General features: G+C 38.2%; 1 protein-coding gene across 1 annotated transcript; it reads right to left on the bottom strand.

Annotated features, from left to right (window-relative positions):
* Window positions 1–12230: 12230 nt before the first annotated feature.
* Window positions 12231–56111, bottom strand: USPL1 (ubiquitin specific peptidase like 1). Its single transcript, XM_036744970.1, has 9 exons — window positions 55937–56111; window positions 53802–53975; window positions 53188–53316; window positions 51305–51959; window positions 33171–33284; window positions 30489–30618; window positions 26676–26801; window positions 19528–19688; window positions 12231–17602 (listed from the first exon to the last, which is right to left on the bottom strand). Exons 2-9 carry the CDS (start codon window positions 53898–53900, stop codon window positions 15666–15668), a joined length of 3351 nt encoding a protein of 1116 aa, XP_036600865.1. The 5' UTR covers window positions 53901–53975; window positions 55937–56111; the 3' UTR covers window positions 12231–15665.
* Between the last annotated feature and the right edge of the window lie 15978 nt (window positions 56112–72089).

The raw sequence follows: 72089 nt of genomic DNA, 5'->3' as shown, positions 1-72089 counted from the left end.
TTCAACAGACACTAAGTTTCTGCTGAGTACAAGGTACACATCCCTCAAGATAAGTGGGACATATGAACACCACAAAGGACCAGTCCCCGGAATTTGAGAAGGGATTCAAGCAGAGACTCTGTGAATATCAGAAAAGCTTTACTCCTATAAGTAACGGGAGCCATCGAGGGTTTTGGAGCAGAGGAATAACATGATCAGATCTGTGTCTTCAGTGGAGAGTGGAAAGACTGGAAGGAAAGAAAACAATTAGAAAACTATTACAATCATTCAGGTGACAGCTGATATGAGCCTGAACTGGGGTTTTGATAGTGTGCCTGAATGAAAAGATGGATTTGGGAGACGTTGTGGATTCAAACCCAAAATACTTTGATGCAGCCATAAACTGGTAATCTCCCAGTTAGAATGTTAGCCCCTTGAGGGCAAGGACGATTTTCACCTTTGTCTTTGTATCTCTAATACTTAGCACAGTGGCTGGCTCTTAGTAGATGTTTAATAAATGTTTTTTGATTGAGAGATCCATAGTAAAATCAGTCATAAATAGTCAATAGTCAGTAAACGTTTATTAAGTGCCTATTATGTGCCAGGAGGGAGAGAAATTTAAAAAAAAAAAGTTCTCGCTGTCTAAGAGTTTACAATATAACGTGAGGGAAAGGGGAGGGAAGGGGGAGAGGGAGGGAGGAGGAGAAAGGAAGCTGAAAAGGTGGAGGAGAAGGGGAAGGTACCAAGGAAGTATGGTATAGAAGTCAGTGAGAGATGTCTCAAAGTAATGTATCCAGGAGAGAAACGACATAGCTGCGCTATCTATTTAAATGGAGGCTCTGGCTTTCCTCTCCACACCCTCCAATCAGAGGGACTGGGGATAGTGATGAGGTGCAGTCCCAAAGCTTCTGGGATCTTTCAAGATAATGAGGTTATTCCAATAACGAACTTCCTGGGGCAAGGGGAGAAGTCAGAGAAGTTCCCAAAAAGTGAAGCCAGGTGAGAAATGAAGATGTTCTGAAGTCTCTTCTTAAATGGAGGTTTGAGGTATGTGGCCCCAACCTCCAATCAGAGAGGCTAATGTGGGGGTGCTCTCTCTACCAGTGCAGTCACAACCTCCACATATGTTCTCATTCTGTGTTTTTTTTTTTAATTAAATTTTATCCTTTTAATTAACGGAAATCTCATCCCTGTCCTCTCCCTTTTGGGAAGAGAAAAGAAAAACCCTTTGTAGCAAATATGCATAGTCAAACAAAATTCCCACAACAGTGTGGTCCAGAAAAAATCTATGTCCTCCTTCCTGTGTCCATCGCCGCTTTGTTATGAGGTGGATGACAGTACTTTATCATCTTTCTTCAGGGATCACAGATGGTTGTTGCATTGATCATAGTTCTTGCAACTTTCAAAGTCCCTTTTGCAGCACTGTTGCAATTGTAAAAATTGTTCTCTTGGTTCTGCTCATTTCGTTCAATTCATACAAGTCTTCAAAATTGTTCCTCTTTATAGTACTGATGCTATATTACACATGACTTTTCTGAGTTTCCTCACTTTATTATGTATCAGTTCATACAAGTCTTTCCATGTCCCTTTGAAATTGTTTAATTTCTTCCAGCACAGCAACATTCCATTATATTCATATACCACATGGCAAGACATCACTCCCGTGATGTCATCATCGGTCCTCTTTGAAAACGAAGGCAACTGACAGGCAACTCCTTAGTTTGCACTTTTTGGCCACCACACACACACCAAAACAAACAACAACAAAAAAAAAAACCAAACAACCTGTTGTAAATACTTTTGTGTGTCACGGGTTGAGGAACCTGCAGCTTGGAGGCCACATGTGGCCCTCTAGGTCCTCAAGTGTGGCCCCTTGATTCAAAGGGATGCACTTGAGGACCTAGAGGGCCACATATCCCCCCACTCCTAGTAGGACAAGATGGCCTTTTCCTCTTTCTTTAATCTCTTTTAAGAATAGGTTGAGCAGTAGGTGGTATAGCAGACATACAAAGGACATACACACTGTAGTAACTTTCGTGTCTAATTCCAAATCGATTTCCAAAATGGTTGGACCCATTCACAGCTCCACCAACAGGCATCAGGTGCCTATTTTTCTGAAGCCTCTCCAACACTGGTCATTTTCCTTTTTTGTCATCTTTGTCAATCTGATGAGTATGAAGTCAAACCTCAGAATGGCTTTAATTTTCATTTCTTTAGGAGCATTTTTTCATATGGCTATAGATATCCATCTGTGTTCCTTCTTGAAAATTGCCTGCTCATAACCCTAGACCATTTATCAATTGGAAAATGGCTCTTATTCTTACAAATTTAAATCAATTCCTCCCATATCATAGAAATGAGATCTTTGCAGTCGAGAAACTTCCTGTAAAGATTTTTTTATCCATTTGTTTTTATTTTAATTTTAGGTTTACTGAATTTGTGTAAAACTTTCCAAATTTTATATAATAAAATTATCAATTTTATCTTCTGTGATCCTCTCTATCCCTTGTCTGGTCATTAAATCTTCCCCTATCCGTAGTCTAATAGATATTTTTACTTTTTTCTCTAATTTGTTTATGATATGACCTACGTGCAAGTCACATATCCATTTGGAGATTATCTTGGTGTAAGATGTATAGTGTTGATCTAAATCTAATTTCTCCATAACTGCTATCTAGTTTCTCCAGCAGTTTTTATCAATATTGAGTCCTTATCCCAGGAGCTGGGGTCTTTGTACACTAGGGTACTAGATACATATGCTTCTGCATGTTGTATACTTAATCTGTTAAATGGATCAGTCTATTTTTTAATTACCGTATTTCCCCATGTATAAGATGCACACTTTTTCGAAAAATTTGGGGCCTAAAAACTGGGTGCATCTTATACAGCGGTTGTAGATTTTTTTACTTGCATTTCCTGCATTTTCGTGCTTTGTTGTCTTTGCGTTTACTGTTTCACATTTGTTACCAGTATATTAGGTTATGTTTTGCCATGTTCTGCCCAGAAATGGCTGAGAAAAGATTTTCGTACAGTGCTGAATTCAAGTTAAAAGTGATCCAGTTTGCAAAAGTGAATGGAAATCGTTCTGCTGAATGTAAGTTTGGTCCTCCTCCAATTGAGAAAACAATCTGAGACTGGATATGGAAAAAAGAAACCCTACTGAAAACGCCACGGCAGAAGAAGGCCATGAGAGGCAAGTTAGCAAGATGGCCTGATTTAGAGAGGGAATTGAGGATATGGATTGAAGAGCAAAGGGCAGTTGGAATTCCTGTGTCCACAAAGATGGTTCAGCCTGAGGCAAGAAGAGTTGCTGATGAAAAAGAAGTTACTGATTTGAAAGGAGGACAAAACTGGTGCTTCAGGTTCATGAAATGGAATGGACTAAGCATGCGTGCACACACCAGACTTGGCCAAAAGATGCCTGAAAGCTATGAGCAGATGAATAAAACTTGAGTTCAATCACTTTATGTAATTTTTTTTTTCAAATTTCGGGTCCCAAAATTAAGGTGCGCCTTATACACGGGGAAATACGCTAGTACCAAATTGTTGCGTGAATTGCCGTTTTGTCGTATAGTCTGAGATCCGGCACTATCAGCCTCTGCTGTTTGACGTTTTTCCCCTTCCATTATTTCCCTTGAGATTCTTGACCTTTTCTGCCTTCATATAAATTTATTATTTTTTCTAAAATAATAGTTCCAAAAAGTAATCTTTGGGTAGTTTGATGGGTATGGTATTGGATAAGTAAATTATTTTAGATAGTACTGTCATTGACCCAGCCTTTTATTATATTGATACATGAGCAATTAATATTTTCCAATTATTTAGATCTTTTATTTCTTTAAACAGAGGGTGGTAACTGTGTTTATATAACTTATTCACACCTTGTTAGTTAGACTCCCAAGCATTTTGTACATTCTGTAGCTGTTTTAAATGGAATTTCCCTTCCTGTTTCTCCCTCCTGAGTTTATTGGTACTGTACAGAAATAATGATGATTTGTGTGGAGTTATTTTATGTCCTGCAAGTTTTCTGAAGTTATTGCTTCAATTAATTTTTCAGTTGACTAACATTCTTTAAGTACACCATCATATCATCTCCTTTACCACGCCTATTCCTTCTCTTTTTTTCCAACATTTTCAATACTGTGTTAAATAAAAGTGGTAACAGTAGACATCCTTATTCCACCTTTGATTCTACTAGAAAGGATTCTAGTTTATTCCTGTTAGATACAGTGCTAGTTCTTTGTTTTAAGATCATATGCTATGTTGAAGAAAGATTCATTCATTTCTTTGTTTTCCAGTCTTTCTTTCCCTTATCATTTCAAAAGCTTTTTCTGGATCTATTGATATGACCGTGTGATTTCTGTTGCTTTTGTTATTAACGTTTAATTAAGTTTATGGTTTTCCTAATATTAATTTGTTGTTGTTGTGTCGTTTCAGTCATATCTGATTCTTTGTGACCCCATTTGGGGTTTTCCTGGCAAAGATACTGGAGTGATTTGCCATTTATTTTCCCAGCTCATTTTACAGATGAGGAAATTGAGGCAAACAAGGTTAAGTGACTTGCCCAGGTCACACAGCTAGTAAATGTCTGAGGTCAGATTTTAACTCAGTTCTTCCTGACTGCAGGCTGGGTGTTCTATCTACTGCACCACCAAGCTAATATTAACCAACCTTGAATTTCTGGTATAAATCCAGTCATATTGCATAATCTTTGTGATATGTCAATTTAGCCTCTTTGCTATTATTTCATATAAAATTTTTTATCAATGTTCATTAGGGATATTTATCTATAATTTCCTTCTGCTTCGATTCTCCTTGATTTATGTGTCAAGACTGTATTTGGGTCATAGAAAGAATTTGGTAAGATTCCCCACCCCCACTCCACCCCCTGCCTTTTTTATGCAATTTTTTCAGTTTATATAATGTTGGAAGTAATTTTTCTTAGGTTTGATACAATTCACTTGTGAAACCATCTGGTCCCTGGGTTTGGTTTGGTTTTGGTTTTTTGGTTGGTTGGTTGGTTGGTTCAGGGGAAGGAGGGGAGTCAGGAATGGGAGAATTTACTTATGGCTTATTTGGTTTCTTCCTCTGGGATTGCTTTAACTTCTCTATTTCTTGTTCTGTTAATGTACTTCTTATAGAGCTCTTTCCATATCTTTCCTGTCTTTCCATAAACCCTCTATAAAGCATTCTATGTAATACATAAGCAGCCTTCCTCGGAATCTTTCTTTTTTTAAAAAAAAATTTTTTTGGAGGGGGGAAGGCAGGGCAATTGGGAGTAAGTGACTTGCCCAAGATCACACAGCTAGTAAGTTTGTCAAGTGCCTGGGCTCAAATTTGAACTCAGGTCCTCTTGACTCCAGGGCCAGTGCTCTACTCACTATGCCACCTAGCTGCCCCCTGAATCTTTCTTTTACTATCTTGGTGGTACCAACATGCATTTAGGCCGTCCATCTGTTTGTTGTCTCTCATTCTTGATACATGACTGATCCCCTCCACTTTGCAGTTGTATATGACTTCAATGATATAATCTAATTCATTACTGACATATGTTATTTTGTTGGTAATACATTATAGCCAGGAGTGTGCTGGAAGCTACTTGAATAGGGATAGAATAGGGATAGCTGATGGTTAAATTTTCAGTGTAAGCACCTGTACCTCCAAAATGAGCAAAGCTACAAATCCGAACTTGCTTTGTTGTTTTGTTGATTGTATGGATTCAAGACAGTGGTAAAGAAAATGTTAATAATTCAGATTAAATTTAAAAGTATATATCATACATACGTTCTTTCCCCAAAGAGCTAGCTGTTGAACATTTACCAGCATACCCTAGCTGTAGTGTACTTAGACATATCAACGATGGCTATTTCCTCATATACAGATCCAGCTTTATGAGCAGGTTAACATAAACTAACATCTTTATAGAGTTACCTGATTGGTGCCAGAAGACTCTCCAGGACCCAGATTATCGGCTACTCTTGGTACATTCACAAGCCGCGTTATCTGAAATCCTGCTGAGGATTACCACTCTTAAAAGATGGAAATACCCTTGAGGATGAACAGTTGAAGCTTTTATCAGACATTTACATCTTAATAGGAATTAGGTTATCAGCTCACTTTCTTCCATGACAACTAGTGGAGATAAGGAGTGAATTTTTATGGGATTGAAAAGAGAGGATTTTGGACAGAGGGTATTACACAAACAGGTGTTGCAGTGAGTTCTAATAAATACAATCAATTAGAGGGGGTGGAAAGAAGGGGAATATGGGTGCATAAAGAAGGAATTGGGAGGAGAGCAGAATTTGACCTACTGGAGTTTTGCCTAGAGCCAGTACTACTCATGGTCAAAAACCTTTATTTACCTTAATAGAGATGCTGATGAGTACATTAGAGATTATTTTCTCCCAGTCTACATTTCTTACTATAAGTCCTATATTCCAAAGTCCTTTATGAAAGGAATCTAAAATATAGGCATCTAAAATATAGGCAAACATCAGCACTTTCCAAAGCATCCAGCAACATAACTGTGTACTGCACCCCTACTAATTACTTTGCAATATGGAAGTCACATACAACTTCCCCATTGCCTCAAACAATAGATTCATTGCCTCTGTGTGCATAAACCAAAAATACAAAAATGAACGCTTTTCTGGTTGATCTTTCTCTACTCATGACCCGAGAGCTTAAATATAACTGTAATGGGATCCTGGGTATCTTGGAATTTCAATTAGATTCAACAAAATGTATTGAATGCATAATGTGTGTCTGGTACCAAGTGTGATGCAAAGAAATGGTTTCTTCCTTCAAGGAGTTTATAGTCTGGGGAAGATATAAGGAGGCAGAATAAGACATATACACGAATAAATTTAATGCAAAGAGGGGTATAAAAATTCATGTACAGCAAAAAGTGTGTTAAAAGTTCACAAGAAGGCCTCGTTTCTCACTTTGTGGGGTAGCAGAAAGAGGTGGGAGAAGAGGGCAAAAATAGCCTCACATAGGAGGTACATTTTAATCCATGCCTCAAAGGACGAATAGGATTTCAACCGGCTGTCATGGAGGTTGGCCATCCTCGGCCAAAGGTTCAAGATGAGCAGAAGTCCAGGAAAGTGGGACATGCCCAGAGAATTTGGAGAGCTGGAAGAATTACTTCTTCCTTGTTCTTCTCTTTTCTCTTATCATCCCATTCACTGGCTTCCTCTCCTCATGCCAAGATTCAAATCCTAGAGAACTGGCTTTGTGGTAAATCTAGCCCTGAAGGCAGGATGATATGGGAGAATGATCATTGGATTTGGATTCAGAAGATCTGATTTCTAGTTCTGGCTCTGGCAAATCACTCCATGTCCCTGGACTCTATCTTGTGTCTTGATTTTTTTTTAAGGGAGATAATAAGACTTGCATTACTTTGGTTTTTGGTATACTAATCAAATAATTCTGTATATGTTTTATAACTCTTAAGTCCTAAAGGGTAGCAAAGGGCAAAGAACCTCATATTAAAATTACTTTAGAATTGATATTCTAAAGGTGAACTCTTCGCTCAATAACCAATGAGTTTTTTTCTTCCTGGAGGAAATTAATCATATCAATATTGACATTATATATGTAACCAGAAATGAAACTATAAATGAAATAAAAAAGCGAAGATGTTGCAGCTCAGTGGGGTGATGACTCACAAATTCTCCTTGGAAAATCAAATAAAAGAGTTGGCAGAGTGGGTTTAATTGGGCACTGAGAGACAACAGAAAACTTATCATGGGATTACTGCAGTGTTCATGCAGAGCTTAACCTAAAAAAAGACCACCCTGAAAATAAATGCAGCAAGCAAGGAAAAATTAATATATAGGACCAAAATAGCATAAATAAAAAGTTTACTCAAAGAAAGTTGAATTCAAGTAAATAAAAAAAAAACAATGATGGTCCCAGAGAACAGAAAATGAAACTATATCTCCCTCCTGTCAAAGGGGAAGGTAGACTGCTAGGAGAGAAAGACAAATACACTGTCAAATGCAGTGACTATAAGATGTGTTAAAGGCTTGACGTCTTCTACTATGGCACTGCAACCAGGGTACTATTCATTATTATTTATAGCTGTGAGAGAAGAAGCATTTCAAACACAGGTATACAATTTGATATGCTATGAGAAATATAGCTCATATACATGCATGTATGTAGATCTAAAGATATACACATATAGTAGGAAAAAATTCCTACTGTTTTTCAAAGCACTGAGAGATCAGTTTTCAAGATACCTGGAAAGAGAGGATATCTCAAAATGTCTACCAGATATTCAGGAAGAATCCTAGATATCCTCCCCAACTCCACCCTCCAAAAAAAAAGTGATTGAGAAGACACCAATAACTCAGGACTCATAGCAGCTAATCTGTCATCTCTACAAAATCCTTGTAAGAGTGATCTATACACAAGTGAAATGTATCCTTGATAAAAGTGAGAAGAGAACACACAGGCTTTCACAAACCATTTTCTACAGCAGACCACATCTCCAGGGGTCATACAGTGAACTGAAAGTACACAGAATGGAAGACCTATTTATTGGTGATTTTTTAAAAAAGCTCTTGACTTGGTGGAGCAAAGTGGAGCTTAAAAGATTACCATAAGTGTCTCCCATACATATATGCTAAGAGCTTATAAAATTCCCTAAGAGGTGGATTGCAGAGATGACTTTGTTTAATGATCCTCTGATTAACATTGTCAAGTGGTGCATGAAACCGGTATGCTCACTTAGACGTTTGTCACTGGTATGGAAAATGTCTGCACAGAGTGCAAATGAATGAAGGATTTCCTATCAATGTTGAGGTTTCTAAAGATGCTTCTCTTTGTGGATGGCACTGTGCTGATTACATTGAGCCCCAGAAAGCCATAGGAGTGCTTAAAATGATCAATAACTCAAAAGAGGTTGTTTTTAAAAAAAAATAGGAAAAAAACAAATGGATAAAGAATGTTTGTTGATGAACTTTTGACATGCAGTTGAGTGGGCAGCCTGGTGAATTAATCCATTAATTAATCCATTATCAATAGGTGGACAAGTGGACAATAAATCCAAATTGAAGGAAGAGAGTAGACTGGGTTGCACTTGGGAATTGGTATAGCACTTTCGGTCACACGTCCATGCTTTGTCCACCACAAATTTAACCTCAACTGGGCTTTCTCTACTGTCTGCCAAGCCTTTCCTTCTTTGCTGATGGACACTTAAACATTTCCTATAACATCTGTTTTAAACAGTTTGTTTCCTCTTCAAACTACCCCCTCTGCCCCTTCCCCTTCTTATAAATAGGTGTCTTAAATTTTGCTGGGAAAAAAAGGAAGTATAAGCATCTTCTATTCTGCAGATCTAAACACCACTGCTCTCCTCCCCTTCCTATTCTATCCTCTTTTGCTCCAGTTTTGGAGGAAGAGTGGCTCTTCTTGCCAACATCAACTCCTCAAATTGTACCCTTCATCCCATCCCATCCCTTCCCCTCTTTCAGAAATTTGGCCCTTTGATTATCTGTACCTTTTTTTTGCTTCATATTCCTTAGCTCCTTCTTTCCTGTCCACAATCCTTTGTCTTCTCCATTCTTAAAAAACCTTCACTTGACCTTGCCATTCATTCAAGCTATCACCATCATCTCCATTTTCAGGTCCAAACCTGTAGAAAAAGCTGTTCATACTCATTGTGACTTCTACTTTCCAAGCACTTCCCAGACCTTTATAGTTTGGTTTCTGTTCCATCACCAGATTGAATCCAAGATTACTACTGATCTCTTTTTCCTGCTAAACCCAGTGACTTTTTTTCGTTCCTTCTTCTTGAATTCGTTGAAGTATTTGACACTGGATAATCTTTCCACGACACTGCTTTCTCCTGACTCTCCTCTTACCTATCCTCACTCTCCATTAAATGATCATCATATTATGTTTCACCCTCTGACTCTAGGTGTTGTCTATATTTACATATCCAGTGCTCATCTCTTCCATGTGGCAGTCCTATATCATGAATTGCCTGCTGTCCATCTCCACTTGGATGTCCCATAGGACACAGTGAACGCTTTTCCATTTTTCCTTTTAATTTCCATAAAAAGGACACTATGCTTTCAGTCACCCAAGTTTGTAATCTAAAAGTCATCCTTGTTTCTTCATTCTCGATTAGACACCATGTCCAGTTTCTTTTCAAGTTGGGTCAATTTTATCTCTGTTACATTATCTTGACTACATTTCTTACACATTTCCCCTTCTCTCATACCACAACCACCTAATTCAGGCCCACATCACCTCAAGCCTTGACTACTGAAACAGCCTCCTAATTGGTCTACTTCCCTCAAATCTCTCCTTTCTCCAATCCATCCTTCACTCAACTGCCAAATTAATGCAGGTCTGACCATGTCTCTCTGGCTGAAAAAGTTTCAGTGGCTCTTAATTGCCTACAAGATGAAATACAACTCTTCTTGCAGTTAGAAGTCCTTACGATCTAGTTTCAATCTAACTTTCAACATTGATTATCCATTATCTATCTTCACATGCTTTGTTTCAGTCATTTTATTTACTATTTCTCCCACATGACATTCTATCTTTTGCCTTTGCACAGGTGAGTGGGAGGGCTTTCCCTCCTAGCCTCCACCTCTTGGAATCCCTAATTCCTTTTAGAGTCAGTTCCAAGATCACCTGCTACAAGAGGCCTTCCCTGATTTCCTGGTTAGTTCTTTCCCAAATGACTTTGAATTTGCTTGCCTCACCTCTCTGCCCCAGTTACACTGTATTTGTTTTGAATATGATCTTTACCCGGCAGAATTTAAAGTGCTACAGGGCAGGGAGAATTGAGGGTTGATTTGGTGAGGGGGAGGGAGGGGTCTTTGTATCCATAGTACCCAGGGCAGTGTCTGGTACATGATGGTGCCTAATTAATCCTCAAACTCTATCTCAACAATTTCACTTTGCTTCCTGACCTACCAACTTACTTTTAAAATACCAGTTATGCACCAGGGATGCTATAAAGCTGTGGACCATGAATGCCACAATCTTTCACTTAAAATTATGGGTGACCCAAAGGGCAAGGGAAGGACACAAAATGTAAGTAGCTGCAACATAACATCAGACTTGTGCGAAATAATTGATATAAAATACATCATCCCCAAAATGAACAACTAGACAAAGAATTGGGTGTCTACTAAGTAAAAGACATCGAAGGGATAGCTACAGGTCTACATTACAGAATGTTTAAAAGACCTGAAGAAAGGTCTGCAGCATACAGTCTGTAGGATGAAATGGAAAAACACTATGTGTCTTTTACTGTGCTAAAGAAGGCATGGACAGGTTATGATTGGCAGTATTGGCGGGAAGACCCATATAATAAGAATAGCTGATATTTATAAAACACTTAGTGTGTATCAGGCACTGTGCTAAGCACTAAGTGTTACCTCATTTGTTCCTCACAACAACACTGTGACGTAGGTGCTATTGCTAGCTTTATTTTAGAGATGAGCTAATTGTGACTTGCCCAGGGTCACATAGCTAGGAAGTTTCTGAGGCTGGATTTGAACTCAGATCTTCCTGACTCCAAGCCTGGCACTCTATCCACTGAGCCACCTAGCTATTGGAACAAAATTAAAAATAGGAATAAGTAAAATGAAAAGACCATTGGAATATGCTTGTTTTGCCCAACTCTGTTACAAGAGTTCTGTATCAATTGGGAAAAGATTGATTTTTTTTTTTTAAGAGCACTGGATTTGGAAGTCAAAAGACCTAAATTTGAATCTCAGTTCTGCTACTTAGAACCCTGGGCTTCAATTTCCTCATCTATAAAATGAATGAGTTAAAATTAATTATCTCTAAGGTCTCATTTAGCTCTAATATCTGTGACCCTCTTGAAACTAAACAATTTAAAACAACCAGACCTGTGGTCTTCAATCAGTCCCTGTTAGTGGACTGTGTGAGATGCTGGGAATAGGAAGACAAAAAAAGTAAGAATTAAAGACAAACTAGTCTGGGTCATGTGGCTAGGGTGGGGGATGAGAGGCAGTCTGAGAGTTTCACTGGTATCCCATGATGTCAGGAGAAATCAAGGAAGTCCTCCAGCACTTTGGCGGGACTCCCTGCTGCCAACTTTTAGACCGTGGACAAGTCTTGTACAGGATGGACGAGCTAGGCTGTAATCCACATAACCAGAAGAAACATCCGATCAATGAGTTCAGATTCACTGGAGTAAAGGATGAATTAACAACTTGACAAGAGTTGCCCCAGGAAGAACTAAATTAACTATTTAATGGGTTTTTTCAAATGGTATTTTATTGATACACTTTTTGACAACAATCATTTTCCAATATTTCTTCCCATTCCACTTTAAAAAAAAAAAGCTTAAGGAAAACCAGCAGATAATAGTTACAACTGACAGGACATGCAATATTCTACATTAATAATTTACTATTTCTTCACAGAGACTTTTAACATGTTATCTGGAACCAATATCAGTCATTGTATTGAAGTACCTTTTGATTTTGTTTTCATTTATATTTTTATAAACTTGGTCTATTATTTCCCCGGTTCTGCTTTCTTTATCCTCTATGTGTCTTCACATCTCTCTAAATCCTTTGTGTTCATCAGCTTCCACTGTATTTGTTTAGCCTTTTCCCAATCCAAGTGCATGTACTTTTTCAGTTCTCAACTACCACGAACTGCTGAGTCTTTTGAGAGCTACAGGCCCTTTCTCCTTGTGGGGTGCAAGCTCCATAGTGGGAGTTCTAGACAAAGGAGTACGAACTGTTAACTTTTCTATCTTAATTTCAAATAATTTTTTCCACTGTTTGGCAAGTCTTAAAACAGTTGGCAGGGACAGCTAGGTGGTGCAGTGAGTACAGCACTGGCCCTAGAGTCAGGAGCTAGTTCAAATCAGACCTCAGACACTTGACACACTGTGTGTGTGACCTTGGGCAAGTCACTTAAATTAAAAGTTGGTACAGCTCCACCCAATGGCTTATTATTCCCACAAGCCTTCAAACTTTATTTCTGATTTGATGGGTAAGGCATCTCAGTTGTCTTATTGCATTTCTCTCATTATTACTGATTCAGAGCATTTTTTTCACATGTGGTTGATAGCATTTCGAACTGTTCACATCTTTTGAATAAGATTAATTCTTTATTTCACTAGTCTTTTTAATATCAGGCTAAATAAGGCTGATCACTCCCAACTACTCTCTAAATTAAGTGCTTTAATTTTAAGTCTTTCATAGCCCAAGCAAAGTAAAAGTTAAATTGTGATTGAAATGCCAGGGAGCAACTAGGTGCTATTAATCAACAAAGTAATTAAGTGGATTAGAGATGCTGTTCAAGGCATTGGCACACAATACCCAAGACCCAACATTGACTTTGCCCTGAAATTCTCTGTAATGTTTGAACAGCGGTTTTTTGCAGAACTTGCCAAAGATTGCATTTCTGGTTTTATAGTTAATTTAGTTTGTCACTTCCTATTAAATAGGACTTGGTTACACTACCTTAGAAACTGAGGTTAAGTGCTAGCTGTGGCAGAAACATCTCTAAGCACTGGGCACATATTGGTAATCCCTCTCCCATGATGTCGGGCTAATTCGAGAGTTAAACGGGGCATTTCACTGAGCTATACAGTTCTTACTCACTCTCAACAAGATAAAGGTCTTTTTTCCTTTCCACTTGAAAATTACAGTGTTACACTGTCACTTTCTCTATAATCTCTCTTGTGGGTACATCCTAAGATTCCAATTCTATAACATTCTTCTGGAATATTTGAGATTTCCCCTGTATTCCTTTAGCAATCATAGAAAATGCTACAATTTTTAAAACTTACATTATTAGGCATTTTATTGATATTCTTTCATTTGTGTTTTATCTGTCTGCTGCCTTATTACACTGGGAAGCTCTTTAAAGGCAGGGACTGACAGCATCTTCTTGGAATACTGCCTCCATTGTGCACAGTATTGTATATATTTTATAGTGGGTACTGAATACATTTGCTAGAAGGAAAGCCAGCCAATATTTTTTTACTATAAAATGTTCACTGGATCACAGTACATTTGTACCCTGTGCTGAAAGGTTATTCACAAGTCTTTTCCTGGGGCATTAATATACTCTAAGACAGGCATTTCAAGTTTGTCGTGTATTTTATATGGAAGGGAGGTCCTGAACAGTACTTTAAAATAAGAGATTCTAAACCTTTTTTCATGTCACAAACCCTTTAACAGTCTGGTGAAGCCTATGAACTCCTTTTCATAATGTTTTCAAATGCATAAAATAAAATACAAAGGATTACAAAGGAAAAGAATTTTAAGTAATCCAATTTTTTTAAAGTTTATAGACCCCTGAGTTAAGAATCCCTGAATTAAAAAGATCTGATCAAAAAGACTGACTTTCCCATCAAGGTGTAGAGGCAAAAAATATATGCGTATTAACCATGCTCTGGCCAACCTGTAGGAGCTACCATCCTGCTTCTTGGAGGAGACGTCCAGCCAACCAACTCTGGCACTCTCCATGGGACCGCTGAGAACCCAAGGCTGTCAATGCAGTATTAGAGGATCAGAGTGGTTTGAATAGTAACAGGCTACACGTCCGTAGTTTTCCTTCACAATCTGGTGAAATACCCTTTAATGTTCACCTTCATAATCCTACCTATTCTTTCTTGGTAACCAGGGCCACCATCCTTACTATCATGTCAGCTGCCATGTTATTTAAACATCTGTTGAATGAGATGTATAGTTGTGAAGTGTGTTGACACTGCCAATTCACTTCATTTCCCTATATCCCAGCAACCTGGAAGTAGTATATGGGAAGCCAAAATTGTTTCTTCCAGGTACGTATAAACAACTGAGACACACGAACCCTATCCTCACTCTACTGTGGAAAACAACCAGTTTAGGAAAGGGTTAGCATGACATTTTTTCAGTCAGTCATGTCCAACTCTTCCTAACCCCATTTGGGTTTTCTTAGCAAAGATACTGGATTGGTTTGCCTTTTCCTTCTCCAGCTCATTTTACAGATGAAGAAACCAAGAGTCAAGTGACTTGCCCAGGGGTCACACAGCTAGCATCTGAGGCCAGATTTGAACTCCTAGTAGTCTTCCTAACTCCAGCATCAGAACTCTACCCATTGTACCACCTCGCTGCCCAATATGATATATATATGGGTGTGTTAAATCCTCTACCAGTGTACCAGAAGTGGTATTCTGTTTCCAATTATCTATTGAGAATTTAATGTCATCTATGCCATTCAAAGACATCTTTAAAAAAAAAAAAAGCATTTTCAGCACATTATCCCTACATGAAGTCCATTAATAAGCCCTGTCATGCACTTTATTTAAAGTTCTGGGATACATGAACTAATACTATCATTACCTGTAATTTTAAAACAGTAGAGATCAAAAAGTTGTCCATTAACTATATTTCTAGTTATCTAAAATTGTAGAAAACAAGTACTAATTCCACAAAATAAAAAATTAACCCCCAAATGTTGAAAACAGAATTTTGATCATTTTAATTCAGAGATTAGAAGTGCTTTCTGGGAAATAATAAGGACCTTAGTATGTTACATTTTGTTCAAATAAACAATACATTTCACAAACTAGGTTTCTGATTTACATTTTGAGCACAGCCAGCGTGCAGTTTTTATTTGAAAACATAATTTAATATTTTTTCTAAAACAATAATACAAATATTAAATTCTAAAAACACTGACATTCAACTGTCAAACATATATTCATCAAAATGAGGTAAATATTCTATGTCATCTGCTGAAGAACTTAATACTGAAGTGGAAAAAAATTCATCAAGAATATCTGTCTTTAGGGGATTTTCAAAGTTTAATGTTTTAGCACAAGAATTATTTGTTAATGAGTCCATCTGAACTTCATACTGACTTTGTTTTACAGGACTATGATAATTATGGTCTTTGCTAGGATATGCAGAAGAAAACCCACTGACAAAGTCACTAGGTGTTGGTGTTGTGTTACAGTTATCTACCATCTCCAAATATTCACAATCATTTTCTCTATCCATTGGAAGTTCTGTTGAGGCAACAGTTGTAGTAGAAGACAGTAATTCTGCTAAAAATTCTTCATGAGTTGGGCTATGACACAGGGAAATATCGGAATGTGTGGTACCCTTAGGTTTATTATCTGTGGCACTGATATGATCCTGGAGTTCCATTAACAGGCCTTGCAGTGATTCACATTCCCTGGGAGATGCATCCTGGGGCAAGTGCTTTGTACTTTTCCTTGGAGACTTTCCATTTATTTGGAGAGCCTGAAGAGTGGCCAGTTTTTGCTTTTTTGCCTTAAGTTTTTTAAGAAGTTTTAGACGAAGTTTATGAGTTTGACTCTCATGTGTCCCTGAAGAGATGTGATTTTCATTTCCGTTAAAACTGTGCTTAGGAGGTATCCCACTAGAGGGAGGCTGAACATTTTTATGCAAGGATTTAGTCAAAACCTTTGTACCTTCCCGAATTTCATCAGGTATTAAAGATGTACTAATATTTGACGGTGAAGAGTTAAGAACTGGAAGTGAGTTGCACGCAGACCTGGGTGTTTTCTTGGGTGTTTGAGGACTTGTTTGATTGGTTATACCTTTAGGTTTAAAGCCCCGAAAATTATTGGCCCTTTTAACCAGAGAGTTCAAGTCAGTTGTCTTTTGCAAATGGACCTTTCTTTCATTAGCTGAGGCACAAGATGGCATAAAAGAAACTCCCTTGTTTAGTAATCCTTTTACCCAACTTCCTACAAACTTTTTTTTCTGTGATTGGGACTGTGAAGAATTATGTGTTGAATCCAGGACTATACTTTGGAAATCTCCTGCAATACCATTTGCTGTTTTCAAGTTAGATACTTGAGATAAGACGCTTTGTTCTGACACAAGTTTTTCAACCTTTGGTGAAAGGACTGGACTTGATACAGCACCCTTCTCCAAGGCGATGGAAGAAAATGTAACTGTAGTCTCTTGAATTTGTAATGGCTTCTCTCCTTGTGGAAGAGTAGTCACATGTACTGTGCCTGAAATATTTTCTGGACTCGGCTGATCCGATTTCAAATCAATACTAGCATGGTGAGTTAGGATACTAGTAGACAGAGTTTGAGGTTGGACAGGTGCTTCCCTACACGGAGTTGGCTGTGAAGAAGCTAATACTAATTCTTGCTTTTGCAAAGCGTCCATTTCCACCACTGCCTTATCTCTTATCCCAGACTCATCTTCTACCACAGGCTGGTTTTCAATTGGATTGCCCTCAGAATCCACATGAATTTCTGTAAGGGTCAAAGTTATGACATCACTATCTACCAAATCTTCTAGACCAGATAAACTGTACTCGGCATCTGCTGCTACTACACACTGTGTATCAGCAGTTGGAGCACTTAGAACGTCCTCCTGATTGAATGTTGGAAACGTTTCAGCGGCAGCATCGCCACCAGCACCAGCACCAGCACACACTGCCAGAGCTCCTGGTTTGGAATCACTGAGGCTGAAGCTTCCTGTCTTTCTAATTGGAAAGTCTACACTGGACTTGTCTATTGTTTGGGAAACATCTCTTTCCCAGATAACAATGTGAGCCTCAGAAGCAGGAACTTCCAATCTCTGGTGTCTCTTACAGTACGGTCCTTTTAAATCATCACATTCTAGCCAAGTTCCTGAAAAAATAAAGTAAACAACTTAAACACTCAGAGATTACTCGGTCTGTGTACGTGCGAGCTACTTCCCTGTGTTAAAGGCAGCTACTCCTTTGCCCCTCAGCCTCCATATCTGACTACTGCATAACCCTTCACAACACACCAGCGCCTGCCCCGGACAAATGCCAAAGGTCCTTCCCTTTACTAATAAAGGCAGCATCCTTACACGTCAATGCTCAAGAACTGCGGCAGTTATCTGGACAGTCTGGCTGTGCCCTGTCCCTCCCCACCCTCAATATTTAAGGGTCCTATTAAGAATTATTAGGAACTGAATGAGCATTGCAAATAATATCTAAAATTAAGTCACCACCCCAAAAATCAGGTCTCAAAAACAATTTTGTTAGAAAGACAATTTTTGGTTAACTGAGCTAAAAAAATGAACATACAGATATAAACAGCTGTGGCAGTAAGTTTTTAAATCCTGTTAGATTCTAACAAAGAACCCTGTGTGCTTCACGACATTCTCAATATAACAAAATAACAAAATTCTGGCAGAATTTCCAGTTTTCTTTCAGATAACTGTAAGCTATTTATAGTCTCTGATACCTAGAGGCAGAAAGTGCCTCAAGTCATACGCGTACCTCTTTGATTACTAAACTTTTTTGACTCTTCGTCTTCTACCATGCAGCAGATAAAAAGAAAATACCACGTTCCTGACAAACAAAAAAGCATTTTTGCATGGGAAGAAATAAGACTAGAGCCAATGATTTATTTATTAGCCAAGCTCAAGGACAGGCACCAAACAACAAATATGATCCTTTATGCTCCCGATGAGCTACTTCAATAACCAGACGACGATCTACATCAGAGACTGAACACTGGAGCAATATAAAGACATCACTGCCTTCCTTTTTCCCCCTTTCTATCTTTTTTTTCAACCTTTCACATCTACAACTTGCTGAAAAGAGTAGGAAGCTGAGAAAATGATGAAACAGTAAACAGCCTGATGATGATGCTGGGACTCACCAGGTAACGTAAATTTAAGATGCTGGAAGGTAGGTCTTATTTTTGACTTTTGTCTTTGGACCACCCTAGCGCACTGTACATAGGAATCACTTAGTAAACATTTGTTGAAAGCATGAGAAGACACCTTCCCCAATCCTTTGCAGAGGCAGGTGATTCCAAAGTGTGGAAAGCTACATATATTTTCCAGACTTTTGTTGATATATGGAACAAAACCAATTGATTTTTTCTTCTCTTCCTCTTTTTTTCCCCTTTAAAAATTTCCTTTCTTACATGAGATAGCTCTCTGAGATGGAGCAAGGGAGAGATTCTGAGAGAAATGTAGGTGATGTCAAAATAAAAGAGATCAGTGACATTTTCAAGAAAACAAATGGCTGTTGAAGGCTCTCCTCTACAAATTTCTTATTAAGGTTGGAATACAGCCAAGGGCAAATGTAATATCTGAATTTCACTCAGGCTTAGCACTTTCATGAGCTTAGTCTAAGTAAGGGAGAAACCCTTTACTTTAAATAATTATATCTGAGAACAGATAAACCACAACAAGAATTTGTTAAAGAGGTTAACAGAATTTTTCTTTAGCTATAATATTTCTATATTTAAGACCTTTGGTGGAATGAACAAATTCTCCTATCTGGTTGTGCCTTTACATGTGAAACAGATATTTGTGTGTTTATGCACATATATCTATATGCGTAAACACACACATACAACTAAGTTATTACAGCCTTTTCTCATTTAAAGGTAAGGATAAAAAAGATTGCAAACTTGATAATTTGAATTCTTAACTACATACACAAAATCAGCCAGCATTATCAAAAGAAAGTACTTTTCTTTGAAAGTACTTCTTATTGTCTATTTCAACAAATACTTTAAAACTTCATTTTTAATAGCATGCATTGCAAAAATCAACTTAAAATACTTACCATCAGAATTCAAAATCCAAGTTATAAAATGTTTTTCATTTATTTGATATTGAATCACACAAGTTATTTGGTAGAAAAAGCCTTCGAAATGAAATGAATAGAACTGCAAGTCATTACATGGCAAGCCTTCTACAAAGTGCAGCATTAATACTGAAGATACTCTAGAGGGAAACAGAAAAGAGAAGTCAAACAAATAATACCATATGTCTTGTTATACAAAAAAGAGTCTGAAGCTAACAAGTCACATACAATTCATTTTCAGGGCTGACTGCTAACATATTGAAGCAGTAATTTTTTTCTGAGCCCCTCCAGATGTGTTTCTTAATTAGAACTGAAGAACTCTTTTAAAAGTGTGTAACACAAAACTCTCCTCAGAAGGGTTATCACTCACAGTTGGAAGCTATCATGCAATAAGGTTCTATCACAGGCCATTAAGCAAAAATTGCTTTGCAAAATATACCCATTAAGTCTTATAAGGAAATCTCCAAGTAGCCACAACTACCTTGTACAATCAAACTCAGACCCTCAAAAATCTTTCTCTGAGATTTCCCCAAATTAGTTGTTCTAACTGGTAGTTTAAGAAAACAGGAGTCATCATTTTAAAATATAAGGAATTCAGATAAAAATGGGAAGAATGTTATGAACTGATGCAGAGTGAAGTAAGTAGAATCAGGAGAACAGTATCAACAATGACAAAGGAAAAAGAATGCTAAAAGGAAAACAAACTCTGAGCCCTATAATTACTAATCTTTGTCTCGGTGAACAAATTACGAAACATACTTCCCTTGTCCTGGTAAAGAAGTGAGGATGATACAGGTAGATTGTCATGCAATGGATCACTGTGCTATCTGGTTCTGTTTAACAGTTTTTGTTATGAGGTAAGGTTTAGTGCTTGGGGGTGAGGGAGAAAGGACATCTGCAGAGTTTAGAATGAAATGTGACACAAAAAAGGAATCAATAAAACCTCTTGAAGATATGCCAATTTGATGTAATCTTAGGCTACAGTAAGGGAAGAATAGTATCCAGGTCAAGGGTAGCTAGGTGCCACAGTAGATAGAGTGCCAGGCCTGGAGTCAGGGAGACACCTCTTGGGGCAGCTAGGTGGTACAGTGAGCAGAGCACTGGCCCTGGAGTCAGGAGGACCCGAGACACTAGATTCCTCTTCCTGAGTTCAAATCTGCTTCAGACACTTTACGAGCTCTGTGACCCTGGGCAAATCACTTCACCCTATTTGCCTGTTTCCTCATCTGTAAAATGAACTGGAGAAAGAAATAGCATTCCGCCACTCCAGTATCTCTAACAAGAAAACCCCAAATGGGGTCAACAAAGAGCCAGACACGACTGAAAACGACTAAACAACAAGGGACTTCTTAGTCTCATTCAGAATATCGTATTCAGTTCTAGGATCAGCATTTTAGCAAGGCTACTGATGAGCTATCTAGAAGAGGCCAATCAGGAGGATAAAGGTAAGGACATTCCGATGTCTGAAGAAATGTCGCACGGAAGAGGGATTAAACTCCTACTTGGCCAAATCTACGGCACAACGAGGGGCAATATGAAAAGTAAATCTACATTTGATGCATGTTAACTACAGTAACAACATCATTAACTGTTTGTGACATGAGTGCAAATTAGTGTGGTTGTGTTGTGATGGTTTTTAAATTGTATGACAGCAAAACACAGAATGCAGTGGCATTCAGCAGCATATGAGTTGAGGTGAAGACGGATGAAGTGATCCAGGAATGGGTTTTGGAAAGGAATGAACGGCAACAGAACAAGGGGCACAGGATTCGAGGAAGGAAGATAAAGTAAAGTTGAACTTGTTAACTAGAGTGTCATTACTGAAAGGAGGAAAACGAGGCCAGATGGGAGAGATAGAGTGTGAAAAACTTTGGACAGCTCCTAACAATCAGAGTTAACCCAACGTGGAATGGGCTATCTAGTGAGGTAGTAGGTTCCACTTCACTGAAGATCTTAAAGCAAAGGCTTGTTGACCATTTGTTGAGTATGGTATAGAGGACATTTCTGTTTAGGTACTGATCAGACTAAATGACTCATGATCCCTTTCAAACCTGAAATTCTGTAAAATTATATTTGGAGAAGAGTTCAAATTGTAAAAACAAAAGAATGGAGGAAAAAAAACCGATATAATTTCTTAGGAACTAAAGTTCCTAGCAATTCCAAAATTCTGTCTCCAATACTGCTAAAAATAACAATTGTCTAGTCTATGGATTATTGTTAAATCAGCCTGAAGTTGGGCCCTGAATTAAGTACGAATGAAATTAATCCTTTTTTAGCCTGTAAGAAAACTGTCAAAGTGTCCCTTCTACTGATTTTTCAAAAGCTGCCAAAACTCAGTTTCTCAAGATGTTCTGCTGAAATGAACTTCACAGTGTTTCTTAACATTTCAGATTAATCACATAATTATTATGAATTACTCCTAATTATGCATTTAGCTGCAAAGCAATCAAATCTTCAAATTACAAATGCCCCTCAATATATAAAATGTATTTCTAGAAATATGCCCGTGCAGCAAAATTCTAGACATTAGATCCTATTTCCCCTATTTTTTTCCAATTATAAAATTAAAGATGTGTTTTTTTCTAAACCTTTAGCCCCTAACTCTCCACTTCTCATTAGGTCTCACTGTTTTGTTGTTTTTGTGTCTCGTTATATACCAAAAGAGTCCCAACATACTCTACTGCTAATTATATGAAGGTACCTACAGGCTAGATGCTGAAACCTCTTTAAATTCTTTGTTCTTCATTCATAAAAATAAGAAGATCTGGTCTGTATCAACTTAACATCTGAAAACATTCTTTTTTGAACTTGTTTTAGCCAGTGAAGTAAATTGCATTAAATAAAAAAAAATAGTTGGTAGGAAAAACTCAGAAGTCATTTTAATTTTTTCCAGTTTTTAAACTTTAAGAACTTGGGTTGGATGTTGTATAGAAAAAAAGCTTAGAATGCAGGAGATAGGGACAGCTAGGTGGCGCAGTGAGTAGAGCACCAGCCCTGGAGTCAGGAGGACCCGAGTTCAAATCTGGATTCAGACACACTAACTAGCTGTGTGATCTTGGGCAAGTCACTTGACCCCAACTGCCCTGCCTTCCCCCCTCAAAAAGAAAAAAAAAATGCAGAAGATGTGTCGATCATTAAGCATTTATTAAATTTCTTCTACATACCAGGCACTGTGCTGAGTGCTAGAAATGTGAAAACAAAAATTAAACAGTCCCTCCCCTAAAGGAGGTTATATTTTAATAAAGGATACAATTTGTACACATAAGTAAATACAAAATAGGTGGACCAGATAAGGCCTCCTGTAGGAGGGGGGTACATGCGTTGAGCTTTGAAAGAAATAAAAATTCTAAAACGCAGAAGTCAGGAAGTACATTCTAGCCTTTGGGAGAGAGAGTATGTTTTAAGGAAAAGCAAGGCAGTCAACTGGGATGGACCATAGCGTATAAAGCTAACGTATAACAAACTGTGAAAATTGGTTGGACAAATGTTAAACAAGGGAGTTCAGTGAGCAGTGAGACCTTCACACTATGAAAATCACACATACCTTTTGTGGAGCATGGACTGCAGAGGGCAGAAACTTGATGCCAATTACAAATTAGGAAGCTAACATAATAGTCCAGGCAAAAGATGATAAATAGTTTCTATTCTAGGAAATGATTTTATTCTCCAGTTAAAGCAGAAGGCAGATCTTAACAATGCTCATTTTCTAGATTTTAAAGTGACTGTTTTGGGTGCTTAGCCTCTTGGTGCTAAGTAGTAACTCTAAGTATCAGTGCCTAAGGTGAGGTGAAGTAGAGCAAAACTGAATTCTAGAGTTTCTGTGGAAGCTTCAATGTCACACTACTTCTCCACAGGCAGAGGCTTTCTCCTCACACTGCTCCTTTTCACCTTTTCTTTTCTTCCATCCCCTGGGTGCTATTCCCTACAATTCAACTCTTCTTATAGCTTAGGACATGTACAGTTGAAGTCCCTGAGGCTCAGTGATCACAGAATTCAGAAATGGGCTCCATGAGGTCCTCTAATCCAAACAGACCAATCATCCCCTGCTACAATACTGACTTTGTCTAAAGACCTGACATAACCAAGAACCTACTTCTACTCTAACTGCTAGTTTTTTGGGTTTTTTTTTCATAGGCAGCTAAAATCTGACTCTCAGGGGTTTAATACAAGTCTGATGCTACTTTCACATTCTAACTCCATAGAGCTTGGGCCTGAGCTTTTCTCACCATTCCAGAAATGCTCCAGCCTGTCAAGATCCTTCCTCAAGTGTATCACCCAGAACTGCTCAGGGGCTGGGTAAGAGCTGTGCTGGGCAGGGTCTAGGGCTGAGAGATGGAAGGGGAGACTCTAGCTCGACCTTATAACACCTGTGGGAAGATGGTATTAATGGAATGGACATTATTTGTCTTGAGAGAAAGGATGGGATTTCAAGGCCTATATCCATCCAAGTCTACTATCTTAAGATGTTAGCCCAGCTTCTTCAGTAGAAATCCTAACTTGCTGCATAATTTTATGTGAGATCAACTGCTTCTCAAGATAATGTCATCAGACTCCTTCCCATAGCAGAGTAGCCACTGTGTGCCACACTAATGATCTGAAGCATATTAAAGGCACAATTGTTCAATGTTCTAGCCAAATAACTTGTAATGTAAAAAATTTAAAATTTCACTATTGATTATATAAGGTTTAAAATTTTAAACTAATACCTAAGAATATAAGATATGATGAAAATAACCTACAAATGGCATTTAAAAATAAATTTAATACATTGCAAAAGTGTATTACACAAAAAATGGCAACTATAGATGAGACAGTAAATTGTGTCTTATGCTTAGAATAAATAAAATCCTTATTAGCTGTGAGTATACTTTCCACATTTTCAGAAAACAGACGGAACATCTATGAAAATATTAACCATTCTGAATGCATAAAAGAAACCTATTTTGTAAATGATAAAACACTTATTCAGGAGATGGGCAAGACAACTCTGACTAGTATGTGGGGAACATTCTAACAGAGTCCATGAAAATAACAGAATACTGCCCCCAAATAACAATGTAGGCTAAGTCATAACTGAGGTTTTCCTCAGAAAGCAAATTAGCAGGGGTAAGCCAATGACATGACCAAATCCTTACTAATTTAACAATGATGGTCTTTTAAAAATGAAATATTTAGCATGTCAATTCATTCAGTGATTTAATCCACATTTACTTATTATAAGCACGAGAGTACTGTAGGCACTAAAAGATATAGAAATATAAATGAGGCATGCCCTAAGATATTTAAATTTTAGTAGAGGAGGTGACACATTCACAGATAACTATGATGCAAAGTAGAATGTCAGAGCACAAGAGAGATACAAACAGGTACCATTTGAGCTCATTTTTGGCTGGACAACAGGAACAGGAGAAGGATTTGTGAAGGAGATGGCATCTGAGTTGGGTCTTGAAATCTGAACAGGATTTCCACAAGCAGATGAGAGATAAGAGAATGTCAAGCATATGATTTATACAAGGACATGGAGGTAAGCACATGTTTGAGAGATCCTTTTCTTTGGTTGAAGAATATGAGACTAACTGGTATGAAATAATGCTGGAAAAACAGATTAAGGTCAGATTATGGAAGGCTTTGAAAGGCAGGTAACTGGGAGCCACGGAAGATTTCAGGGTAGAAGAGCATTATTAGATCTACGTATTAAGAAGATTAATCTGGCATTGATGTGTAGGGCAGATGGATATTTAGGAAGCTACTGTAATAGCCAAGGTGAGAGGTAATGAGGCCTTGCATTCATTGAAATGGTGGCAGCAGACATGAAGAGGAGTAAATAGATGGGAGAGGTGTCATAATGGTAAATTTGACAGTATTTGGTCACTAAAAGAACAAAGAAGAAATAGGAACTGAAGATAATAATGCAGTTGTGAGTATGGAAAATTAGAAGGAGGAACAGACATCAGAAGAAAGGATAATGAATCCAATTTTAGACATACTGTACTGGAAAGGCCAGTAGGATATCCTGGCAGAGATACGTATCTGAACTTCGGATAAGAGGGGGCAACTGGAAATTGCAAGTTGAAAGAGAGAGATAAGGATTGGAGATTAGCATTTATTTATAGCTAAAGCTATAGAAATAGAAGAGATGACTAAGGAAAAGGACATACAAGAAGGGACTTGAGAAATGCCTATATTAAGGAACACAGGTAGAAGACAGTAAAAGAGAAAGGCAGAAGAACTAAGAGGCTTGAGAAATATATCACAGAGGAGCATTATATTGAAACACAATTAAAACATATGTACAGCTTTCAATACTGCTAAAACCTACAATAATTTCATTTTTAATTGACAATTAGATTTTTATCTATTATATTTACCAATCTAGTTACTAAATAAAATAGCCTAAGCACTTTATGAAAATCCACTTTACCAAAGATGCACCTTGATAGCAAAACACAAATGTAAAGGTTCTAGTTTCAAAATTAAAACTACTGCATTAGGATTTTTAATGGCCACATATATTATACAACATTGGCTGTAGATCCCCCCCTTAAGAGGAAGGTCATTCAAACAGGGGTCCAAACTAGGTCTCATTGACTCTAATTCCTTCCTCCTGCTGCCAGCTAACACAAACTAGGAAGTCTCCTGGTTACACTTAGGATTTGTGAAGGTCCACTCCAGGGGTGGGGAACTTGTGCCCTTCTAAGTCCTTGGGTGTGGCCTTATGACCAAGTCCAAGTTTTAGAGAACAAATCCTTTTATAAAGAGGATTAGTTCTATGAAGTGTGGATTCAGTCAAAGAGCCACACTTGAGGTCCTAGAGGGCCACATGTGGCCTCGAGGCCAAAGGTTCCCCAACCCTTGTACTCTATCCCACCTCAGCCGCTCCCTCTCCACCAAACGCTCTGAAGAAGGCCACTGGGTCTGGGTAGAGCTGCTTATGTGGAAAACAGGAGGTTCTTCAATGACCATAACAAACATATATATATAAACCATATAACAATATTTCAATTCTATCAATTAAAACAACATTTTATAATGAAAAATATTATCTTCATGTTTACAGGTTGTTTACATTTTAAAATACCTACATCTAAATACATTTATACTAGAAATCTGAAGAAAATTGAACTTACTTTTCCAAGACCATTCTCCTCCTTTGTAATTTACTTTTACAATTGTTACATGGACCAAAATGGACAGCATCAAGTGGATGCCACTCAGGTATTACATTTGTGAAGGTTACCAGATTCTTTGAACTCCTAGATAAAAGGATATATATATGCATCACTGTGCTCATTAGAAGACAATTGCTATTATTTTATTTGTCAGTTTAATTCATTTTAGAAAGTTCAAAACTGCTTTTAAAAAAAGACAATTAAAGGACTTTGGCTTTTTTTCAAAATGACTAAAATCTTTAGTCAATCATAAATGTGGCAAGTATGTCTGTATTCATATTAGCTTTAAATATAATAGTTTTTAATAATTTAAAAATTAACATTAGTCAGGCATGGCAACATCTGCCTGTAATCCTGCTACAGAGGGAAGCTGAGGCTAGAAAATCTCTTGGACTCTGGAGTTCTGAGATGTCGGGGGTTAAACCAGTCGAGGCATCCAAACTAAAATCTGCACTGAAAGTGAGCACCAAAGAGCAGAGTGCAGCCAACCTGCCTAAGGAGGGGTGAATTAACACACATCAGAAATCGAAAAGGTCAAAATTTTTGAAAGAAAAAATATGGCTAGCACTTAAGAAGAAAACATTAGTTGAAATTATGTATTAGTAAAAATATACAAGTTGTTCCATTTCTTTGGTTGCATTTTTATAATGAAAGAACACATGCTATCTGAGAACTTCATCATGCGAGACTGCATGGAAATTTGTTTAAACTGAACCTAATCCGAACAGATACTCATTAAAAGACTTCTGAAAAAAAATGCATTTTTTTAAACTGTATGTTTGATATGTTACTGCAATAGGGCACAAAGGAAGAACAAGCATTTCTTAAGTATCTACTATGTGCCAGGCATTATGCTAAGCATTTTATAATTATCTCATTTGACCTTCAGAAAATCCTGGAAGGTTGCTGTTAGGACTCACCCTCATTTTACAGTTGAGGAAACAGAGGCAGACAGAGATCAGGGAACTTGCCCAGGGCACAGAGCTAGTTAGGGAACTAAGGTCTTCCTGATTCCAGGCCCAGTGCTCTACCCACTGAGCCACCTAGCTGCCTCAATAAGACTTCAATAGGACACTGAAGTCCCTCTCCAAAACATATCCTCTTAAAAAAATCCACCTTAGAAACTTGGGTTTAATTTATAATAATGATTAAGAGTGATCAAGCATCATAAATATGCTAAGTCTAAAATACTGAAAAAATAGAAAACTCTAGAGAAAGCTTAGAAAAGATATGTTTTATTGTTTTTAAAATGTGAGTTATAAAGATCACAATGGATGTGTTGAGCAAGAGAGATTCACAAGTATATGAACTATGGTTCTCTTAGTCTCTAAATTCTGAAGACAAATTGATAAAATATGGTTTTCTTTTTTGCATTTCATATCAAAGTGTCAACTTAAAATCACTTTGATGTACTGGTGATTGGTTCCTAAGTAAAGCTTAATTTAGAGAATTAATGTTGAAAATTGAATATTCAACTGAAACAATAAGTAAATGAAGTTGCTTACTGTTTTTCCCTTACAATGCATATTAGCTAGTTCAGCTTTTAGCTGTAACAAATATGCTAAGAAAAGTTTGATGACCTGCTAATTTTGTTTTTAGTTTTTTGACCCTTTGCCTTTTTTTCCTTTCTTATGTTAGTTTTGCTCCTAAAAAAAAAAAGTAGAAGGGGGGAGGGGAGGAAGCAAATTAATTTGGCCTCAAATCTAGGTGGACACTATAGAAGTCTTTAACAGAAAACAAGTCTCAGTGATTTATTCCATTACAGAAGTCTCTCAAATTTTTAGTTATAAGGGAGTGGGTTTAAATGATCATATAATAAGAACTTAAGACAACAGCAAGGATCTAACAAAACATCAAAAGACTCATGATGGAAAGTGCTATCCATATCCAGAAAAAGAACTATGGAATCTGAATGCAGATCAAAGTATACTATTTGCTCTCTCTTTTTTGTTTCTTCTTAGTTTCTCCCATCGATTCTAAGTCTTCTTTGCAACATGACTAATGTGAAAATAAGTTTAATATGAATGTATACATATAGCCTATATCGGACTGCATGCTGTCTTGGGGAGGGGGAATCTGGAAGGAGAGGGAGAAAATTTAGAACTCAAAATCTTAGGGAAGTCAATGTTGAAAACTAAAAATAAATTTTTTTTAAAAATTTTAAATAATCATAAAAATGCCATAGTATTAAGATAATCATCACTGTGATTTTAAACTAAACTACCTTCAAACAGAAAGTCCTCTCAAGGCAACAGATGGAATGCCAAAGTACTTACAGAGTTAATTTCATTTGCTTGTTTAAACAAAGTAATCTCAGTCCTACATGTCAGTGATATTTTTATTTTTCCTTGAACTGTTTAGCCACTCTGCGAGTTATGTGATATAAGGACTTAAGTGTTGTCTGGCTTTGCCCACAACTTCAATTTGCAACCTCACAGCTACAGCCCCATCTTGATTTTTTCATCAATAAAAGAAGGTAAGCAAACTATTTCCTAGCTTTGTTTGTACCTGAAATAGCTGCCAGAAAAATTAGATAATAAAAAGGTCAAATCTAACTTCTCTCCTCAAAAATCTTCCCACTAATACATCCAAGATCAACATTTTCTAGTTTACTAATCAACATAAGGATCAAAGAAAAGATGTGCTTTCACTTGTAACCTGAATGTATTAAAACTAGACCCTTAAGAAGCCACTCTATCCAAACCTTTCATTTTACAGATAGGGTTTAAAGTAATTTGCCCCAAGGTCACACAGGTGAGAATAAGAATTCAGACCCTGTGAACCCAAGTCTAGTCTTTCCTGCTATTATACAATACTGTCTAGATAGCAAAAAGAAGAGGTTTGTTCCTAACTTTAGACTTCCAAACTATTCATCAACTTCTCTCTTCTTCCAGAAAGGGAGAAGTCACAGGCATAATACTAGTTGAATCTCTTCCTTCCCCAATCCCAGTTAAATAGGTAAAAAACATGTTTGTGGTGATTTTCTTGGGTTCAAAAATGATGGAATTGCCTTTTCCCATGCTCACCCCCAGGTGCCAGACTCAGGGTTACAACGTGACCATCTCACCGAGGGGTTTCAAAGCTGGGGCAGCTCATAGCTCAGTTTACCACTTCTGTCAGGAGAAAGAAAAGATGGCCATGGTGGATGGTAAGTCTTCCATGGGACTGAGGGAAGGAATGAGAAAATAGAAGTAACTATTCTTTGAGAATATCTGTCAAATCCTATGACCCTGAAATTGATTTCCCTCCTCTCAGAGGCAGTAATGGGCAATTAGAGACCTCACAGGGTGGTGGGGGAGTAAGGAAAACTCCCCCTACCTCTGCATGGGCAAGTCAGTAAACTTCTCTGGGCCTTCATTCCCTCATCTGATTACAGGCATAATAACACCTGTAGTAATAACTACAGGGGCCTACCTGTCATGAGACTCAAACGAAATAATGTACATAAAAGTCTCTGGAGACTTAAAGTGCTAAGTAAATGTCAATTATTATTATTAAATAGGCTTGTCCTAAGCAAGAGTGGAGCAACCAAGTGTGGCGTGTTTCTAAGGACTCTTATTAATTTTTATTGAGCAGAAAACTTAGGGAGACTTATAAGCACTGGATATTCTGTTTCCCTTTTTAAACATTTATCAACCTAGGACTAAACCACCCTATTCCCCGCCCCCCACCCCCAAACCACAGAGTATTCCTTGATTTCAAATTTTGTGTGCCTGACATACTTACAAAGCTACAATGCTTTTAAAAATAATGTCAATAAAAATATCTAACCTCTGCTGATATTTGTTTCCACATTGAGAACACTCAAAGTTCCAAGAAAAAGTTGACATGAAGAGTGTTTCAATGAGAGGTTCCATTTGTAGAAGCAAGGGAAATGCAAACACAGGACTTTCCATATTACCTTCAAAAAGGAAAAAATAAGTGCTTTTAGAAGACAGGTTTTTAAACACAAGCAAGAAGCATTCAAGAACATTAGTCTTGTTTTATTTACTAATATAACTGTCGTCCTACTAAATAATGACTGCACATCTAATTTTTGAGTGGAAAAAAATGTGATTCTCCACTCCCCACCTACTCCCACAATTCTTGGCTAAAGGTTCCATAATTTAACATCTCTTTTTTTCTTCTCCAGTGGAAGACTATTGTGACCACTTACTGTGAAAGGGTAAATTAGGTAGGAGGAAAAGAAAAGTGGGGGGTGGGGGGAGAGAAGGGAAAGCAAGGGGAAGGGAACATTTTTTCTGATGAATTAAGGAAAGCCTAACCTTAGGATCCAAGTTTGATCAAAGACTCTTACTGATGAGTTTGTTTTGCCATAAATGATTTTAGCTATAGATCTTGAAATAAAATAACTTGTGAAAAAGAATCTTGGAATTTAAGAACTAGAAGAGATCTTGAATATTTTCCAGCGTTTTTATTCCTTATTTCACATACTGAAGTTCAAAGTTGTTAAATAACATGCCCAAAGCTACAAAGCTTGTTAATGGCAAAACTACGAATAGAACCTCTCTAAGCTCCTAGTCACCTTGGTTAAAGTCTAATTCTTTCTCAGAAGAATTAATTTCAAGAAATTTAGGTGTCAGTAAAGATCATCAAATATGGCTACTATCTTTAAAAGAAAATTAATTATAATTATCAGGCTTGGCACTGAAGAAAAGAAGAGAAAATAAACCTGCCACCTACCCTGTGCTGAGCTGGGAGCCTCTTATGGGTGTGGAACACTGTATGAAGTATCAGAGCCCACAATGTGGAGAGAAGTTTTGCTGCACATATACATGCATGCATGTGTGTGTATCTATAAATGCTGGCTTCCATGTTTTACAACCAGTAAACAAGTCAACGATGGGAAACACTATCAATTTCCCTTTTACACTCAGCTCTCAAGCTCTAATGTAGGATACAACACGCAAACAACTATATAACAAGAAATATAAAAGATACACTGGATAATCCAAAGAGGGAAGGCACAAGCATTAAAGGAGATCAGGTGAGGCTTTGTGTAGAAGTAGGATTTTAGCAGGATCATGAAAGAAGCCATGAGATAGAAGGAGGGAATTCCAGGCAAGGGGGACATACAACGAAAATGCCTTCAGTTTGGAGATTAAGTGTCATGAGGGAGGTAGTGAGAGAAGCCTGGAAAGATTGGGAAGGAGAGGGGGGAGCCTAGGGCAGATTATAAAGGAGTTTAAATACTAAAGAAAGATATTATATTTGATCCTGGAGGTGACAGGGAGTCATTGTAATTTTTTGAGGAGGGGTGACATAATTAGATCCGAGTTTTAAGAAGATCAATTTGACAGCTGAGTAGAGGATAGCCTGGAGTGGGAAGAGACTTGAGGCAGGAAGACAATGAGCAGCAGGCTATTGCAATGGTCCAGGCATGAGGTGATGACAGTGTCAGAGAAGAGAAGAGGGTATATATGAGAGATTTCATAAAGGTAGAATAAACAGGGTATGACAACACGTTGGACAAGGGGGATAGGAGATGAAGAGTCAAGGATGACATTTAAATTTTGAACCTGGGTCACTGGAAGTATGGTGGTGGCCTCAACAATAAGAGGGAATTTAGGAAGAAAAAAGGCTTGAGAGGGAAATACAAGTCCAGTTTTAGACAAGCTGAACTTAAGATGTCTATGGGACATCCAGTTGTAGATATGAGTCTGGAGGTCAGGCAACCCATTATCCCTACTCTGCCCCTCAACCCCTTGAGTTAGGCACCACTGACTATTATGATCTAGATTACTTGATTGTTTTATTGTATCTTTCAATAAAAATCATCTGCTTGGTAAACTATATTGAGGAAACTAACTGAATAACTGATTGTGTGTCCCCCCACTAAGTTGGGCACAAACACAGCAAGCCCTTAAGTCGTGGAGAGTCACCAGGCTGCCTAAGGAGGGCTAAACCAGGCTATTCAGAAATGGAACAGGTGAAAACCAACGCCATCAGCAGTGGGATTGGGCCAAGTTGCCAATGTACTTTGAGCTTGGTGAAACAGGAAGAACTAGTTTCAAAAAAAAAAAAAAAAAAAAAACAAGGTCCATCCTATCCTCCTGGAAACACACAGGATTTTCCCTAAAATAATGGAGCATATTTAATCACAGCACTCTCACAAAAATGTTAAGAATATTATTGTTATACTCCATTAATATTAATACTTTTAGTGAAAGAAAAAAGTGTTTCTTACCCTTATTTTATACCATTTTATGTACCATTTATTATTATTAATAAAATTTCATATTTATCTCATCCATTTTAATTTCAATTTTGTGCATATTTTACATTTTATGAAAGAAATATATGAACATAATTTAAAAGTAAATGTTAGAGTGTATGCTCAAAATTTTTAACTGCTAAAAATTTGTGATTTTAAAAGTTTGGAGATCATTCTTCTAAAGAAACTCTTTAACTACAAAAATCAGAACATAGTTTCCATCACTGTAAATTACTTACCTAACTTACAACGAAGTTTTGGTTGAAGCTTAGCAAAAATTTTGTTTCTGACTTCATTGAGATGAGTCTCAGCCTTTCGAAGTCTATCTGAAACATTCTTTATACAATTTTCATCTAAAAATAAAATTTAATACAGAATATATATTAGTATTTTGTAAAATTCTTATTAATCTCTGTCTTTCCCACATCAGTACTTTAGAAATATTAGCCACATTTTGGAGAGTCATTTTATAGTGGACAGAGAGACAAAGAATCTCAGTACAGGTCGTGTCTCAGAAACAAACTGGCTGTGTGACTCTGGGTACATTTAATTTCCTTGGTACCCTAAAACAACCCTCCAAGATTGTAAAGTGCCAAGCAAGTGCCATTTGCATAAGTCACGCACAGCCACATATGGTCCACAACACTCCTGAGTGCAGCCCAAACTAGACTTCAGTCTGGTTAATTGGGAAATATTTAACAAAATAAATAGTAATTTGGGGGGGCAGAGCCAAGATGGCAGCTGGAAAGCAGAGACTTGCTTCAGCTCTCCCCCAAATCCCTCCAAACACCTGGAAAAATGGCTCTGAACAAATTCTAGAGTTGTGGAACCCACAAAATAGCAGCGGGAATCAGGTCTACAAGCCCATGAGAGCCTGGATGGTTGCTGGGAAAGGTCTATTGCACAGTGCTGGGAGTGGAGCGCAGCCAAGTGTGGGCCGCATCAGGACAGACCAGGAGTCAGTCGGAGCCTTAGGGCCATGAGTCATTGAGCTGTGGCAGTTACCAGACTTCTCAACCCACAAACACCAAAGAGCACGGAGCAGGTTAGGGGGAAAACTGCTCCATCTGGTTAGAGAACAGTCCGGCCCCAGCCCTGGGGGTGGAGGAAGTGGCGCAGTGGTGGCAGCAGCAGAAGCAGGAAGCTCCTATGGCTGCTTCCAGAGCTCCAGCGTCAGCCACTGGCTCACACACTGGGAGGAATCAAGCAGCAAATCAGAGCAAGAATACAAGGAGCGCTTTGCTAGCGTAGAGGCAACTTTGTCCTGCTTGGATCTAGGTCACAATCCTGGTTGGTGGTTCTTGGGGGAGGAGGAGCACTGCTGTTGCACAGCTTGCAGTGACAGTGGAGTAGAAGTAATTCTGAAAACAGCAGCACAGCCCCTAAAGCTTGGGACAAAGCACTCTCTACTCTACAAGCAGTCATACCCTGATAAAAAGCTCAAAGGACAAGTAGATGGCTGGGAATATGGCCAGGCAGTGAAAAAGGATGCAGACTCAGACTCAAACTCTAGAATCTTTTTTTTGTGACAAAGAAGATCAAAACATACAGCCAGAAGAAGTCAACAAAGTCAAAGAGCCTATATCAAAAGCCTCCAGGAAATATATGAATTGGTCTCAGGCCATGGAAGAGCTCAAAAAGGAGTTGGAAAATCAAGTTAGAAAAGTAGAGGAAAAATCAGGAAGAGAAATGAGAGTGATGCAAGAAAACCATGAAAAACAAGTCAACAACTAGCTAAAGGAGACCCAAAAAAATACTGAAGAAAATAACATCTTAAAAAATAAGACTAACTCAAATGGCAAAAGAGCTCCAAAAAGCCAATGAGGAGAAGAATGCCTTGAAAGGCAGAATTACCCAAATGGAAAAGGAGGTCCAAAAGACCACTGAAGAAAATACCACCTTAAAAATTAGATTGGAGCAAGTGGAAGCTAGTGACTTTATGAGAAATCAAAATACTATAAAACAGAACCAAAGGAATGAAAAAATGGAAGACAATGTGAAATATCTCACTGGAAAAACCATTGACCTGGAGAACAGATCTAGGAGAGATAATTTAAAAATTATTGGACTACCTGAAAGCCATGATCAAAAAAAGAGCCTAGACATCATCTTTCAAGAAATTATCAAGGAGAACTGTCCTGATATGCTAGAGTCAGAGGGTAAAATAGAAATTGAAAGAATCCACTGACCATCTCCTCAGAAAGATCCAAAAAAGAAAATACCTAGGAATATTGTTGCCAAATTCCAGAGCTCCCAGATCAAAGAGAAAATACTGCAAGCAGCCAGAAAGAAATAATTTGAGTATTGTGGAAACACAATCAGGATAACACAAGATGTAGCAGCTTCTACATTAAGAGATCGAAGGGCTTGGAATATGATATTCTGAAGGTCAAAGGAGCTTGGATTAAAACCAAGAATCACCTACCCAGAAAAACTGAGTAGAATGCTCCAAGGCAAAATATGGACTTTCAATAAAATAGAGGACTTTCAAGCTTTCTCAGTGAAAAGACCAGAGCTGAATAGAAAATTTGACTTTCAAACATAAGAATCAAGAGAAGCATGAAAAGGTAAACGAGAAAGAGAATTCATAAAGGGCTTACTAAAGTTGAACTGTTTTGTTTACATTCCTACATGGAAAGATGATGTGTGTAATTCATGAGACCTCAGTATTTGGGTTGCTGAAGGGAATATACATACATATATGTGTGTGTGTGTGTGTGTGTGTGTGTGTGTATGTGTGTGTGTGTAGACAGAGGGCATAGGGTGAGTTGAATATAAAGGAATGATATCTAAAAAAATAAAATTAAGGAGTGAGAGAGGAATAGAGAGAGAAACGGAGAGATAGAATGAGGTAAATTATCTCACATAAAAGTGGCAAGAAAAATCAGTTCTGTTGGAAGGAAGAGGGGCAGGTGAGGGGGAATGAATGAATCTTGCTCTCACTGGATTTGACTTGAGGAGGGAATAACATACACACTCAATTGGGTATCTTACCCCACAGGAAAGTAGGGGGAAGGAGATGAAAAAAGGGGGGGATGACAGAAGGGAAGGCAGATAGGGGGAGGAGGTAATCAAAAGCAAATACTTTTGAAAAGAGACAGGGTCAAGGGAGAAAATTGAATAAAGGGGAACAGGATAGGATGGAGGGAAATATAGTCAGTGTTTTACAACATGCGTATTGTGGAAATGTTTTACATAATGATACATGTGTGGCCTATGCTGAATTGCTTGCTTTCTTAGGGAGGGTGGGTGGAAAGGGAAGACGGGAGAGAATTTGGAACTCAAAGTTTTAAAAGCAAATGCTAAAAAAGAAGTTGTTCTTGCATGCAACTGAGAAATAAGATATATAGGGAATGGGGCATAGAAATCTATCCTGCCCTACAAGAAAGTAAGGGGAAAGGGCAGGGGGAGGGGATCGGGGTAACAGAAGGGAGGGCTGACCAGGGAACAGGGCAACCAGAATATATGCCATCTTGGAGTGGTGGGGAGGGTAGAAATGGGGAGAAAATTTGTAACTCAAAATCCTAGAGAAATCAATGCTGAAAACTAAAATATTAAATAAAAAAAATTGTTGAGGGAAAAAACAAATAGTAAATAAATAAAAGTACAACAAAACATAGATATTGTTAATATGTACTTTTCTAAGTCAACACACAACCTGCAGTGATCCTCGTGCCATTTAGTAGCCAACATTTCTCTTGCCACACACCCCCCCCCCATCCCATTACCAAAACCCCAACTTTGGACTACTCCACTCATCCAGCTCCTTCATTATATTCATGTGCTGCTGAATGAAGCCGAGGGAAATCAGCAGACTATGCTCAGTACAGTACCTGGCACATAGGAGATGCTTAATAAATGTTTATCAATTGAGCGGATACTCATTTCTTTCTGGGTTTTTGTGACTGCTCTTATTTTCCTCTTACCTGTTTGACCAATACTGTTCATTCTCCTTTGCTGGATCTTTATCCATGTCATGCCCATCAACTGTGGGTGTCCCTCAAAGCTCTGCCCAGGGCCTTCTTTTCTATCTCTCAATTCTCTCACTTGATAATCTCATTAGCTCCCTCTTATCATCAGGGTTCAATTATCTTTATGCAAATGCCCACATCCCTACCTTCTCTTCCCCATACACCTTATTTTCACCTCCCTTTTATGTGTTTTCTAGTCCAATTAGAATGGAAGCTCTTTGAGGGCAGGGGCTCTTTCTTTTTGCCAGTATTCACATCCCAAGGGTTTAGCACATAGTAAACAGTTATTTAATAAACACCTGTAGCCTTGGAGTATGCAGATCACTCACTTACACACACACACACAGTTCCAAAGGTTTATAATCCTCACTCCTCCCTACCCTACATATTCAATCAGCTGCCAAATCTTGTCATTTCTACCTTGACAACCTCATCCTTTCTCCCCACTGCCAGTACCACCACAGTTCAGGCACTGATCACCTTTTGCCTAGATTATCACAACAGCCTCCTACTTGGTCTCCTGTTAAATCTCTTGCCATTCCAGTCCATCCTACACAATGCTGCCAAAGTGATTCTCTACAGATGTGACTACATGGCTTCCTATTTATTGCCTCTATTTTAAAATATGAATTCCAGTTTAGCTATTAAAGCTCTACGCAACCTGGCTCCTACCTCTCTTTCCAGCCTCACGGGACATTACTTTCCCTCTTACACTTTGTAATATGACTGACTCGGCCTTTTCTCTTCATCATAGATAATCCTCCATCTCCTTTCTCTGGCCTGCACATGGATCATTCCCTTGTGCCTGGATTGCACTCTCCTTACCTCTACCTCAAAGAATCCCTCTATTCCTTTAAAAGGCAGCTCAAGCACCATCGTGTACAAGAAGCCTTTCCTGATGCCCCCCAAGTGTAAGTGCTTCCCTCAAAAAAAATAAACTTGTATTTAACTACTTTATACAGTTATCTTTATTAACTTTATATTTGTGCTATCAATAATGTATTTATGTATCAATATGTATTTATTATCTTCTCCCATTAGAATGTAAGCTCACTGTAAGTAGGGGTTACTTCATTTTTGGTACTTGTATCTCCATTTCTTGGCAGGTGCTAGTACATTTGCAAATAGTTTAATAATATTTAAGTATGCATTTAAATACTTATTAACATTCCAGAACTCATTATTTTTCCCCTCAAACCCTTTTCCTCTTCTGAATTTCCCTATTACTTTCAAGGGCATCAGGAACCTCTCAGCCACCTAGGCTGGCAATCTCTTTTGTGCCATCCTTGACTCCTAAGTCACACTAACCCCACATATCCAATTGGTTATTAAATCTTGTTTCCACTCTTCATTCACACAGCCACCACTCTAATTCAGACTTTAATTATGTTTCACTTGGATTATTTCAACAGCTTTCTAAATGGACTCTCTGCCTCAAGTCTCTCTCCATTCCAACCCCATCTTCCTAAAGTACAATTTGACCAAGTCATCCACCGCCCCCAACCCTCATCCCTGCCTTTTAATAAACTCCAGAACTTCTGTATTAACCTCTAGGATCAAATATGAACTGCCCTGTTTGTCATTTAAAGCTCTTCTCAACTCAGTCCCCTCCTTACTTTTCCTGTCTTCTTACATCTTACTCCCTTCCTCACACTCTACCAACCCAACTACACTGGACTATTTGCTGTTCCTCACAAGACATGCCATGTCCACAACTCCTGGAATACTTTCCTGCCTCTCCTTTTAGTTTTCTCAGCTTTCTTGAAGATTCAGGTTAAATCTCACCTTCTTAAGAAGACCCTTCCCAATCCCTTCAACTGCTAATATCTTCCCTTTTGAGATTACTTTCCATCTATTGTGTATATTTCTTGTACGTATCTAGTTATCCTGTCCCCTTGTGAGCTCCTTGAGAGCAGCAAGCATTTTTTGCCCCTCTTTCTAACTCCAGTGCTAAGGCACAGTGCCTGGCACATAAGTGTTTAATAAATATTCACTAAATTTTGAATTTCTTGCCAAGATGTCTACCTGCAACACTAAAGCAGGCCACCCAGACCACTAATTAATAATGATGATGATAACGACAACAATAGCTGGCATTTATGTAGAACTTTTCAGATTTACAAAGTACTTTACAAACATCTCATTCGATCCTAAAAACAACCATGAGAAGTAGGGTGCTATTATTATCCCCATTTTACAGATGAAGAAACAAGCAAATAGAGGCTAAATGTCCAGCGTTTCACAACCAGTGCCTAAGGCAGGCCAGCAAAAACCTAAAATTCACACCAGAACAAATAACGACCAAAAAATCCAACCACAAACTACAGTAAGTAGTCTCTTCCACTCCGGGACTACACAAGTCAGAAGAAGCCTACCATCAAAAGAAAACGGGAAGCTCTACAGCAAAGCCAGAGTTAGGGCATCCATAGACATAAAACATGCAGCCTGCGAGGATTCTCTGTGTCCAGAGGCAGTTAAAGTAGAGGGCTCCCTTCAGAAAACCCAAGAGTGGTCAGAAAATCCCAAGGCATGGATCTTAGAAACACCAGGGAGAACCACCAGAAGCTTAACTTGGGATTATGACAGCCTAGGCTCATGAAGCTCTAAGATCTCTGCCCCGTGACACCACCAAGGGCCTTAAAGATCCAGCACTATAAACCTCAAAGATGTAGAGGTGAGGGACGACTAAGGGAGTTTAAAGTCAGCACAAGAACTAGGGCAAGACCAAGCAAAACTAACTACCTCATCCAAAAGTCCAATAGTAAGCAATGTGTGGTCCTGGCACAAAGCCCTAATTTAGGAACTACATGTAGACACGAGTAAATTTTTTTTAAAAAGCATTAAAAATTATTGCAAATCTATCTGTATAACTATAAACAGAGACCAAAATTTAAAAAAAAAAGATTTTCCCATAAGAACCACATGAATACCTAGAAGAAATGAAATAAGAGCTAAAAAATAAAAGAAGTAGAGAAAAGTATGAGAAGAACAGCTTAGAACAGAGGGCGAACAGAATCCTTGAAAACTAGACTAAATCAAAAAGAAATCAATGACTCCATAAGACAGCAAGAAATATGAGAACACAATCAAAAATTTGATAAAAGAAAAGAAAATCTAAGCTATCTTATATCAAAAACCAACCTGGAAAATAGGTTAAAGAGAGATGAATAATCAGCAGACTCACTGAAAATTATATTTAAAAAAAAAAACAGCTTGGATACTACATTTCAAGAAATCAAGAACGAACACTGCCCAGATCTGGCGGAACTGGAGAGTAAAATAAAGACAGAATCCATTGATCACCTTCCGAAAGAAACCCCAAAATCAAAATCTATGAAATATTATACTTTGAATGCAGAGTTCCTGTGTCTAAGAAAAATTCTTGCAAGCATCCAAAAAAGAAATTCAAGTAATAAGGAACTATAGTCTGGATTGTATCAAAACAGGCATTACATAAGAAAAACAGAGGCCCTGAGGGGGCTGGGGTGGAGTAGATTGGTTGTATTTTGATGGGTTGGGGGGGAGGGAAGTAATCCACTATTGTAAAGAGGAAAGAGTAGGTGGAACCTGCTATTTTTCATAACTAGGGTATGTAAGAATATACAAAAGCAGATGAACTTCACTATTGTCGAAAACAGACAAAGGAGAGTTGAATAGACACAGTTTGATGTACTGTTTAGTTTAACTATTCATTTTCTGTTATAAGGAATAGCTCTCTGGGAGGGGTGAGGGAAGGGAATCTATAGGGAAATATAGGTGATGAAAAAATTTAAAAGTATCAAAACTTTTTAAAATTCATATTAACCAAATTTCATTTTAGCAATTTCATTAGACTAGTAAATTGGGGGATGCCATGGATATATATAGCAAATACGGATTTTTAGCAAGGCTTCTGGCAAATTCTCTTGTGGAGAAGAAGATGGGAGCTAAATGACAGTATACAGTTAGGGAGGTTTAAAACTGGTAGAATTACTAGACACCAAAGATAGCAATTAATCCTTACCCTAAGGTTTTCAATTCTATCCAGCAAAGGCCCATACCATCCCAATTCTTATCCTTCTCTGATCTCTCCTCCCTCCCCCTAATTTTTTTTTAACTTTCTAGATCACTTCCCTAAATAAGATAACTGAGAACACAAAAGAACTCAAAGTTCTTAAAACTTTGCCTTAGATGACCTTGTTTATTTTGCTTAACTCAAGTCAGGGATGACTTGACTTTAGGAGCAGTTAAGGTGGCACAGTGGATAGAACAGTTCGCCTGGAGTCAAGATAACCTGAGTCCAAATTTGACCTCAGATACTTACTAGCCTATGTGACCTTAACCAAGTTACTTAACCTCTTCTTGCCTTAGTTTCTTCAGCCTTAAAATGGATATAATAATAGCACTGCCTCCTATGATTATTGTGCGGATCAAATGATATATCTGTAAAGCTACTTGTTCCCTCTCTTGAACTCCATGGTCCAGTCAAATTCACCTGACTGAGCTGCTCCTGATACACTAGACTCCATCTCCTATCTCCATGCTTTGCACCATACATTCCCATGCCTGGAACACAATCCCTCCCAATGCAGTGACCGGCACATAAGAGGCACTTAGTAAAAGCTTATCTTCTTTCCTTCCTATTTCTGATGAGGGTATCATTCCAATACCCCAGGTTCACAACCTCTGTATTTCTCCTGACTACTCACTTTCCCTCACCCCACCCATCCAACCAATTGCTAAATCTTTCCTTTTCTACCTCCATAACATTTCTGGTATCCGTGTCTTCCTCACTATTCACATGGCCACCACCTTACAGCCTCGGTTCTGGCTCTCACTACCTCTCACCTGGACTGTTGCAATGGCTTACCAAACTGACCTCTCTACCTCAAGTCTCCTGTACTCTAGTCCATGTTATATAGTATATACTGTCAAAATGTGTTTATGTGTGTATGTATGTATTTATTTGTGTGTGTGTGTGTGTGTGTGTGTGTGTGTAGTATATACTTACAAAAGCAATTTTCTTTAAGATCTAACCAGGCCACCCCCCTACTCAAACTCTAATGGTCCTCTAGTGTATCTAGGATAAAATAGAAACAATTCTGTTTGGCTTTTAAAGCCATTTACAACATGGTCCCACCTATCTTTCCAGATTCATTATATATTGCTCCCTGTCCTGAACTCCATGGTCCAGTCGAATTGACCTTCTAGCTGTTCTTCATGCACCACACTCCACCTCCATGCCTTCGCATCACTTGTCACCATGGCTAGAATACAGTCACTCCTAATAACCACACAGAATCCCTCACTCCCTTCAAGATGCAGTTCAATCAACATCTTCTACAGAAAGCCTTTCCTGATTCCCCAAATGCTATTGTCCTCCTTCATATTTATTTTGTATTTACTCACATAAATACATGTAGCCCTCAAAATATAAGATTGAGAGCACAAGGATAGCTTCATTTTTCATTTTCACATTTCCAGAATCTAGCATAGCACAGGTTCTTAATAAATGCTTGTTGAACATCTCATACTAAATATATATACCAAAATTAAGGTCAAAATGGTTACATGATTAAGACACAAAGGGTGTTACCTTAAGAAAATTAGGGGAGCATGGAATAGTTTACCTGTCAGATTTATAGATAAGGGAAGAACCAAACAAGAGGAGAGCGTTACAAAAGGCAAAATGGGTAATTTTGATTATATTAAACTAAAAAGGTTTTGCATAAACAAAACCAATGCAGCCAAGATTAGAAGGCAGAAAGTGGGGGGGGGGGTGTTTTATAGCAAAAGACTCTGATAAACACTTCATTTCTCAAACATAATGAGAACTGAGTCAAATTATAAGGATGTTAAGTCATTCCCCAATTGATAAATGGTCAAAGAATACAAACAGGCAGTTTTCAGATGAAGACGTCAAAGCTATCTAGAGTCATATGAAAAAATGCTCTAAATCACTAACAAGTAATGCAAATTAAAACAACTGAGGTACCACCTCACACCTATCAGATTGGCTAATATGAGGACAAAGAAAAATGATGAGTGTTAGAGGGGATGTGGGAAAATTTGGGACACTAATGCACTGTTGGGAGTTGTGAACAGATCCAACCAGCTGGAAAGCAATTTGGAACGATGCCCAAAGGGCTATAAATCTGTGCATATCCTTTGACCCAGCAAAACCACAACTAGGTCTGTATCCCAAATAGATCAATTAAAAAAAAAAAGGGAAAAAGGACCTATATGGACAAAAATATTTATAGCACCTCTTTTCGTGGCGTCCAAGAATTGGAAATTGGGGGGGAAATCCATCAACTGGGGAACAGCTGAACAAGCTGTGGTATGTAATAGTAATGGAATACTATTGTGCTACAAGAAATGATGAGAAGAAAGTTTTCAGAAAAACATGGAAAGACTTACATGAACTGATGCAAAGTGAAGTAAGCAGAACCAGAAGAACATTGTACATAGTAACAGTAATATTGTACAATGATCAACTGTGAATGAATTCTCAGCAATACAATGATCCAAGATAATTCCAAAAGACTCAAGATGAAAAATGGTATCTACGTCCAGAGAAATAAGTGATGAGTCTGAATGTAGTTCAAAGCACACTATTTTTTCATGTTCTTTTTAGTTGTGTTCTCTTTCACAACATGACAAATATGGAAATGTTTTGCATGACACCACTTGCATGACACTATGCACATATATCCTATATCAATTTGCTATAACAAAACTATATCAAATTGCTTACTGTCTCAGAAAAGGGCGAGGGAGAGAATTTGGAACTTGAAATTTAAAAAAAAATGTTAAAAATTGTTTTCACATGTAATTGGTTAAACATGTATTATTTTAAAAATGCTTACTGACTGAAATAATTGGTTTCAATTCTTTTCCTCTGTCAAGTCCCTCACCTTTCTCACTCTCAGGCCACCTCACCTCCTACTTCAAAAAGAAAATGGAGGCCATCTGCTAGAGACCTTTTTTCTCTCCTCCTCTCTACCTCAATCTCTTTCAAAGCTTCACCTGTGCTTTCTCCTTTGTCCAGTCTGAGCAAGATGACTGCTTTTTCCTCTTAAGAGCACAGATCTAGAGCTGGAAGGAACATCAGATGCCAGCTTGTCCTACCCATTTCATTTTACAAATGAGAAAACTGAATTTCCAGGACATTAAGTGATTTGCCAGATTCTCTGACTCTAGAGGCAATGAATCCTCTTTTCTACTTACTGCCTATTTGTGCCCATGATCTTTATCCTTTCTTATCTCCTCCTGAAGCTTGATACTATCTCCTGCTCCACTCCTCTCCCCTTCTCCATGTCTATCTGTCTGTCACACATACACAGACACACACACTTTTACTATCTTCCTAATGACTCCTTTTTGTGGTGCCTATAAAATACTGCTAAGTTCACCCATGCTTAAAAAAAACAAACAAACACTTCCCTTGATTCTGTATCCTCTCCTGTGATCTTCCTACATTTCCATTCCCTTTTAATGAGAACTAGAAAGGCTCTAACAAGCTACCTCCATCTGCTTCTTGCTCAACCTCTCACTTTGCAATTTGGCTTCTTATTTTACCACTCAGATCACTGATAAACCCAATGGTCTTTCCTCAGTCATCTTCGTCTTGACAGGTTTTGACAGTGCTTCCTAAATTCCCTTTTCCCTAAGTTTTCATGACACTACTTTTTCCTGGTTCTTGACCTACTTGTAGGGCTACTCCCCATCAGTTCCCAATGGTGGACCATTATCTCTCTCTTACCCCACCCGTTAAACACATGTGCTCTTTAAATCACTGTCCCAAGCCCTCTCCTCTTTTCTTTCTATTCTCCCTTAGTGATCTAACCAACTGCCGAGGATTCAAGGATCATCTCTACGCAGAAAACTCCTGAATATATAAATCTGGCTCTAATGTCTTAGTTACTGTTGTTGTTCAGTCATTTCAGTCATGTTCAACTCTTCAAGACCCTTTGTGGGGTTTTTTTTGGGCAAAAACACTACCATTTCTTTCTCCAGCTCATTTTGTATATGAGAAAACTGAGGCAAACAGGGATAAGTGACTTGCCCAGAGTCACACAGCTAGTAAGTTATCTGTGGCTGGTTTTGAACTGCCCTCTAATGTCTTAGTACTGTACTGCCAACTGGGACATTCCCACCTGGATGTCCACAGAGAAAACAGAACTCTTTTTCTTTCCCTAAAACTTGCCTCTCCTCCAAATTTTCCTATTCCTAGCGAATACATCACCCTTCGATGATCTTTGACTCTTCCTCTCTTTCTTATCCCATTATATCCAATCAACTGCTAAATCCTAACCATTCTTTTTCCATGATATGTTTCTCATTTGTCTCCCTCTCTCCAGTCACACTGCTACCACCCTACTTCAAGCTCTCATCAATTTTCCGGAACTATCAAAACTGCCTCCTTGTAGTCTCACTGCCTTCTCCAATATACTTTTTCTAATCCATCCTCTACACCATAAATTCTCAAACCGAGGTCCAGGGACCCCTGGGGATTCCGGAAATCCTTTTTCAGGGGGTACATGAGGCCCAAATCACTTTCAAAATACTAAGATATTTTAATTTTGAACACATTAAATATCAATAGATATAAGCAAAAAACTCTTGGGAGACAGAATATGCAATAATTAAAGAGTGTAAAGGGATTCTGTGACCAAAAAGTTTAAGAACCACTGCTCTAAATCTTAAGTAAAAAAACCTGATTTTTTCACTTCCATATTCAGAAACCTCCAATATTATAAATTATGAACACTTAAGACAGGTACAGTAACATTCTGCTCATGGAGCTATGAACTAGTCCAAATAATTCAGGAAAGCCATTTGGAATTATGCAAGAAAAGTCACCAAACTATTCGCACCCTTTGATCCAGAAATCTCTCTACTGGACATTTGTTCCAAATAGGGCAAAAACAGAAAAGAAAGCCTCCCTATATACTTACATATGCACAGTGGCACTTTTGTGTAGTAAAAATAGAAAGTGGTAACAAGTGGGTTCTCATCAATTAGGAAACTTAAACTGTGGCATATGAATGTCATGGAATAGTACTGTACCATAAGAAATAAGGAATATAAGAATTCAGAGAAACAGAAGACTTATATGAACTGATAAGGGCTGCAGTGAGTAGAACTAACAAAACAACCTACACAATGAGTATAATAATATAAACCAAAAACATTAAAATAAAGCCAAAGGATAAATAATTGTCATGACTAATCTCGGCCTTGGAGAGAGGTAAACAAATAAATCTCCCTCCTTTCACTCCAGTGAGAGACTATGAGTGCATAATTATATATGTGTGTGTATACACACACACACACACACACACACACATATATATACATATATATATATATATATATATATATATATAGAGAGAGAGAGAGAGAGAGAGAGAGAGAGAGAGAGAGAGAGAGAGAGGCAGTCATTATATTGGTTTTGCTTACTGTTTTCTCTGTTACAAGAGAAGGCCCATCCAGATGGGACTAAGATATAAAAGTAAAAGGCAGCTGGCACACAAAAAAAAGTAAAAGGAATAAACAAAACATCACTCTTAACCATTATGAACACCTTAGCACTAGCTTTTAAGGCCTGACTCCTAATTATCTTTCAAACATGTTTCACATTATTCTTCTTTTGTACTCTAAATTCCAGCTAAACTTAACTACTGGCTATTTCCCATATTTGGCATTTCATCTCCTGTCTTCCTGTCTCTGTGTACTTGGTACAAGTTGTCCTCCATACCTAGAATGCATTCCCTCTTTACCAGGATCATACCAGTTTCATGCCTGAAACTCCCTGTAATATTGATTAAGTTGGGACTTTTTTTTTTTCTGTTTTAGAATGATAAATTAATTGTGTCTTTGATTGAGCCTTACTAGGTGCTAAACCCCAGGCTCAAACCCCTATCTACTAGGTGCTAAGCCTATGTGGGTGTGAAGCCCTCAGGGTCCTAAGGGAAGTTGCTAAGGCCAGAGCCAATAAGAGGAGCCTGAGTTCTAGTCGCTCAGATGACGTTTGATGACTGCTACAGAGTGTATAAAAAGAGAGAACAGAGCTATTTGCTTGGGGACTCTCACTCACTGGAAAAGTGGCATGTGGAAGAGACTCTGGGCAGCTATTAAGAGGCCCCCAGCTTGTAAATCTGGATATTCAGACTTTGTTAAACCCTGGTAACTATGCATTGAGATTTGAATCAGACAAGGTCGGTCTGTTGATGTTTGTAATTTGTTTGTATTTGCTCTGAAGTTCAGGGTGCTGGCTTTTTCCCCTGAACTAAGTGAATGATATTTGTATGCCGTATTGAAATAAGATTGTTAACCCCCTTAATGCTACTTTCCTTAGTAAAGCAGATCAAAAGAACCCATGCTTGCGGCATTCTTGTTGTTGGGCTTGTGTTGGTTTTTCACCCCCACAGCAGCTGCTAGCCGAATTGTTGCAACACTCCACCCCCACCCCTATCTCTCCAACCCCACCCCCCCCACCCCCAGGCCCTCCCTCTCCACAGAATGGAACTCTCTCAAAAACCTATTACATGGAAGATCAGCTTCACTCATGCTTCCTTTCACCCTTTGGCCACTTTCTCACTAACTACACCTCTTTGCTAGTTGCCAAGCCACCGTGAGGGCATCCCCCTGTTTCACATGCCCACTCCCCTTCTACTTCTTGAACCATAACCAAATCAACTATCGTCACTCCTGGTAAGGGTGTGTCAATCTCACTACCCCTAAAACTTTCCAAACCAAAGCACCTACCCCTTTCCCGGACACCACTTTGCTATATGTGTTGCATCTCCCTATTAGAATGTAAGGGCCTTGAGGACAAGAACTTTCTTCACCTTTTCAGTGGTATACCAAGCACAAGAACTTAATAAATATTTTTTCATTCATCCATTCATTCATCTCTGCTTTTCAGGATCCTTATCTTAAAGGCTTAGGTGCTTGAAAACTTCCCTGATCCCATAAGCTATTTATGTTCTCTCCCCTTCTCAAATGATTATGTATTTATTTAGCTGTGAACGTGCTATATTTCCTGACTACAACCACTTCTACAATGTAGAGCACAGAAGAATTGCTTCACTTTTGTCTTTGTATAACCAGCACACAACATCTACTTTGCACACAACAGGTCCTCAATGAACATTTGATGAAATGAATTAGTAGCACTGTTGTTAACTTGTACAAGTCCCTCATTAAATCATTCTATCCAAATATAACAACCCATCCAGATAATGGTGGCAGGTATCTAGTCTCCCAGGTTAGTCTCTCTTTTTTCTCGAGGAGTTGAGTACCTGGCTCAGAGTATTCCCCCTCAATCCCAACTCCTATCCTTATACTAGAGCTGCAGGGAGGTTTCTGCTCTAAGTTCACAAAGGGTCATTCCTTGATGAAGAACAGTAACTTTTGTGAATTATGTGAACCATAAAACATATTGGTTATAGATACTTCAAACATACTTGCAGCCCTCAGGTCTTCTTTCCTGGGGATAGATTTGTCTGATCTAAAAGAAACGCAGTGTGGAACAGAAGATAGTCAACTGCAGAGTTGGAAAGACTTGGGTTCAAGTACTGCCCTTGACATATTCTGGTAGCATGACCCTGGGCAAATTACTTAATCTTTTAGTGCCTAAGGCAACTGCATAAGAATAAAATGTGCAGAGCAAGTGCTGAACTGTATTGGTAGTAGGAGCCTCCTCATCAGGAGTTCCCTATACCAATGAATTACAGATCAAAAATAAAAATCTTCTCCCCCCTCCAAAACACCCCAAATTCTGATGTAAATACCAGGATGCATTAACAAAAGTAGCATGCCCTGATCGGGTCAGAACACATCTAAGGCACTTCATCTATTTCTAGGTGACATGGATAGTGAGAGGTAACAAAGCTTCGGTACATGGATGACGGTACATGGATGACTGAACGTAACTAGATATATTTTACCAGAGATAAAGGAAGGAAAAAATAGCTGTCTTCAAATATCTGAAATGGTATTAGTCGGCCTGGCTCAAGAAGACAGAACTACAGCCAACGTATGAGAAGTCAAAGAGAGACAGGTTTTACTTTAACGTGAAAAAAAACTTCCATCTGAGGATTGCTTTTATTGTTAGAGCTACCTAAGAAAGTAGTAAATTCCTTCTCATTAAGGGACTGTCCAAAGACGCTTAACTTTATCAGGAATATTAAATGGATTTATGATTTGAGTAGGGACTAAACTAGATCACTGAAGTCCCTTCCAATTCTTAAGATTTTATTATAAAAAACTGTAAGCAAAAAATTTTGAGAACAGAAATTACAAGATTACAATGTTTCTGCCTCTGTAACAGTTTGTAGATGGACCTTCCAGGGAAATCCCAAAGGAACTACCTTCATTTTGAAGCAGGAGAAATATGGACATTGAGGAATTTGTTCTGGATACCTCCAGAGAATATGCTATGCACATTTCCTGCCCAAGACAGTTAACTTGGGCGGCAAATGCAAGCTGGCTTTCCTACTAATAGTACAAGGTGAAATAGCTTGAGAAATGCCTCTTTATTACTATCACTTGTTGCAGGAGATCAACAGTGACTAGACAGAATGGAAAAACACAGGAAGAAAGCCAAGCAGCTATTTTCTAGGGGCAAAGAACTGGAAATTGAGGAAATGCCTGACAAGTGGCAAATGGCTGCTTGTGGTATGTGATTATAACAGAGTAGTATTGTGCTGTAAGAAATGATGAGCAGAATGCTCTCAGAAAAGCCTGGAGATACTTGCATGAGCTGATGCAAAATTAAATATACTGTGTACAAAGTAACAGCAATATTGTAAGATGATCAGCTATGAATGACTTAGCTATTCTCAGCAATACAAGGATCCAAGACAACTGTGAAGGACATGATGAAAAATGCTATCCCTCCCCAGAGAAAGAATTGATGGTGTCTGAATACAGACTGAAATATACTTTTTTTACTTTTTTTTTCTTGAGGTTTTTTTTCCTCTTTCCCTTTGGTCTATTTTCTTTTCCAACATGACTATTATGTAAATGTTTTGCATGACTATACGAGTATAACCTATACTGAATTGCTTGCCTTTTCAATGGGAGGTAGGGTGAGAAGAGACAAAGGAAGAGAATTTGGAACCCAAAGTTTTGAAAACAAATGTTAAAAATTATTTTTACATGTAACTGGGGAAAAATAAAATCCTAAATAAACAAAAAAAAAGTTTGAAAAAAAGCCAAGGAAAGATTCCAAAGGGTCAAAGGGAAGTGAGAATAAAGAGATCGGTGAATGTAATTGTAAAGAAAAAAAGAAATTCTGTTCCAGCAGAACTATGCAACAAGTATGACATTATTTCCATGAAGAGGGAAGAAACTACACCTTCTAAAGAAAGAGCTGCCATTTACACTCCAGGAAACACTAAAGAAAACAGAACAGTACTAGAGTAAAAGTGAGGAATACTGTTACTGCACCCAGCAGCCAAACCTTCTGAAGAAGCAGCTACCACCCACTCTCAAGGAAGAGACTAAATAAAGATAGAGGAGTACTAGGGCAAAGGGAAAGGCTACTGTTATTGCTTCTAATAGGAAGAAATGCATGACATTGGTAGACTCAGAAAAATGTAGATTTTTCTTTAAGTTCAGAGAAAAGTTAAGGATATATGAACAAAGATCCTAAAAGAATCCTTTTTTGGAGAAGGGAGTATAAAGGCTCTTAAAAATGCAATTTTAACTTAAAAATTTCAAATAATGCCAATCAGGAAGAAATGGGGGAGGAATCTAAAGAAATCAACTGACGAGGAGGGAAGCTCAATGATGACCTCAAGATTTTTAAACGGCAAGAATTCTGGTGTAGGGGAAAGAATAATGAATCCAAAAATGAGTCACAACTTCTCCAAACTTTAGTTTACTCTTAGGTAAAATGCCAAGAATACTTGCCCTGTTTTCCATGGTTCTTGTGAGGAAGACATTTATTGAAATGCCATTTAAATGTCGGTTATCATCACCAAAAACAAAGGAAAGACATATAACCGAGGACAAATACCAAAAAAAATAGTTAAGAATAGTGTCAGCAAAACTGGTATATGGTAAGCAAAAGCTTGTAACAAAAAGGGCTTTAAAAAAACAATATTCAAAATATAAAAATTCAAGGAAAAATAGAATCAGTGATTAGGAAAGATGGTATAATATAACAGAAGACAAAAAAAGTCAAAATCACTCAACTCCTATTTTTTCTTCTATATCACCAAGAAAAACTGACCAACCTCGAAGGACAGAACAAACACTGTGAAAAGGAAACTGATACCCAAGAAAAGGAAAGGGCCTATCAGTGTTAAATGAGTGGTAACTGGTATGCTTATTCTCCTCCATAGCCTATGGAACCATCACCAATATTCTGATAACTTAAAAACAAAAGGAAGAATACAATTACCAACCTTTAGCTCCATTCAAACGATGAGCAGTCAAAAGCAGGGTTGCTTGATTATACTTTGTATATAATTGCTGGAATATAGATTCTTCTCCAGTACAAAGTTCAGTCACAGCTTTCTTTAACCCTTCCAAGTGCACTAATGCTGAGAGAATACAGTCTAACCAACAGAGAGCATATGCATTTCTCCACTGAAGACATGTAGATTCAGTAACTGGCACGCATCTATTCTCCAGTAGGATTTCTAATTTAGTTGCATCCACTTCAGGTTTTGGAACACTTTCAGTCTGGGAACCAACAATCAAAGGATGTTCTTCAGCTGTCTGGTCTGCAGTTTCAGCTTCCAAAATCCCACTCTGCTGCAAAGATTCAGCTGCCCTGCTTGGGTTCTGCTGCCAGTCTTGTAACACAACAGATAAATCTGATGAAGTTCTATACAAATTATATCCATCAGGTCTGCGAGCAAGCTCACTGTTCACAGCACGTTCACTGTCAAACAAAGTGTTGCTGCCATCTTCCTTTGAATTTGGTTCCAACGATGAAGCAACACTGCTGCTTTCCAAGATCTTCCTCTTTGGCTGTTTACAGGGAGGCTGATAGTTTTCCAAATCAACAGAAACTATGATGTTATCTAGTGACTTGTAGCCCAACGGATAGATGCACTAAGAGGGAAAAGAGAATCAAAAAAGGTAAAAACTGCAAAGCAAACAGTTACAAAGCTTAACAATCTTAACTGTAGTCTTATTCAGGAATACAGAGAAGGAAAAGCACATACTTTCCTGCTTTAAATAGCTAATATAAAAATAATGCAAAAAACAATCAAGTTTTAATTAAAAAAAAATCCTTATAGTATTACACTCTTGGGGGACAGGAGAGGGGACTAAAAAAATTAAATAAATCTGAACACCGAGAATACTCCACAAGAAAAAGCAAAGTAAATCATTGATTTCTTCAGTGTGAGCACCCTCACTGAAGTAGAGTTCATTCTCTCTTTCAGGGATTCTTATCTGTGCTTTTCCCTTTGAGGATTACTCCAGAGGCCTTCATCTTGCTCTCTTATTATCTGAGGGGTACTAAGTATACTTAAGCTGCCTATTTGCCTCTCATTCTTGATATATAAACAGACCACTTCCCTTTCTGGTCATACATGTCCTTGATAATGTCTTTTACACAATTTCTGGAGCCCAAATTAACTCCAGTTACATGCTATGGCTGATCCATATCCACATCAGCTATTTTTCCATTGCCTTCAAAGATATTCTACTTATTTTCTATCTTGGTAGAGTGAACAATTTTGTTTCATTTTAACATGTCCCTATCAATTTCTACAGTGCGTTAAAACAATTTCAGTGAAACATGAATGAAATTATTTCAAATAATTCCTCAGCAAAGACTTGCCTGCTCTTAAAATGTATGGTACATGGCTGACAAAAAGTTAATATAATCAGAATAAAATTAAAATAGAATGAAAAACTGAAATATTTGTTAGCAAAAATGAGAAAATTTATTTTTCTCTTCTATAGGTTCACTATCTTAGTTTCAGGAATGTAAGTGCATAAATATTTCTATCATTTGACAGTACGGGATTTTTACTTCACTGGAGAACTAGAAACAATTGTCCATGACTTGGTGAACTACACAAGAATAAATTACTATAATATACTTTCATGGATACTCCTGAAGGCCATTCAAAAACTTTTACTATTAAAATCACTTATAAAAGTTACTTCATTTGTATCTTTGTATCCCCAGTAAGTAGTACAACATCTGGGACACAGTAGGCCTTAATAATGTTGACTGATTAACAGAAAAGTTCAAAGAACATAGATTACCTATTGCTTCCAAATACTTGAGTTCTATTTAGCAAAATTCTAAAAAATAATTAATTACCTGAGGATCTTCACACAAAGAGATAGATTCTTGAAAACTGATTCGATAAGACTTTAAAGTTTTGATCTTTCCCTTCTCTCTACAGGCTGGACAGTACCCATCTGATGTAACTCTAGAGGAATCACACTTCTGAGAAAGAAACAAAACAAAGTAAAATTTATGTATCAAAGAAAGAAGTAGAAATACATTAGAAAATCTTTTCAATTCTCATACTAGCAGTTACATTAGCAATAGTTTTTTAACATGGCAAATCAAAGAAATGCATGTAAAGATTTAAAATTTAAGTTGTTGGTCAAAAAAGAACATTGTAGTTTTAAAAGGTTTCTGAATTAAAACTGCACCATTTTTATTTGCAAAGAAAAAAATGATAACAGATTTCATGATTTTTAAGGTAAACCATAAGTTTCATGAGGCTAAAACAAACACTTTATTATGTCAATGAAACAGGGGTAAATATATGAAAATAATCTTTCGCCATTGCTGTAAGATTTCCGTGGAAAGTATAATTTACATTAAAAAAAGTTATTTGGTAAAAATAAAAACCAAATTAGTTAATGGATCAAAAACAGAAGAAAAAAACAACTTTGCACAGAGTGGAAAACAAGCTCACTGACTTTTCCCAAATACCCCACCATGTGGAGTGAAGATATCCCTATACCAGTGTCTTGTCCAATCACTGGCAAACCATTTCCAATCTTCTGGGAATCCATCATTCCGAGTCATTGGCTAATTTATGTAACTTGTCAATATGTCCTTAGTCAATATCACTAAGGATTTTTCAATGAACCCTGGAAAAAAAAAAAGTCAACACGCAGTTAAGTCAAAATCCAATTAACTTTTAGAAAAGCCATTTTAGAAAAAGTCTGTGTTAAGCATATGTTAAAAATTAAGTAATATCTTGAGATACAATGCCTGTGAAATTATTATCCAAATCACAGTTTGAAAATAAAATAGTGCATTAAAACTGACACACATCTTTTACATTCACTTGTCACATTATTTATAAATTTTTTGTTGTGGGACTAGGGCAAGTTCTTCTCTCCTTCCTCTCAGGATCATTTCCAACAGCATACATCTTAAATACTACTTAACCTAAAAACAGCTTTATCATTTAGCAAAAAAACAGGCTATGCTGAATGGAGTTTGAAGATAGACACTGTTTAATTCCAATAACAAAATGAAACGAATATGCTGGAATTATGCTGGGAACATGTTTTAAAACTATCCCATAACTGTTTTCAATTTTTGGATGGGGGGGTAGATGTACTGAGTACCTGTTCCCCCCACCTTGTCATAAGACTTCCTTAAGTTTAATACCACTGTTTCTGAGACAGGAATGAAATATTTAGTATTTTTTGTTGTTGTTAAGTAACCTATGTAAATTATATGAGAAACAGAAATACATATAATACAGATTTTATGCAAGTAGCAAGGAGGAAACACTAAGAAGCATCCTTAGCAGTTCTCAAACTCTGAACATGCACTGTTCCAGTGGCATCCTCAAAATCCTATGGATAGAAAAGATTTCAGAAGTATAGATGCTAAAATAATTCAACGTCAAAGTGAATTTCAGCCCACATCTCCGACATTATCTTGGACACTTAAGGAAATTATTTTGGCCTTAATCCAAGTCTAAATGACACCATCTCCCTCCACTCACCTCAATATTAAGCAAGTCAAATCAGTTCAATATATTTCCTTGCTATGTTTCTATATAGATAATCCATACCCTAAACTCATGGAGAAAAAGTAAATTTCTGGAAGGTACCTAAATTGACTTACAATTCACAAAGGAGATCTGCCGTTAGACATTCATTCTTAAGGAAAATCGTCCTCTGCCTACTGTGAAAGAATGCCTTCTCAGACTTAAACCTCAATTTATCAGCTAAATCTAAGCAAGTGATCCTTTACCTTTCTTGAAGATCCCCTTATAAAAGTTAAACTAATAATACGCAGAATGACTAAAAGCTAGTCTTGGGCATATCCTGAAACGGAGACCCCAAGCATCGCATTACAATTAGGGCTAATACTTAAGATATGTTTAAGAAACACCCCCGGTAGAGCTGGGCAGGTAGTTTATGTACCACCTGGAGAGTCAGCTGGTTTCTATCCGTGTCTAAGCCTAGGCTGAACGAATGACAGTACCACTTAATGCAAACTGATCGAATCACCAAACCAAAGATTAGCGACCTTTTATGTTCATAAGGAGAGGTGGACTGAGCCGGTCCCCGAGCTTAGTTCCTCCCCAGGCTCGAGGACAGGCTGACAAGACCCCAGCTCGAGTCACTGCCCCCCACCCCCGCAGGGGGCACCTAGTGTCAGCCCATCTGGTCCCAGAGACCAGCCCTACGGGGCACTGGGGACGATTCTGCTCCCGGTACCAGATTTGGATGGGGACGCCACAGAACGGAGGTGAGTCCAGGGCAGATCCCCAAGTCCACGAACACGCCCCACCTCCCACGGCCCAGAGGCAGTCCACGGGGAGCCTGGGAGGGGGAAGGGGAGGTGGCATTACCCGCCTCGGGAAGGGACACAACTCTGGTTTCTCTTCAGGATTTACCTCTTGTATCCCAAACCAATCCCGGCGCCCCACCTGAGCCTCCCTCGGCCCCGCCTCAGCTCTGCCTCCAGCCCGTCGCGCGCACCACCATACGCTCAGAAGATCGGGCCTCCCCCCCCCCCCGCCCCCGCCGCCTTCCCCTCACTACCCATCCAAACCGGAGCAAACAGCCCCCTCCAGTCCCCTCACCTGATGCTCGTGCCCGCCTCCCGCGCACCGGGCCCATTCCCACGCCGTCTCCGGCTCCGGCTCAGCCTCCAGCTCGAGCGTCGCGCGGCTTCATGAAACGTTCAACTCACGTTTCGCCCCCTGGGCCGCTCCTCCTCCAGGAGGAGAGCGTCTTCCTGCTCGTGTCCCCTGCAAATGCTTCCCTCTCAGCCCCGCAATGTTCACGAAATCTCGTTCCGGTCCCAGCCAGTCCAGCCGCAGGGGGGGCGGGGCAAAAGCATGGAGCGATCGCTAGAGCACTTCCGGCGGGGCTGCACCGGGGGGCGGAGCCGGCGGTGGAAGAGTCCGACGCCCTGTGTGGGCGTCCCAGCTAGGAGACAGTCACGTCGCTGGAATCCGCTAGAAATAGCGCTAAAGCGGCCGAGGAGGCGGGTGGCGCGGAGGGTGATTAGAGCCGGTGCGCTGCCCGCGGCGGAGGGATTATGTAGTCCTTGCAAAGAGGCTAGCGCCAGCCCTCCGCCTCGAGTTTTGTTTTTTTTCCTGGCGACCCTTGACCCCCCACAGGGACGCGATAGAGCTGGGTCTCCGGGGAGCTCCGGCCTACTGTGGGCGTACTGCTGACGCAATGGGCTTGAGCCGGGCACACACACAGGCGAGCCATTGCCAGAGACCTCGAGGTCCCAGAGACCCTGCCCTTCCCCACCCCCACTCTCCTGGCCGTCCTCCCATCCCCCTTCCTCCTTCCCGACGGGCTTTGCGGCGGCGCCCGGTAAGCCCGGAACCCCGGCGTCCCGGCTCCGAGCCTGGGGAGGATTGGATGCGCGAGGGCGCGTCTTCGGCCCTCGATTCGGCAGAGCCTCCTCGGTTCGTGTCCAGACCCCCTCTCACGAAAGGGCACTGGGCCCGGGCGGATCCCCACGGCCCCCTGGCCTTTCGGAAACCTCCTTACCCTTCACGAGGGCGGCTGCATCTACCAGTCCACCCTGCAGGATCGGCCTCGTGCCTTCCGTGGGAGAACAAGTTGGGGGTTCCACTCATTCGTGTCCTTGTGGAGGTGCCTAGAAACCACCTCGATCGTCGTCGGGGGTTGGTTTGTTTTCTGTTATTTTCCAAAATCAGTTTTTGTTAGCTGTCCTTGAACTGAAAGGTCAGATGACTTCTAGAATAGTATTTATCATTTTGACAGGTGTTCTTAGGGATTTTTGTGTCGTGGACCCCAAGTGAAGCCTATAAGCCCCTTTTCAGAATGTTTTTTTAAATGAATAAAAATGAGTAGGATTACAAAGGAAACCAGTGCTATTGGTTCTACATCCTCAAGGGGAGAGCCTTCCCTCTTATTTATTTCTGAGTTAGCCTATTTATATAGTTCGTTTGTAATAGTTAGCTTGGGTATGTTTTCTCCAACATTCTAGACTAAGTTACTTAAGGCTTACCACAGTACTTTTCTACATAGTAGGCTCTTAGGAAATATCCGTTGACTGAATACGATTAATAAAAATATTTAAAGAGCAAGTTAACTAAGAATTCCTGATTTAGAGGGAAAAGGTTTCTACCTTCGTTGTCTATTCCGTTAAAAAGGTGGGGGGGGGGAGAGACTTAAGTTTCTGTTAAACTATCATGGAAATGTTTTAAAATAATTTTACATTAAACTATTCTTTTTATTAAAAATATCTAATATTTGCTAAAAATTTTCTTAATGAACAAGAAACCATTACGGAGTTAATTCTCCCCTCACTGGCCAAAAAGTAAAAGTGGTTGGTTTTTGTTTATACACTTTAAAAGTAGATATAGTCATTAATTTCACTTAACTCATTTTCAATTAGGACTCAGTACTCTGGACTCTCTAGGTAAGATAAAATTGGTTAGGTTGTATCATCATTATTCCAATAGATCTGTGATTTCATATTTCTGTTAGACATTTTATTTTAATTCAATTTTATTTTCAATTTTGAATTCTCCCCCCACCCAATGAGAAAGCAAGGAAAACAAAACATTATGAATATATATAGTTAAAGCAAATTTCCACATTAGCATTGACATATATACGTGTATTATATTATATACGTGTACATATATTTCGTGTATTAAAATTGGTCATTGTGTTATTCATTTTTTAAGCCTTTCAAAATTGTTTCTTTACAACATTGTTATTGTATAAATTGTTCTCCTGGTTCTGTTCAGTTCACTGTGCATCAGTTCATACAAGTAAGTCTTCCTGCGTTTCTCTGAAACCATCCACATCCTTGTTTCTTACAGCACAATAGTATTCGGGCACATACGTATGCCATTTCTTGTTGATGGGCCACCTCTCAGTTTCTAATTCTTTGCCACTTTGAAAAGAGCTACCCTAAATATTTTTGTACATGTAGGTCCTTTTCCTATAAGTTATTTCGTTTACTAAAAATTTTCTTAATGAACAAGAAACCATCAGGGAGTTATTTCCCCCAGCCCCCTAAGTAAAAGTAGTTTTTTTTTTTTTTGTTTACCTACATTGGTGGTATATTCATTCACTAATTTATTGACTCATTTTCAATTAAGACTGAGTAAAAGTTCTCCAGGTGGGAGAAAATTGGGTAGGCCATACTGAATTATCATTACTCCAGTGGATCTGGGATTTCATGGTATACATTTTCCTTCCATAGATGCAGATTACAATCTATACATTCCTGCCCATCTTGTGTTAGACTCCTCCATAGCCATGTCCAACCATGAAGGGAAAGGGATGTCTAGCTAAAATGCTGGGAGCCTTTCTAGTGCTCTCTTCACACTGGGTTTTTTATCAGTCCTTTTTCCTGTTCCTTATTCATTACTGATATTACTGTCCTTAAACTGGAACACAGTATATTTATCATGACAAACATTCCCTGAGTGCCAGCTTAATAAACTGAACAAAATAGAACTAAATCTTGTCTTCTCAATTGGTTTACTAATTAAGTTACGTTATAGTTCTTTAAAACTAAAAAAAAAAAAAAAACCTGCAAATTGAATTGTAGCAAAATATCCAACTTTTTTGTGGTCTTTAAAGTGTTGGATTTAGAGTTAGAAAACTGGGTTCTGATCCCAGCTTTGCTGTTTGTTACCTGTGTGTCGTTAGCAAGTCATTTAACTTCCCACAGACTCAGTGAGAGGTCTCTGATAACTCTAAAGCTTCTCTCCTTTAATTCCATTTCATTGTCATAGCCAATTTCTATTGGTAAAATTCCTTTCATTGATATAAATTAAGATGAATTAAGAACTAGGTACTGAGAAGTTAAGTGTCTTGCCCATAGTCAAACAGCATTTTGCAGGTAGGACTTGAACTCAGGTCATCTTCATTCAAAAGCCAACACTTTATCCCTTACTACACATCCAACATTTATACTGAGAGTAATTTACAGTTTTTGCTTTTTCCTTCACAGTTACCCTATAGAAAATTTGTTCTACTATCTCTAATTTATAAATAAAAACATGGAAGTGTAAAGATAGGACAAGCTTGATATATGTGAGAAAGCAAGGGAGGAGGGAATAAGGGCAAATACAAATACTTCAAACCCCGTTATAGTAGGTTCCATTTTTCTTTCTTTACCAGGAGCTGGAAGTGTTAAGTTTACAAACACCTTTTCAATCAATAACATAGTATCATTGGTATATTTTAACCATGCTTTCATTGTAAAATTGCAAGAGTTCCTACCTCTTCCTCTTCCTATCTCTGACTTGAACTTGCAGGACTCAGTTCAAAGGTTACCTTCTCCAAAAGCCTGAGATTACCTTTCTTTTACTCTGTGTGTGTGTATTTATATTTCTGTGCTGTCTCTTCCATTGGCATGCAAGCTCCTAGAAGGCAAAAGCTTTTGAGGTTTTTGCCTTAATATCACCCGTGCTTAGCCCAAGGCCTGGCTTAATAAATATCTGTTGATTGGTAAGTCTATTGTGACTCATTTGCAATCACTTTTATAATATTGTATGGAAATAAGGGCAGTTAGGTGGCACAATGGATGGAGCACCAATCCTGGAGTCAGGAAGATCTGAATTCAGACCCAACCTCAGACCACTTACTAGCTGTATGACCCTGGGCAAGTCACTTAACCCTGTTTGCCTCAATTTCCTGATAGGTGAAATGAGCTAGAGAAGGAAATGGCAAACCACATCTTTGTCAAGAAAACCCCAAATGGGGTCATGGAGAGTCACACAACTGAAAAGCTACTAAACAACAACAAAAGGAAATAAGGGTTAGTGGTTAGAGTTCTGTCATAGGAGTCAGGAAGAACTTGGTTCATGTCCTGCCTCTGACATATTCTGGCTGGATAACCCTGGACAAGTTATTTCATTTCTTGGTGCCCCGAGGTAATTTCTAAGAGCATAAATTGAAGAGTAAGTGTTGACCTGCTGTAAGGGGAGTCTTCTTTCTACATTTCCCTATAACAATAAAATCACAGGTTTCTTCCCCATCCCTCCCAAGGAACTGACAACCCTGCAGTGTTTTCTCTTAACATCATATTTTCTTGAAGCCATATTAGAACACCTTAGACTAGGCTAGGTAAGCCTGTACTGGAGAGAGGAAAAGGTAGAAATTATTGTCTGCAAATTGACATTTCCATTCACATTCGTAGGTTCTCTAGGATTGTTGATGGTATGGATGAAGAACTAGATTTAGGAGGATATAGCACACCTTTTGATTTAAGTGTCTACCTGGAACTGGTAGAAGTAGCCTAGGACCCAGGGCACAAGAGCACCCTGAATTGCAATGCACCACCACCATTAGCCCTACTTCTATATCAGCTGGCAAATTGTTTTTGCATGGTCCCAGATGGAAGGACAACAAAATGATGTTTTCATTAAATAGAAACTAAAGGAGGAACTCATTGGAACACAAATAGAAGTCTGGTTTTCACTTACTGCATACTTCATCTTCCTTGTCTATTAGACAGTTGTTCAGTACATACTATGTACCAGGTATGGTGCTAAGCACAGGGATATAACTAAGAATGACACAGTACCTATTCAGGGAGCTTCTAATGTGGAGACTACAAGCATATAAGTGAACTTTAAAGGACTAAGTGCTGACTAGGTGCAAAGTACTATGGTAAGAGCACATTAAACAAAAATGCCCTTCCTCTCAAGGAGTTCATTTTCTAATTAGGAAGACAATAGAAGTGGGAGGTTTCAACTATAAGTCAGATGGTAATGCATCTTCTTTAATGCCAATCCCATTGATAACACTATTATCTGTTTCTGATAGAGGACCATTTGTCAGTGCCAGTGACTTTAGTGATAAGAACTTTTCTGCCTTAGTAGCTGAGGCTATAGCACTGGCAGGGGCATTTGTAAGGTTACATCTCCTGAAGGGTTGTTTCCCTTGGACTATGACTTTTGGGTACCACCTAGAAGCAGGAGATAGAAGTCAATGCTATTCATGGGGCTTTTGGAATGTAGGGCATGAAGGGATGTAGTAGTAGCAGTAGTTTGACACACCTGGCACGTGCTGTCTCCTATCCCTAAGGTTTACTTATTCAGCTATAAAATAAATGCATGCTAAATATTAAACGAATAAGTGCAAATAAATTCAAACTATTAAGATGCAACTTAGTTTGAGGAGGAAGGCATAGCAGTAGGAGAGCTCAGGAAAGGTTTTATGTGGTGAGGAGTGTGCTTTAGCTCAGTCTTAGAAGAACTCTTTGAGGCAGTGGTGGGAAGGAATGGTAGATGGCCAGTGAAAGTGCTCAGAGATTACATTTAAACTATTCCCTCAGATTGCCTTTAGTCCAAATTTAGTGCTCAGTTGTTTGGTTCTAATCTCTGTAATTCATGCCCTAATTTTTTTCTAACCTCAGCTAAATTAAGTTGTCTTAAGATACTCATGTTACCCTATACCTTTCCAAACAAGTACTTTTCAAGAAACACCATTTGAGCCAACAAAATCATTGTAGTATCCATACCACATCTGATTATACTTGATTGGCCAAGCACTTTTAATATTTCTGATATGCCATAGTACCAAAGTTCACCAGGAGAGGTTGCTGTATTAGAAACAATCTCTTCCCTCTGAATGTTTTGCTAACTTGGACCTTGAATATATCCTGAGTCACTTTCTAGGTCAGGGTGACCCACTTTCAGTCTGGTTCTGGTATCCTTCAAAAGTTGCTTTGGTAGAGTCAATCAAATTTTTAGAGCATTAAGTTTCAGTTATTCAATGACCAACAAAGTACCTCAGTTTTTCAATGATTTATTGTTTTGTTTATTGTATGTGGGTTCCAAATAACTGACAGAGTCTGTGGCACATATGGGTGCTTAATCAATACTTTTTGATTATCAGGGTGCATACTTAAATTAATCTGATAAGAATTTTAAACACACAATAATATGAAAGTTGGATTGCACATTTTTTTTTGCTGTTCTGTACACATACTAACTCTAAAACAAAATTAAAAGTCAGTACCAGAGCTCTCGAGAATACTGTTTAAATATATTATGTAGAGGAAATAGAACTACTTTTAATTTAGCCAAAAACATAAATGACAGTTTTGTTATCACCAAATACATGAAGTTACACTGGCTACTTTTCACTTTAGGACTGTTTGTAATTTTGTCTGCATGTATTCACTCTGCATTATTCTTGTGTTGACTAACCACATTCTTGGTCTTCTAAGTTTTGAAATTGACAGCTTTATTTGGAAGATGGGCAAATTGATAAAACTTCAAAAAAATAACCTTAAATATAATCTATAAATGTTTCCCTGGGGCCCATCTACTTTTTTTTTAATTAAGACTTTTTTTATTTTTTAGTCTACAACATTCACTTCCGCATGATTTTGAGTTCCAGATTTTCTTCCCTTCCCTCCCCGCTCCCTCCCCAAGATGGCTTGGAATCCGATATATCTTCTACATATAACTTCACATTAAACTTATTTACACAATAGTCAAGTTGTAATGAAGAATTGTGACCAATGGAATGAATCATGAGAAAGAAGAAACAAAACAAAACAAAAACCAAAAACAAAAGAGAAAAAAAAAAGGAGAGCATAAAGTGTGCCTCGATCTGCATTCAGACTCCATAGTTCTTTCTCTGGGTGTAGATAGCTCTCTCCATCAGGAGTCCTTTGGATCTGTCTTTGAACCTTGTGTTGCTGAGAACAGCGAGGTCTATCAAGGTTAGTCATCACAGAATCCATATATCTGTGGTTGTGTATAATGTTCTCCTGGTTCTGCTCCACTCACTCAGCATTATATCGTGTAGCTTTTTCCAGGTTATTATGAAGTCCGTATCTTCCCCATTTCTTATAGCACAATAATATTCCATTACATTCATATACCACAACTTGTTCAGCCGTTCCCCATTTGATAGCCCATCTACTTTCAATAAGCCTCCATTCCCTGCAATACCCTGGTCCTTTATAAAAGTAATTTGCTGATAAAATTCTGTTGTTTCCTTTTCCTGTGTTTTTTTCCCCTTTTCCTGTTGACACAATGTGAAAGGGAATTCACACATTAAATAGTATATAATAGTCATTCTTTATATTTTTAGTGTACTTTCAGAGAAGCAACATAAACTCAATTGTTCCTCACAACAACCCTGTGAGCCCTACAGGAGAGGTGTTATCCCTATTTTACAGACGAGGAATCATATCCAGAATGATTAACTAGATTATTCAGGGTTACAGAGCCAATAAATAGCAGAACTAGGATTAAATCTCATGTCTTCCTAATCCAGCGTGTGTTCCATTATACCACAGTGTCCCTCAGTTCACATGCCAGTCTAATGGCAGAGCTAAATATGCTTAGCTGTATTTTCCCTTGCTAGAACCACCACTTCAATTGAGAAAACACTATACGCAGAGAATGGTAAAAGTAGAAACATCTCTAGCAATTTTGAGCAGGTAATCATGTAACATGCTGATTAGCAATCAAGATACCTCCAAATCAAAAAATGGAACTGACATAGAGAAACACTATTTTGTAATTGTGGTATGACTGCCTTTTCAAGATGAGTTTGATTATTAGTCACAAGGTCTAGTGGGAATTTAGGATTATTTGGAAGGAAGTAATTTTCTATTCCACAGAGTTTATAGTCTGTCATTCATGCTAGCCATGAAATTTAAAACACTAGATCTTCAGTCAACTTGCCTCTTCTCATCAGAAATGGACAGATCTTGGTGGGACAGTGGTAGGAATACAGAACTAGTTTACATGAGTTAGTAGCTGTTACACTCTGAGGTGAGCAATAAATTACATAATTATGGTGGCTTTTTCTAGGATTCTGACTACATGCCTGTGTAAACCTGCTTTTAAGATTAATTGTATTCTCAGTAGCCGAGTTTCACATATTTTTATATTGTCTGTGAATTCATTATTGGCTCAGAGAGTGCAAAGGAGAAAGCTGGTAGTTCCACTGTACTGTGCTCAGGTCAAACCACCTTTGGAATACTGTGGTCAGTTCTGTATGTTGTCTTTTAGAAGAGACACTGATAAACTGGAAAATGAGTTTTCTGCCACTGCAGGCATTCAAACAGAGGCTCAGTGATGACTTGTTTAGGCTGTTGGCCTACATCCTTTCTGACTCTTAAGAATCAGTGATTCATACACAAATATATTCTTTCCCTGTCCAGAAGCACACTGACTGTATACTATGTTGGTCTTGAACTGCTCCCCACTTCCTCACCTCCCCCTTACAATCCTCACTCCCCTTACCATTATGATATTGAGAAGGGCTGTGCAACCTAAAAAAGGATACTAAAGCAGTCAATAATTTAAGATTGGTAGCTCAGTATACTTAAGTAAGTTAAGTATAGGTTTTCCCTTGCAAAATTACAAGCAGCCATCCATATGTTCATTTATTTACCCAATCAATAAATATTTGTTAAGCACCTACTATGTGCCAAGCACTGTGTTAGCCACCACAGATTCAACTACAAAGAAAAAAACAATTTCTACTCCCAAAGATCTCAGAATGTATTAAGAAGCACTGGCAGTATCTTTTGCAGTATTTTTCTTCCCAGATCATGGTATCTTTGTAGCAGAACTTTACCTAGGGATCAATAGTGCTATATCATAGCACTAAATGTGGGCAGTTTCTGTTCCCATATTAAAAGTACATAAACAGAACTAATATTAATAAATAATATTGTTATTAATAAATACAACTATGGCCAGATGTTACTCAGGAGGACTGAGATCTGTCTATGGGACCCTTACGCTGATGACACAAGCTATGGCTCATCTCCCTCCATAGCTGCACTTCCAGGGCTATTATAATAAGGAAGACTAAGACTGGTAATGGAATGGTAACGTCAAAGTCATATAAAGGACAGCTTAAAAGAATGGTCATCTTGAGCCTACTCCTTTCATATGAGAATCATCAGATTTGTGAAAAATCTCAGGAAAGGATCACATTATCACCAAGATAGTGGAACAGTTTTTCCTTTACAACCCTAAAACTTCAACAAAAAATAAATTATGTGCTAGAGCCCTAAAAACTAAGACAAAGTGCTACCTTATACATGCAGCTGTTTCTGATCCCCCCAGCTACTAGTCCTCTTCCACATAAAATTAACATTTGTATATGTATACATATGTATATGTTATTTCCTCTAATAGAATGTAAGGCCCTGCAGGGTGGGCACTGTTTCATTTTTATGTTTGTATACCTAGTACTTACCACGGTGCAAAGGTCTTAAAAAATGTTTGTTGATTAATTAATTCATAATAGATTTCCCAAGAGTTTATGACAAATCAAAAACCTGAGTACCACAGTGTAGGTGATGATACAAGAAAATTACCCAGAATTTTTGAATACAGACAACAAAACTGATCAACTGAATCCACAGATCACTGTCAAAAAAGAAAAATCATGCTTGAAACTCCAAGATATGTTCTGGTTAAATTTCACAATTTCAATAACAATATATTTTGTAAGCAGCCAAGACAAAAGCCTTCAGCTATAAAGGAAAACTACTTCAAAAAACTCAGGATTAATCCACAGTCATGAAAATGCAGCGAAAAGAATGGAATAAGACTCTGCAAAAGAGCAAAAGACCTCAAGCTCCAACCCAAATAACATATATCATGCAAAGCTAAACTTAATCAACAATGAAAAAAACATTGACTTTCAACAAAATAGAGGCATTTTTGAGGCAATCCTGAACGAAAACACAGAAATGAGCAGAATATTCACTTTGCAAGCATTCCAAACAAGAAATACAAGCAGAGTAAACAAGTACAAATATCAAGAAAAGGTTACATAAGGAAATAATTTTTTTATATATATGGGTGACTTTTTTTTTCTTTTAAATTTATTTATTTAATATATTTAGTTTTCAGCATTGATTTTCACAAGAGGTTGAATTACAAATTTTCTCCCCATTTCTACCCTCCCCTCCACTCCAAGATGGCATATATTCTGGTTGCCCTTTTCCCCAGTCAGCCCTCCCTTCTGTCACCCCATTCCCCTCCCATCCCCTTTTCCCTTCCTTTCTTGTAGGGCTAGATAGATTTCTACGGCCTATTGCCTGTGTATCTTATTTTCTAGTTGCATGCAAAAACTTTTTTTTTGTTTTTGAACATCTGTTTTTAAAACTTTGAGTTCCAAATTCTCTCCCCACTTCCCTTCCCACCCACCCTCCCTAAGAAGTCAAGCAATTCAACATAGGCCACATGTGTATCATTATGTATAACCCTTCCACAATACTCATGTTGTGAAAGACTAACTATATTTTGCTCCTTCCCAACCCATCCCCCTTTATTGATTCTCCCTTGACCCTGTGTTTCAACAATCCGGCTAACAGCTGCTGTGGGGCTGAAAGACCAACACAACCCCAACAACAAGAACGCTACTAGCACGCTGCAAAAGCACAGGTTCTTTTGATCTGCTTAATTAAGGAAAGCTATGTGAAGGGGTTGACAAGCTTACTTTTAATTCAGCATACAAATATCATTCACTAGTTCAGGGGAAAAATCCAGCACCCTGAACTTCAGAGCAAAATACAAACATCAACAGATAGACCTTGTCTGATTCAAATCACAATATATAGTTATCAGAATTCAACAAAGTCTCAGCATCCAGGTTTATGAGCTGGAGGGCTCCTTAGCTACAGCTGCCTGGAGTCTCTGCATCAGCACCATCATGAGTGAGAGTCCTGCGCAAATGGCTCTGTCCTCTCTTCTTATAGGGCTTCAGACGTCATCCAACGTCATCCGAATGATCAGAACTTAGGCTGGTATGATTGGCTCTTGAGTTAGCCCCTCGCCTTAGGACCCTGGGAGGTTCACATCCACATAGGTTAGGTTAACACCTAATAGGGGTTAGAATCTAGGGCTTAGCACTTAGTAAGACTCAAGACTGGGCATGGCTCTGGAGTTAGTACCTCCCCTTAGCCAGCCCCACCTTGGGCCTCACCCCAGGCACCAATCCACACCCACATAGGTTCCACACACCTAATAGGGGTTTGGGCCTGGGGCTTAGCACCTAGTAAGGCTCAATGAAATACACTGAATTACTCAAAGGAAACAAAGGCCAACTAAGTGCTAAGAACCCATTTTGCTTACCAACATACCCTGTCCCCTTTCGAAAGTGTTTGTTTTTGATTACCTCCACCCCCATCTTCCCTCCCCTCCATCATCCCCCCCTTTTTTATCTTCTTCCCTCTTCTTTCCTGTGGGGTAAGATACCCAACTGAATATGTATGGTATTTCCTCCTCAGGCCAAATCTGATGAGAGCAAGATTCACTCATTCCCCCCTCACCTGCCCTCTCCCCTCCTCCCACAGAATTGCTTCCTCTTGCCACCTTTATGTGAGATAATCCACCCCATTCTATCTCTCCCTATCTCCCTCTCTCAATATATTCCTCTCTCATCCCTTAATTTGATTTTATTTCTTTTAGATATCTTCCCTTCATCTTCAACTCACCCTGTGTCTGCTCTCTCTCTCTCTTTCTATATATATATATACATACATACACATTCACTTATATATATATATATATTTACATAAACATATATATATATATGTATATATATATATGCATATTCCCTTCAGCTACCCTAATACTGAGGTCTCATGAATCATGCACATCATCTTTCCATGTAGGAATGTAAACAAAACAGTTCAACTTTGGTAAGTCCCTTGCAATTTATTTTTCTTGTTCTTTTTCTTGATTACCTTTTCATGCTTCTCTTGATTCTTGTGTTTGAAAGTCACATTTTCTATTCAGCTCTGGTCTTTTCACTGAGAAAGCTTGAAAGTCCTCTATTTTATTGAAAATCCATATTTTGCCTTGGAGCATGATACTCAGTTTTGCTGGGTAGGTGATTCTTGGTTTTAATCCTAGCTCCATTGACCTCCGGAATATCGTATTCTAAGCCCTTCGATCTCTTAATGTAGAAGCTGCCAGATCTTGGATTATTCTGATTATGTTTCCACAATACTCAAATTGTTTCTTTCTGGCTGCTTACAATATTTTCTCCATGGGTGACTTTTAAAAATAGAACTAAAGGATAAAAGAACAAGGAGGAATCATCAAAACACAAAACCAAATTGGCTAAAGATTTAAGCAGAACTTAAAGAATTAAGGGAAGAAAAGGGAGAAGAGCTGAATTAATATTTACTGAACTAAATCCCCTGATTGCCTATAACTGTGTAAGTATCTTCTACGAGAAATACAATACAGTAGGGAGTTACCAGACCAAGAAATGAGGAAGTAAGGGGGAGTGGAGTCGTGGTAGAAGAGAGAGCTGGGTAACCCTCTACACATTTGGGTATTAAAGTGCTCATAAGGGACAGATTGTCTTTCTGTCCCACTCCCCTCCAGTGGCTATTTCAAACTAAGGCCCCACATGCTTCCTTCAGTCCCTCCTCTGCCTCTACCTCCTACCTGACTCAGAAAATAAAAGCCATATGTTTCCTCTTCTCCAGTCTTACCCAAACCTCAAAATCCCTGTCCATCATTTAACCTATCCTATATGCCTGTTTCTGAGAAAGGATGTGACCCTGCTTGCCAAAACCAACAGCTGCCCCTGTGCCCTTGATCCCATCTCAGTTGTCTCCAGATCATTGGTAAAATATTTTCCACACCCACACCCAATGTAGGCATAACTTATTTATAAATGATATACATGTTTTAATAATTGTGTACTTTATAAAACATATAAAAACTATATATTAAAAAGGATGAAATAAGAATGAAAGAATATTTGCTCTTAGGGTATGTGAGCCACTGGAGTTTATTGAGAAGAGTGACAGGATCAGATATGTGCTTAAGAAAGACCATTTTGGTAGTCCCTGTGTATCTTCAACACTGTGCTTCCCCTCTGCCCACTCCCTCCCCCTACAAGTAAATATGTATTTTAAGAGGCAAAGATGAGGAGGGAGTGCATTCTAGGAAAGAAGAAGGGCTAGTGAAAAGGCAGAGAGGTGGAAGGTCTAGGGTCATGTATGAATAAGAGTCAAAAGGTAAGTGTGGATGAGCCATATAGTTGGTGAATAGAAATAATGTATGATAAGGCTTGAGAGAATAGGTTGAATGCAGGTTATGAAGAATTTTAAATGAGAAAGGGGAACTTGGAGTGAAATGGTAGTTTATGTTTTATGCTAAAGGAACTGGAGATCAACAGGAGTTTATTGAACAAGAGTGTGACATTGTCTAGACTTGTGCCTTACAAATCATTTTGGCGTCTGTGTGGAGGTTGGGTTGAAGGAGAGACGAGGCAGGGAAGCCCAGTTGAAGGTTATTCTAATATTCCAGGGGGTAGGTAATGAGGGCTAAAACTAGGATGGTAGCTATGAGAGAAGACGATGAATATGAGAAATGTAGAGGTTGAAATAGGAAGATTGGCAACTGATTGAATATGTGAGGTTCAAAGGTCAAAGAATGCACAATGCACAAAGAATGCTCACTTTGAGGGCACAGTTCTATATTGCTTTCTAGAATGACTGGATCAGTTCACAGCTCCACAAACAATGTGTTAATGTGCAATAACGTGCTTCTGATATTTAGCATTTTCCACTGTTTCCTTCTTTGCTAATCTGATGAGCATGAGGTGTAGCCTCAGAGTTGCTTTAATTTGAGTTTCTCTGTTAGTGACTGGAGCATTTTTCCATATGGTTATTGATAGCTTAGATTTCTTCCTTTGAAAACTACCTGTTTATAATTTGTTTAGCTGTTGGGGAATGGTTCTCAGCCATATACATTTAAATCAATTCCTTATCAGTTTTGGTTATTGGACCTAATAGAACAACTTACTGACAGGATTTTCCCCTGTTACCTGTTTCCTTTCCAATTTTAACTGCATTAGTTTTGTTTGTCCAAAAACTTTTTAATCTTATATAATCCCCTCTGTTGCTTTTTTTAATCTTGAACTCTTCCCCATCCTTATATCTGAAAGGTAATTTCTTCCTTGCTCCTCTAATTTCTTTATATGACCTTTTATACATAGGTCATGTATCCATTTGGAGTGTATCTTAGTATATAGTGTGAGATGTTAGTCTCTATCTAGTTTCTGCAAAACTGCCTATCAGTTTTCCCATATGTTTTTATCAAATAGTGAATTATTTCCTCAGGAACTGGGGTCTTCGGGTTTATTGGATACTGTACTTCTATGTGCTCTAGCTTCTGCATGCTGCATACTGTTATGAGTGAAATTTAACAAAAAAGTAAACTGAGACACATTCCTCTGAGCAAGGTAACATTTTATTATCAGGGTCAGTCACCTGAGAATAAGATGGGTCAATGGCTTGCCCCAATTTATGTCAAAGACCCAAAATTGAAGATGCAACTCATAGCGTAGAACAAAGAACAGTACAGGGTAGGTGGCATCATGGGGTTGAGGACAACATGATTGGTTATATACCTGAGATGATGGGAAATTCCTTGAGGCAAGAATAGAAGTGAACTGGATTTCTCAGTTTAACCCATTTCAGGTCGACTGAATTCTAAACCAAGTTCAGAAACAAAGAATTCTGGGAATTACAGAACAAAATCAATTAATTGTAAATAGGATCAATGAAAAAAGATACAGAATCAATTGAAACTTCTCATATCTGATCTGTTCTACTCACTGACCTCTCTATTTTTTTTAACAATATTAAATTGTTTTTAGTAATTACTACTTTGTAAAATAGTTTTAGGTCTGGCACTGGTAGACTTTCCATTCCTTGTCTTTTTTTCACTGTTACTATTTATGTTCTTAATTCTTTGTTCCTCCATATGGTTTTCATTATTATTCTTGAACTTTATAAAATAATACTTTGGTAGTTGAATTGTTATGGCACAGGATTCAGGAAGTTGTCGTTTTTATTACATTGTGTTGCCCTGCCCATGAGTAATTAGTATTTCTTCAGTATAGCTTGGTAGGTTCATTCCTGGCTATATTTTATACTTTCTATAGTTACTTTGAATGGAATTTCTCTTTCTAGACTTCCTTTTGGGTTTTGTTGACAATATACAGCAATGCTGATGATTTATGTGGATGTATTTATATCCTGAAATCTTGCTAAATTTATTAATCGGATCAATTAATTTTTATTGAGTCTTTTGGATTATTCAAGTAAATCATCATGCAAAAAGCATGATTGTTTCCTCTTTGCTTATGCTTATTCCTTTGACTTTACTTTCTTGTGTATATACAGTTATCGCTAGCATTTCTATAAACTAAGCTGAATAATAGTGATGATAATGGGCTTTTTTGCTCTACTGAGTCCTTATTTGAATGTTTAAGAATTTCATTTAAGAATCAGTATTCTCACTTAGATCAATGTAGTTTACTTAAATATTTAAAATCAAAGTAGAAATTTAAGAAAGCCAAGCAAGTGATCCCAAACTGGTTAAAATTATAGAATTTAAATGTGATAAGCTAAAAGCTAAATAACTTTAGGTTTTATGAATATTCAAGGTTAAAGAGGACTTAACAGAGATATTAATAGAATTTTAAAATATTAAAATTTATTTGACCTGTACTTAATGCTTTTCCCCCATTATAAATATTGTAAAGGGAGTAATTTCAAGTTAATGGCAGATTTATTTTAAATAAATTGATGCATTATTTGAATATCTTGTAGAATTTTGCACATGAAGATCACTTAGTAAGTACATATTTAATTTGCTTTAAGAACTATGTATATTTACTTATATAAGCTAAAGTATGACTATAATCAAGTCTAGTATATCACAGCAAAAGCTGATTTACTTTGTGTGGCAGGATAGAGGA

This window comes from Trichosurus vulpecula, chromosome 2, assembly GCF_011100635.1.
Source record: "Trichosurus vulpecula isolate mTriVul1 chromosome 2, mTriVul1.pri, whole genome shotgun sequence".
Taxonomy (NCBI): domain Eukaryota; kingdom Metazoa; phylum Chordata; class Mammalia; order Diprotodontia; family Phalangeridae; genus Trichosurus; species Trichosurus vulpecula.
This window is presented reverse-complemented; position numbering and strand designations above follow the sequence as displayed.

Bases quoted from the DNA above. Each gene is read 5' to 3' on its own strand.
- USPL1 (XM_036744970.1), bottom strand. From the start codon at position 53,900: ATGATGGATTCCCAGAAGATTGGAAATGGTTTGCCAGTGATTGGACAA. The intron at 33,285-51,304 runs GTTGGTAATTGT...TTTTATTTTTAG, and splicing joins TCGTTTGAATGGAGCTAAAG to ATGAAAATTGTATAAAGAAT. The intron at 26,802-30,488 runs GTTAGATATTTT...CCTTTTATCTAG, and splicing joins GGAAACAAATATCAGCAGAG to GAGTTCAAAGAATCTGGTAA.